General features: G+C 35.8%; 8 protein-coding genes and 2 pseudogenes across 12 annotated transcripts in view; 6 read left to right on the top strand and 4 right to left on the bottom strand.

Annotated features, from left to right (window-relative positions):
* The first annotated feature begins 3039 nt into the window (after positions 1-3039).
* LOC125186912 (geranylgeranyl transferase type-2 subunit beta 1-like) lies at positions 3040-6713 on the top strand. Of its 4 annotated transcripts, none has more exons than XM_048083400.2 (10): positions 3040-3407; positions 3516-3570; positions 4388-4538; positions 4708-4824; positions 5074-5140; positions 5258-5424; positions 5832-5965; positions 6055-6153; positions 6235-6310; positions 6392-6713. In XM_048083400.2, exons 2-10 carry the CDS (start codon positions 3517-3519, stop codon positions 6484-6486), a joined length of 960 nt encoding a protein of 319 aa, XP_047939357.1. In that variant the 5' UTR covers positions 3040-3407; position 3516; the 3' UTR covers positions 6487-6713. The 4 variants fall into 4 exon arrangements, with proteins under 4 accessions (XP_047939357.1, XP_047939356.1, XP_047939358.1 ...); XM_048083399.2 differs by having other exon boundaries at positions 3040-3287; XM_048083401.2 differs by having other exon boundaries at positions 3042-3287; positions 5258-5406.
* Positions 6714-17824: 11111 nt separating this feature from the next.
* On the top strand, positions 17825-19192 carry LOC125189777 (uncharacterized; annotated as a pseudogene).
* Positions 19193-21680: 2488 nt separating this feature from the next.
* On the top strand, positions 21681-26105 carry LOC125188136 (Ribosomal protein S5/Elongation factor G/III/V family protein). The gene is made up of 2 exons (XM_048084881.1): positions 21681-22163; positions 22854-26105. Exons 1-2 carry the CDS (start codon positions 22110-22112, stop codon positions 25950-25952), a joined length of 3153 nt encoding a protein of 1050 aa, XP_047940838.1. The 5' UTR covers positions 21681-22109; the 3' UTR covers positions 25953-26105.
* Positions 26106-26225: 120 nt separating this feature from the next.
* LOC125188137 (actin-related protein 7-like) lies at positions 26226-31722 on the bottom strand (annotated as a pseudogene). Its single transcript, XR_016130581.1, has 7 exons — positions 31493-31722; positions 28836-29051; positions 28220-28348; positions 27194-27436; positions 26890-27075; positions 26724-26788; positions 26226-26627 (listed from the first exon to the last, which is right to left on the bottom strand). The product of XR_016130581.1 is annotated as an actin-related protein 7-like (transcript).
* A 3740-nt stretch (positions 31723-35462) lies between these two features.
* Positions 35463-36887, top strand: LOC125187986 (Nucleic acid-binding, OB-fold-like protein). Its single transcript, XM_048084691.2, has 3 exons — positions 35463-35998; positions 36087-36293; positions 36563-36887. Exons 1-3 carry the CDS (start codon positions 35561-35563, stop codon positions 36707-36709), a joined length of 792 nt encoding a protein of 263 aa, XP_047940648.1. The 5' UTR covers positions 35463-35560; the 3' UTR covers positions 36710-36887.
* A 100-nt stretch (positions 36888-36987) lies between these two features.
* On the top strand, positions 36988-40246 carry CLC-E (chloride channel E). The gene is made up of 6 exons (XM_048084689.2): positions 36988-37485; positions 37684-38074; positions 38365-38565; positions 38669-39135; positions 39213-39701; positions 39765-40246. Exons 1-6 carry the CDS (start codon positions 37126-37128, stop codon positions 40023-40025), a joined length of 2169 nt encoding a protein of 722 aa, XP_047940646.1. The 5' UTR covers positions 36988-37125; the 3' UTR covers positions 40026-40246.
* On the bottom strand, positions 40091-42832 carry LOC125187984 (methylenetetrahydrofolate reductase (NADH) 2-like). Its single transcript, XM_048084690.2, has 11 exons — positions 42407-42832; positions 42258-42318; positions 42108-42190; positions 41870-42043; positions 41621-41794; positions 41443-41543; positions 41251-41362; positions 41091-41171; positions 40834-41011; positions 40420-40754; positions 40091-40342 (listed from the first exon to the last, which is right to left on the bottom strand). Exons 1-11 carry the CDS (start codon positions 42797-42799, stop codon positions 40259-40261), a joined length of 1776 nt encoding a protein of 591 aa, XP_047940647.1. The 5' UTR covers positions 42800-42832; the 3' UTR covers positions 40091-40258.
* Positions 42833-44231: 1399 nt separating this feature from the next.
* On the bottom strand, positions 44232-47250 carry LOC125186616 (aquaporin SIP1-1-like). The gene is made up of 3 exons (XM_048083019.2): positions 46836-47250; positions 45994-46266; positions 44232-44539 (listed from the first exon to the last, which is right to left on the bottom strand). The coding sequence occupies exons 1-3, from the start codon at positions 47133-47135 to the stop codon at positions 44387-44389; spliced, it is 726 nt and encodes a 241-aa protein (XP_047938976.1). The 5' UTR covers positions 47136-47250; the 3' UTR covers positions 44232-44386.
* Positions 47251-59446: 12196 nt separating this feature from the next.
* Positions 59447-61720, top strand: LOC125191225 (putative receptor-like protein kinase At1g80640). Its single transcript, XM_048088737.2, has 9 exons — positions 59447-59699; positions 59763-59973; positions 60048-60180; positions 60251-60314; positions 60400-60496; positions 60568-60670; positions 60772-60890; positions 60981-61070; positions 61185-61720. The coding sequence occupies exons 1-9, from the start codon at positions 59551-59553 to the stop codon at positions 61341-61343; spliced, it is 1125 nt and encodes a 374-aa protein (XP_047944694.1). The 5' UTR covers positions 59447-59550; the 3' UTR covers positions 61344-61720.
* Positions 61721-61815: 95 nt separating this feature from the next.
* The window catches only part of LOC125191224 (uncharacterized), a 15360-nt gene continuing 7142 nt past the window's right edge, over positions 61816-70033 (bottom strand). Inside the window, exons 16-27 of the mRNA XM_048088736.2 lie at positions 69888-70033; positions 69130-69225; positions 67710-67804; positions 67568-67631; positions 65954-66044; positions 65804-65877; positions 64528-64773; positions 64362-64435; positions 63305-63411; positions 62719-62837; positions 62350-62427; positions 61816-62194 (exon numbers count right to left, since the gene is read on the bottom strand). The exon at positions 69888-70033 is cut by the window's right edge and continues 106 nt beyond it. Coding sequence (XP_047944693.2) covers positions 61994-62194; positions 62350-62427; positions 62719-62837; positions 63305-63411; positions 64362-64435; positions 64528-64773; positions 65804-65877; positions 65954-66044; positions 67568-67631; positions 67710-67804; positions 69130-69225; positions 69888-70033 — 1391 coding nt within the window. The 3' untranslated portion in view covers positions 61816-61993. The remainder of the gene's footprint in view (positions 62195-62349; positions 62428-62718; positions 62838-63304; positions 63412-64361; positions 64436-64527; positions 64774-65803; positions 65878-65953; positions 66045-67567; positions 67632-67709; positions 67805-69129; positions 69226-69887) is intronic.

The following is a 70033-nucleotide window of genomic DNA, read 5'->3' on the forward strand; positions in this document are numbered from 1 at the left end:
CCCTTAAAAGTAGCTAAATTAATTGACTCCTAAGAGCTAAACTAAACCAGATTTAAAAGGAAGTTGAGTACAGGGATTAACTAAGCTAAATGGCTGCCATAAGTGAAAAGAAAGCATGTACTAGTTGTCTCTCAAACCCTATTATCCAAGGTGTAAAACCAACGGATAAAAGACTACAATTAATGGTTCTTCCACTTGACTCCTAAAAGATGATTTTAGCTACTAATCCTACACTAAACGCACATAAAGCAAGTGAGGGAAATGACTATATGGCTGTTACATAATTAAAAATGCTAGAAAAACACAAAATCAACACTTAAACTACCTAATCATGCATTGAAAACACCAAATTAAAAGCTGAAAGTTAAGGACTCATTGAAGAAGATAAAAAAAAGCTTAAGAACATGACTTAAACATGGTGGAAGAACACTCAAGAATCGAGCTCATCAAACTCATGCAAAATCATACGAAAATGAAACCCGACGAGGCACAGAAAACACACAAAACTATGGCTGATTATTTTTTAAACATTTTCAACTCTTTCTCCACATTTTTAACTATAAACTAACTAAGAAAATGTTTGAGAAACTGATTTTAAAAGGTTGGAATGAAGTTTTAACTAAACAAGAACATAACAAAGACAAGAACTAATGAACAAGCTAAAACCGGAAATCAAACAAGAACTAATTTTTAAAACACATTAAATACACAAACACCTAGAGCAATAACTACTTGAAATAAGCTTTTAATACAAGAACTACAACAATAACGAAGAGTAAGAAAGGTGCAAAAGAACTCTAAAAGTTAATAACAAGCAACTAGAGAAAATAAACACTGCTACTAAAGTACTGCTACTTCAATCCATAATGAACAAAAGATCTTGGCGGCCTTGAGTTTGAAATCGAAAAGTTTCCTAGAGACAGAAGTAACTAGACTAAACTAAAGCTAAAGTGATAAGTGATTCTTGGAAAGTTAAAGTATTTTTAATACATATATCCAATAAAAGATATTATCCTTCTTTTTTTTACTCTCCAAAGGATAATATAGGCGAGTGTAGCAAGTGAGATCCGTCCTTCAGAAGTGTGTGGAAGTGGTTTTAATCATATCTCCGCCGAGTTCAAACTGGACAGTCCAACAGCTGGGAAGTTTGAGTCTTCTTTGCCTTCTTCCTTCACTTTCTTCCATTTCTTGTCATTTTGTCCTCTTTCTTTCATGTTTTCCTTTTCATGCCTTCATTAAGCAGCCTTCGAACTTAATGATCCATTCCCTGCCAAAAAACATCTTTTTCATGCAAATTTTCAACATATATGGCAAATAATGATCAATTCCGAGTGACGAAAACTAGCCTATTAAATATCTATGCTCAATGTTATATCAATGATTGTCACTAAGACCTCGTATTTCAGTAAATAGCCAAGAAAGACTTATCTCACCGTTAGATTCGTTCAATGTTATACCACACTAGTGTCGTTTATTTTCTAAAGTAAAAGGAAACATGTGTAGACTCACACTACAACATTTCATGATAAGTAACTAAAGTTTATTTAGGTTATGAAATTCTATTTCTCTTTTGCAAAGCATTGCATAGACCCGACTGTGTTACTTTACTATGAATGACGCTTACAACCAGCCTACTAAGTAGAAGAATTAAACTTTGTCTGCTTTTATACATTTAAATGTTTGAGAAAATATCTTATAAATGCATAAGCAAATACACTGTGATAAAATTACTTCTTTTCACTTTGGGTTAAAAGAGCTTGTAGAGTGTATTGTATACAAGTAATTCTATTCGATCAAACCACTCGAAACATGTTTTTCAGTATACCAATCATAACAATTGGATTGTCTTCAATTTCATATCTTAGACAAATGGGCATGTCACTTTGGTCCTCCGGTGTTTTGAGGTAACTAAGTCCTTATTAACTAATGGATCTTGGTCCTTTGGTATCATAAGACAACCTAAACTCTTAGGCTAATGGACCTTGGTCCTTTGGTATGTGTTGTTGCCTTGTAGGTGATCAATGAAGTAACATTTGATCCAACCCTGCTTTCTAATAAGGTCCAAGGTTGAGTATGTGGATAACTTGGACTTATCTTATGATTGAGCTCGATTTTATTTGGCCCAATGTTATTGTGAGAGGACCAAACCCAGGCTCTTGTCCATTGGATGAATGGCTGTGTTTGTTGTGTGAGACTAAAGGTCTCACACTCACCGATTCACTTCATTCGGTATTCAGACTGTTTGACTCTCTCCCTCCCTCTCTCTCTCTCTATTCTCGAGCGATTAGGGTTTTCTCTCGCCTCTCTCTTTCTTGTCTCCGGTCATTTTCTCCGTCCATCTAATCTCTGGTTTTGAGTGATTTTAGATTGGTGTTATCTCTGACATAGGTAACCGCTTCGGATCCCTTGTGAATTACGACGCTAGATTGAACCATTGGTTCAATATGCTAAGTCAGAGGAGTTCTCGACGTTTTCTCTGTGATTTCTGAGAGTTCTTGCTTCTGTTTTGTGAGGTTTGTGAGCTTAGAGCCTTAGAGTGATTGTGTGTTGAAGCAGTGACATTGTGTGGTTGTCTGGTATATACCGTATTTGGATAAACCTAGGTATGTGAAAATTCATACCATTACCCTATATCTTACCAAAAATTGCAATATACCAAATATCCGATATTAACTCATACCGATACCCTGTAACCTATAAAAATTTACTCCCTCCGTCCCCGATTAAGAGTCACACTTTTCTATTTCGGTCCGTCCCCAATTAAGAGTCACATTTCATTTTTACCATAAATAGTCAGTATAACTCACATTCCACTAACTCAATTCACTAACATTTTATTATAAAACCAATATAAAAAAATGAGTCTCACATATCACTAACTTTTTCAATCAACTTTTCTTTATATTTCTTAAAATGCGTGCCCAATCAAAGTGTGACTCCTAATGGGGGACGGAGGGGGACTGAGTGAGTACAATACACCAAAAATCCAACATTAATTCGTACCTTTACCCTATATCTAACAAAAAACCGTTAATTAATTCATACGTTACCCTATGTCAAGCAAAAATCCAGCATTCTCGCTATTTTTTCGATTAGATAGGAGCATTATCAAAGACTTGGATCTCAATTCATTGATCCATACTATTCATTGTTAGTAGAATCGCCCCTCTGCTTTTCTTAAAATAAGTCAGCTGCAAATTTGACTTGAATTTCCAAACCCATCCTAAATCCCAAATCCTTCACCGCCTGCCCTCTTCGGCATCGCGTTTTCGGAATCTAGATTGCTTGTAATTTCACTTCACCAGCCCCGTTGCATCTCTTTTACTTTTTCTTGTCACAAGGCTAATCCGACATTATTCTCATTCCAACTGAGCACCTGTGTTTGTATACTCGTGTCTTGATTTGGAGTAACGATATTCGATTTTGAAAATTTGATTTTTGATCTTATGTTTATGAGTTCTCTTTGCTATAGCTTATGTTTGAATTTGTTAATTCTTTGTTTGAATCCATGACAGAATGGGGGAGCTCGTGGTTGAAAAGCATATTAAATATATCATATCAATTGAAAAGGTAGGCCTCATTGTCAGTTTGTGGATTGTATCAATTTTTGTTTTTCTTACACAATGAATCTTTATGATTATAAAAGAACAGCAGGAAGAAATGATAAGGCACTCCCCTGTTTTTGTTAACAATATTAGGAGTGAAATAATTACTTCTGGATATTCCTGCTACACTTGGAAGATCATTCCTCTTCATTCTGTTTTTTTTCTTTATTGTCTTTCTTTTCTTATATATTACTCCCTCCGTCCCCCAAATTTTGACACGTTTTGACCCGGCACGGGTTTTAAGAAATGTAATAGAAATTGACTTGAAAAAGTTGGTGGAACGTGGGTCCTACTTTTAAACTATTAGTTTTATAATAAAATGTGAGTATGAACGAGTTAGTGAAATATGGAGTCCATTAAAAAGTGAAGTGTGTCAAAATTTGGGGGACGGACTGAAATAGTAAACTATGTCAAAATTTGGAGGACGGAGAAAAATAGAAACTTTTGAAACGGCACATGTTTTAATGCACAATTGGTATAGTAAAAGAGATGAATTGGTAAAGTAAGAGTGATGAAGAGAGAAATGGATAAAGTGAGAGAGAGGAAGGGGAAAAGTAGTGAAAGTAGAGTAAGTGGATTATATTTATAGGGTCCATTTCCTAAAATAGAAAGTTTAAAAAGTTTCAATTTTTAAGGGATGGACTAAAATGTAAATATTTTTTATTTTTAAGGGACGGAGGTAGTAGTACTAACTACGAAGAAGATTCAGGGTTTCTTAGGCCTCTAGATGCTTCAAGTGGTGATGTATTCTTTTAGTAATAATCAGCACCCTTTTGTAACAGAAAAAGGATGATTTTGCGTCTGTGGTGATGGAGCACCTGAGATTGAATGGCGCTTATTGGGGATTGACTACTCTGGATGTTTTAGGAAAGCTTGATACAGTGGATCAGGATGAGGTTATTCCGTGGATCATGCAATGTCAGCATGAATCTGGTATGTACGCAGGCTTTAGTTTTTGCATTAATTATATGCCCTTTACAGTGCATTTCTTCACTTTGTTCTGGTTGCAGCAAGTCCTTTACAACATTTTTACTTATTCAAGATGTTAAATAGTGCTGTTCTGATAAACTCGCATTATCTTATTGTGCATTCGTTCATGCAGGTGGTTTTGGTGGTAATATAGGGCATGATCCTCACGTGCTCTACACATTAAGTGCTATTCAGGTTTTAGCACTATTTGACAAGACAGATGTTCTTGATATTGAGAAGGTTGCCAATTGTATCTTTCAATAATAGATTATTACTATTATATTTATTCATATTATTATAGTTCTTGAAGTTGGGCTGGGCTCTGTGAGTAAATCTTTAAAACTAATTGTGCCAGATGGTGGTAGCTATCATCTATTAGCACCCAGTGTTACATGCATGACCTTTTCCATTGCTTTTCATTTATGTTTATTTCTTCCTTAGTATAGTTGAACACAAAATAAGAATTGAATGCCAAGTAAGAACTTAACCTACTAGCTAGATATTGCAAGCCTACAGAATGAAGATGGCTCATTTTCTGGTGACATTTGGGGTGAAATAGATACCAGGTATGCTTTCTTATTCATCTAATATTTGTAGGCTGGAAAATTGTCGCATATTTAGCCTGTTAATTTTCTATAAAATTATCTGTTTTATTGGAATAACAAGTATTACCATATTTTCAGGTTTTCTTATATTGCAATATGCTCCCTCGCATTACTAAAGCGTTTGGATAAAATAAATGTAGAAAAAGCTGTAGAGTACATTGTTAGTTGCAAGAATTTAGATGGTGGATTTGGATGCACACCTGGAGCAGAATCTCATGCCGGACAAAGTATGCTTCATGCCTTAGGTGTTTCGCATACTTGCAAAGTTACTAAGTAAATGAATACAGAAGCTATTGCATGTTGTCTTGCTAAGTGATTAACTCTTTATATTGCTGGATAAAACGAGAACATTAATGCCTGCAGATTTGTAAACCCGGTGACTTAATTCTGTGCATTTTACAAAAGTCATGCTCCCGTTTATTTACAAGTCTAAAGCCTGCTGGTGGAGAAGCCATACTAACGGACTTGACTCTTGATTAGCTGACCTTTCATTTTTTTTACTATCCTTATAGTTGTAACTTATTCCATATTTTCAGCCTGCCCAAGATCATTAGTTTGTGTGACTGGATTTTTGCTGCTTCTGAAAAATAAAAAAAAAGTCTGGTCCTAGTGAAAAACTAACAGTTGTGGATGATGCCTGTTGTTATTACAGTTTTCTGTTGTGTGGGGGCTCTTGCTATTACTGGCTATTTAGATCATGTTGACAAGGACCTCCTTGGATGGTGGTTATGTGAACGACAAGTAAAATCTGGAGGTTTAAATGGGCGTCCTGAGAAGCTTCCTGATGTGAGCGATTCTTTCCTCGTGTATAGCTTATTATGCAACGAATTCTGAAAAGAATATTGTTCTCATCTAGCGTTCATTCCTAACTCCAGGTATGCTACTCGTGGTGGGTTCTTAGTAGTTTGATTATGATCGATAGAGTTCACTGGATTGACAAGAAAAAGCTCGTAAACTTCATCTTGGACTGCCAGGTTATTCTTTGCATTGAAAACTGATACTTATCGTGTAAACTATGAGATATCTGATGCCATCCATATTCTTGAATGATGTAGGATAAAGAGAATGGTGGAATCTCAGATAGGCCCGATGATGCTGTTGATGTATTCCACACCTATTTTGGTGTTGCTGGTAAGATTGAGCCCTCGGATTTATATATAGTTGCTGTAATATCTATACTACTTGACGACCGTTGTTATTTGGTGAAATCAGGTCTATCACTTCTTGAATATCCTGGACTCAAAGCTATAGATCCAGCTTATGCATTGCCTGTGGATGTTGTAAACAAAATTTTCCTCACCAAATAAGTGTAGCATCACCCTTGATTAATAAATTTCTAGTGCTGATATTTCTCTTTTGGCTATAAATTATTGAATGTGATGTAGTACAATTCATGTTAGTTCTCCAAATGTTTGGAAAGGGACATCAATTCTGATCATTAGATGGATCATTAACAATTTAACTAGTTTGGATTTGTATTTCTATCTAATCACGACGATGATTATATATAATAGTATGTTCTTTTCTTGATCAATTTCATATTTCTTTCGTTATAAGCTTTAAACATTTTAATTTTTTTTTTAAAACTTCACTTGATAGTATTGATCTTTATATTAACAAATAAGATTGAAACTTCTAAAAGTATATTAAGCATTGAAATAAATGCTTCATCTTCTGTCTTGGAGAAGATTACATCTATTCCATTGATATTTCATCAGATGTTTAAAATTGTTAAGCTAGAGAGAGAAAATGTAGTTTAATGAAGTGAAAAAAGTAGTTAAGTAATAATGAAAAGAGAGAAAAGATAATTGTACTTCCTGCGTCTTACTCAAAATGTGTAATTTTTTTTAGTTTGTCTCACTCAAAATGTCCATTTTCTACATTTGAAAATAAATCTCTCTATCCTCTTTCTTATTAAAATATTTAACTATTTTTTTTCCTCTACTTACTCCATCTAATAATTTCTCTTAAAATCTCGTGTTACTCAAGAATGTTAATATCTTGAGCGAAACAAAGAGAGTAGTATATTAATGATGATTTAATCTATCTATAACTATCTAAAGGTGCAGTTGTCTCAAAAATAACAAGATTGCCACTGAGGGCTGTTTTGGCGGGAACGGCTATAAAATACTACATGAAAACTTTGATTTCACTTTTATGAGCAAGCAGTATAATTGTACTCCATTCTTAACTGCAAGCATATACTAAATATTTTGTTATTTAATTACCAACATCGAAAACCGAATCTATTTAACACGTCGTGTATTGGGAATAGAAGCTATAAAAAGCCTTATTTATATTTATTTAGAAAAACGAAATATGCTTTTACATCCAAAAAAAAAAGCTGTAACGCAGTAATTATATTTACAGTGCATACATGTAGTTCTATTTTATGATTCCGTTAAATATTTAATAGTATTATAACGAATCATTAAGTGTTGTATGTTTGTTAAATCCTGAAATACCGGGAAAAAAAATCTGAAATGAATATATGCTATGAACTGTTTAATTTATTTTTTATATGTTAGCAAATTAGCATGAATAATACATTTGTCTTCCTAAAGCAGGTTATATGTAAGGAACAAATCTGTTAAAATAAATTCTACTTAATTTATATTTGAAATATAATTATAAGAGAGAGATGAGTAGGGCAAGCTAGCATTAATAGTAGTATTACATTTGTCTTCCCAAAGTGTATTATCAGAGAAACATGAAAAAAAAAATCTGTGTAAAATATTAATTTATTTAATTCAATATTTAAAATATAGAGACGAGTATCGCAGACTGTATGCAAGATTTGTTGATAAAATGATTCTATATATAATATATTCAATTAAATATTTTATGTACGTATGAGACAAGTTGTGGTTAGCATATTGTGAAGCTGCTAGGGCATAGGTTATACTAAAAGGCAAATTTTATTGGACAAATATATGGTCCAATACAATGTATAGAAATTGGCTTGTCAGTGAAGTTTTAAACATGTATAAATACCAGTTCAAGTTTTTTCCACAGCATCTCTATCCAAAAACTACATGAACAGTATAAATCGAAACAAGATAGGAGTGATCAGAAACACATGAACATGACGACGAACAAGGTTTTGGTAATTTGTGAGATTCAGATTCCAATTTCAATCATCACTGCCCCAAAAAATCAAGAAGAACGCTATCGCTGCAGATGGGCGGCGTGACAATTGACAAATGCAGAGGATGGTGATAATCCAAAAGGGGACTCCTCTTCGAGATTCCTTGAGGGAGGAAGAAAGAAATCTGGCTTGATCTGTAAGGCTAATGGATGAAAAAAGAAAAATGTATTGCGGCTACTTTAACATTTTACACACAGAAAAATGACAGGCGTGCTTGCGCTCTTACTCTGTTACTATTGGGGCTTGATATTTTTTAATGTTTTACTCCTATGTATTTGGAATTTCATTTTCATGAAGTATTTTTTTTTATTTTCTTGCATAATAATGGGTTGCTTCATTGTTTTAGGGCTACAAATGATTGGCCAATATTATTATTGCTTCAATCTTACTTATCAATAAATAATTCTTTTATTAGTATTTTAATTACTTTTTTCGTTGCAATATGCCATGGATATGGTATGTGAATTATCATAAAATTTGTAAAATAAGATAGAGGAAGTGAATGGTCAGTGGATAGTGAAATCTATATAGAGTATTAAATTGATGTAAATTTTAATTAAATTGATGTAAATTTTCTGAAAATTGGAATGCACCTAATTTATAGGTCGGAGGGGGTATCTCATTGGAATGAGAATAGCAAATGATCCAAACTAAGAAATATTGTTTTATGGAATATAACAATACTTATCGTTATTAATTCATAAAAGATGAAATTTATTGTAATCTTAACTATCAACCAAAAACTAATGTTCTAATAGATGAGCATTTGATTATTGGCACTTCAATTTATTTATGAAAATTGTAAGGCTGACCTAAAAAGATAATATGGTATCATGGTTGAAACTGGTAGGACCGTAGGATTTTGAACAAGTTTATATAATAGTTTCATTTTTAAACTGTTCAGTAGATCTTAAAGCAATAAATATTTTTGAAGTAGTATGTGCATGCACGTGATGGGGTGGGTGATGTCATATTTGTGGGACGACACGAGATTTTATAAAGTTTTGTTTTTTTGTGTTGAATAAATAGAGAGAGAAAATATAATTTTTATATTTATGTAAGAGAGAATTTTTTTCAAAAAATGGAAATATGATATTTTTGGTAGAACTAAAAAAATGACATTTATTGTAGGACGGAGAGAGTAATATATAATACTTCTAAAATTAAATTCTTTAAATAAATTTATAGTAATTGAACAATTAGTGCGATTAAAATCTGATAAGCATAGAATTTGACTAATTTATGTACTCTATTATTATATTCATGCTAAGTTTCAATTTCAAATTTTAATTTATTGGACTTTATATTTTTTGAATTAAGTAATTATATTAAGTGTTGTATAGATTGAATTGTTTTTTATTTACTCATATTTCTATTCTTTTTACTTCTCAAAATTTTGAAATATGTTTATATTGAATTCAAATCTGGCTAAATCAAGTAATTATAAAACACCAATAAATAATGATATAAAGTGAAACTAAATTAATACCACCATCAAACAAAGAACAATACTGCATAACATTAATTAGTGTTGTGTATAGTAATAATATACAATTTTATATCATGTAATATATTAGTTTAATTAAATATGTTGAAATTACTTATAAACATATATTTATATTCAAGATATATAATTTATAAATATATTTATATTTAAATTACTAGAAGTATACATAGTTATAATTGAGTTGATTTTGTTAATCGAAACTGGTGAATTATTTATTCGTTCAAAAAGTTTGCCTTTTTTTATTCTTTAGTAAATAGTAGTATTACATTTTTCTTTATTTGTATGTCTTATTCTATTTCATCCATACATCTCCTCTTTTGTTATTTCTTCTATTTTATACTACACTCATATCAAATATTAAAATAGTATATAATCATCTGCTAAAATATGAAATGTTTCATTGAGAGTGGATTGAGAGAAGTACAATTGCACAAATACTTTTTTTTTGGTGTTTATAATATTATAAATCTTTATTTTATTTAGTCTATATTCTTTATTTTAAATTAGTATATCTTCATTATTTAAAAATCTTTTGTCCTGTGCATAGCACAGGTGTTAACACTAGTTTTCTAAAAAGAGTAGTGGTGTGATAAATTGGCTCAAAGGAACAGAGGAAGAAGAAATGTACTACTATTAGACTTAAAACAAATTGAAAGGTAGACAAAAATCTGAGTGTCAACTCTACCTTGAAAGCTGCTAAGAGCATCCGCAAAGGTCAGTCCGTTGAGGTGTTGTCTTGTCCCGTCGGGAGGAGACGACGATCGACGGCTGTTGTGGAGCTCCCTTCCTACCGGGCCGCTCGATCTAAGGGGCTGAGCCCATTTTGTCAAGCTGACATGCGCTGTCGATGTGGCGCGCTCACTGCACACGATGACGCCCACTTGCACCGAGTGGACGTCCTATTTAACTATTACAATTTTTTTTTTAATTTGGTGACAAAAACTAAAAATAAACTCCTACTTCCCCAAATATTACCGTTTATTTCCCTTTTTATCTTTTTTTTAAAATTCTTTTTATCATTCAATTCATTCCAAAATTATCTATAAATACCTTATTCATAAAAAAAAAATTCTTTTTCATTTTCTCATCTCCAAATTTTTATCATCAATTGTGCAAATATGTCTGACCAACCACCACTACAGTTTGGCTGGTATGGGGCTTGACAACGTCGAACATGTTTGTATTTAACGGATTGATTAATGTGAATCATTGATTGGTGATAACATTTTATATTTTATGTGTTGATACAATATCTGTGACATGAGTGTGGATACACAATATGAATAATTAACAAGGTTAGTCAATATGGAGTAGTTATTGAGTTTAGATTGAACTTGAGGATAATGAATCCTTTTAAAGATGGAGTCAGATGAACGTAGAACTAAATCATTATAATAACTAGTGAGTTGATGAAATCTTACCCTAGGATTTCCTTGTTGATCTATCTTTTCGCCGTTGTTTTATTGCTTTATTTACTTGTTTATTTATTTTAATAGTAATTAATCATTATTGCTTTATTTACTTGTTTATTTATTTTAATAGTAATTAATCAAAACTCCGTTTGTCCGAATAGTATAGCCCGGTCACAGGTCACCAGTTGAAACGACAGCGTGTTCATCCCGGTCATCAAGATCAAAGTCGAGCCAGCAACAGTGGACAACAACTATGCCACAAAGTCAAAAGTTCCATAAATACATTAAATAAGAAAATCACACGTTTAGATTATGTTCATAAGCTCATAAATGCCTAATATTGTCTATATGTGTTCATTTCTTTTTCATTTGTCACAAGTTTTAATCTCTACAGCCACAGATTTCTTTGAATTATTTATCTTTGAATTATTTATCTTCGTCTTATCTTTGCATTTGTCCTTTTTAGGTAGATTGGTAAGGTGCTTCCGTTAATTAAGAGCATTTGCAACATAGCCCAATCCTAGTTTGGACTCGTCCCGCGACGGGCTGGCGTTGCGGATGTGTCGTCCCATCCCATGGCACAAGATAGAGGGGTGGTTGGAGAGTCAGCGCACTGGCATTGGCCCACTCACCGGCCTGCGAGTGGACTTTGTTTTTCACCTACTTTTTATTTTTAATTTTTTTAAATAAAAAAATCAGGAAATAATTATTTTTAAAAAACATTGTAAAAAAGAGCCGTTTTTATGCCCCTTTTTTGTCAGTTACTTTATTTATTTATTTTTAGTTTTTTAATATTCCCATATCACCTATAAATATCCCATTTTCTACACCATTTTTCTCTCACCAAAACACTCTCTACATCTTATTTCTCTCATTTTTCTTCACATCTCATTGTGCAAAAATGTTCGGTGAAGAAGGCGTCTCGAAGCAACGACATCGAGAACGCTGCTAGAAATCAAGCAAAGGAACAAGGCGAATCATGTTTACAATAAATTGTTACATTAGGATTTTAGTTATGTATTTATCCTATTGTTCAATTATGTAATTTTTGTGTTTTTTAATAGAATTATGAATTTTAGTATCAAAATAATATTTCATCCAAATATAAATCGACTTTGTTGGAATAAGAATAAAACGAAATGAAATAGCGGGACTCATGAATAGTGAATGGATAAGATGGATAAGGAATGAAGGATTGCAAGAGTTGTCTCTTAACTAAAAGATAGAAGAAAAAGTGCAACGAGGCCATGAATAATAAAGAAATGAGATAGTTAAGGAATGAATATGGAATCAGTGGATAGCTTAATAATGAAATATTGTTTGTGATAAAAAAATTTAAATTTTAGAAAAATATGAAAATGAATTTATAGTGAGATAGTTAAGGAATGGATATAAGACAGTGGATGGCTTAATAATGAAATATTGTTTGTGATAAAGGAAATCTTGTCTTTTTCATAAAAGAGTGAACTACAAAAATGATCCCTGAACTATGGAGTTATTTCATAAATGGTCCCTGGACTTTAAAAATATCACCTGCAGTCCCTGGACTAAGGGTTAATATAAAAAACGGTCCTTTTACACTGTTTTGAGACGAAAATGCCCTTTTGGGGGGTTTTGGGGGGTTTGGGCAATTTGGTCTTTTTACACTTTTAGCATTTTAAATCTGATATTATTTCAGTTATGTACAAAATCTGATATTATTTCAAAATTATCATTCTTCTTCCCTTTTGTCATCCTTCACTTTGTTTCTTTATTTCAATATTAGATTTAATTTATAAAATTAAATTTTAAATTTTGATTTTTAAATACCAATAAATTTTTTTAATTAAAACTATTAATTCATGGACACTATAAATATTGATTAAAACTATCAAATTTTGTTATTTAATATAATATTCAGCTGAATTGACGAAGTACAAAAAATAATATTAATCATGATGGAAAAATAAGAGCTATTCTATTTAGCCTCCGTTCGGTTGTTATAATTGTTTGTGATAGAATATTATGAAGTTGACTAAACATTTTATATAGGAGTATTTTTGTTGAATTTTTCTAGTAATTTTTATTGTTTTCAAATTAATATACGAAAATTATATTAGTCTTACATTAGATGCATATTTATTTCAGAATAAATCGTGTTATATGATCTATTTATGATTAAAGTTATTAAATATTTATTAAAACTAAGGCGTTGCCATATCTTATTGATTAAATATTAGACACTATAAAATATTGATTATGCTATTAAATTTTATTATTTAATAATTTTTATAATTAAAAATATTTATTGACATTTAAAAACTGAAATTTAAAATTTAATTTTGTAAAATTAAATCTAATATTGAATTAAAGAAACAAAGTGAAAGATGACAAAAGGGAAGAAGAATGATAATTTTGAAATAATATCAAATTTAGTACGAAATTGAAATAATATCAGATTTAAAATGTTAAAAGTGTAAAAAGACCAAATTGCCCAAACCCCCCAAAACCCCTCAAAAGGGCATTTTCGTCTTGAAACAGTGCAAAAAGACCGTTTTTGATATTAACCCTTAGTCCAGGGACTGTTGGTGATATTTTTAAAATCCAGAGACCATTTATGAGATAACCCCATTGTAACGCCCCACTTTTCAAACCCTAATTTTCGAACCAGAAAATTTTTGCATTAAATGCTTTTAATGCTATGAAGTACGTGGATTAAATGATGAGTGAATTAATTGCATGATTTCTTTGTGACCTAATTGCGATTTGGAGTTGAGAGTGATTTGAATAGTCAAATCTGTTGAGTATATGACGTGTCTGTTGAATAGTTAATATTGTTGAAAATGTGACGTGGTCGTGGAATGGTCAACGTCGTTGAAAATGTGACGTGGAGGTCGAATAGTCAAAATGGTTGAAATTTGCGACATGATTGTGTGAATATTTTGATGCGGGGTGAAATATATTGTGGCGAAGTATTTCCTAAGGGATGAGTGAGACTAAATAGGATTATCATAAATATCATACACATTTTATTCGGAATTTTCGACCACCGTGATTTATTGGAGAAGAATCCTATTTTTCTTGGATTTAATTATTACTTAGGATAATTATCCAAATTTTATCCAAAGTCCAATTATTCTCTAATTCCTCCATGGAATTTTCGACTCCTACCTTATTCCTAGGGAGATTTCGAAAATCCCCTATTTATGGGAGAAGGAATTATTTTATTATATTATTTGATCCCTTATTTATTCCCTTCCATGAATAAATATAAATATCCTAACAAATCTTACCATATCTAAGGAGATCTTGCCATATCCTATTTAAATTAAGATTTGAATTTAAATCCTAGGCATAAAATCGCCTACTCCATATTTATTGGGAGAATTTATTATTTTATTATGCTCCGTGATATTTTATTCTACTCCGTGAAATATCAAATTAAATCATATTCTAATTAAATAGCATAAAATTCGAAAATCCCTTTTATTCTCTCCAGATTCCACGCCAACTACACTCTCCCATATCTTATTAAATCTTTGATTTATTTAATTAAACATTATATCTTGCACTCTATAAATAAGAGAGAAAAAAATCCTAAACCTAAATCCCAAAATCACGCCTCCCTCTCTCAAAACTCACGCCGCTTTCTCTCCCATTCTCTCTCAATTTTTCTTCTATTTTTCTCCAAGAGTTCTTCATCTTTTGAGAAGAATTCAAGTTGAAGCCTCAAGAATTATTGAAGAATCAAGATTTTACTTTGTTTCTACCGATCGTTTTTATCAAAAAGAGGTATTTTGATCTATCTTTTCTCATCTAACCGATTAATCGGTGTTCTTGAACCCTCATGCATATAGATCGAGTGAAAAGGGGAAACAATTGATGAATGAGAAGTGATGTGCGTGTGTATGTATGTGCATCGGTGTGTGTTTGTGTGTGTGCGTGTGATGTGAGTGGAAGAACACTCATACGTGACATGATTTGATGATAGATCTGGAGTTGTGGTGTGAATAAAAATTGATATGATGAGCATGTATTGATTTTGAATGATAATATAAAACGAATCGATGGGAAAAGGGAAACGTTGGGGACATGCATGATTTCGAGTCATTGATTGAGACTGATTGTGATACACACTATTTAAAGGTGATAACTTGCGCTCGAAGCGTGATAGCAAAGGGAAGAAAGTACTTGAGATCTAAGCAGTCGATGTGGGCTTTCTTTTAAAATAAGGACAACGTCCTAAATCTTTATTGATAAGAATGAAATCTGTGTTTATCATGCCGTGATTTGTTTTGTCATGCCTATCCTTTGTGGCTCTGCCACTATTAATTAAATCGAATTCGGATCCTCGTAGAGCCGCAAACTCTACTTTGGATTGGTGTACACCAATGTTAGACTGTGTGCCGACGTATGGGTTGGCCGGTCTAGTGACCTGGTTTGCGGCCGCATTCCTTGTCATGTAGAATGAGGATATAGTAAACGTCGATGAGAAAAATGGTTGCGCGACCGTGATTTTTGAATGAAGGAATATTTTGGTGCCTCGGGCATTTCTAAAGATAAAACCCCGATGGACAATTGAAAATGTCATGATAAATAATATTTTGATAAAACTGTTTTCGGCATGAGTCCACTGAGTATCTTTATAGTACTCAGCCCTGCATGTGTTTTCCCTATGTGCAGGTTGAGCGGCGACGAGCGGTTGGCGGTGTTGAGCAAGTTAATTGAATAATATGGTTGTTTTGAAACTCCGAGTGTAGTTGTGTCTTCATACATGACTTCCCTTTTCTCTTGGATGCTTCCGCTGAAACATGAAACTTCTTATCGTTTGATTGAGTTTGAAACTTTCATTTTGTTTAGAATATGGAGACATGATACATTTTTGGATCACATTAAGCCCCTGTCGTTTTGAGCATAAATTTTGATATCTATTCTTCATTGGATTTCAGTGCTAAGTCGTTACTTTTATCGTGTTAATTGTTCATTAAATACTTTGGTCAAACTCTTTTAATGAAATCCTAGCCTATATTCTTTGTTGCATATAAGTCCGCCTAGGTCGCGATCGCCACATTTATTATACCTTAGAAGGGCGATCGTGACACCCATAATCCATGGACCATTTTTGTAGTTCACTCTTAGTAAAAACACCATGGAAATGAATTTATTTGATTGCAGTGCCATAAACTTATCTATAAATAGAATTGATCTTGAAGAAAGAAGAAAGATTTGAGAATTCAACACAATCATTTGTTCTTTTCAATTTCGGTAATCTCTCTCCCCGTCCTTTATTTTCAAGTCTTATTAATTAACACTAGTCTTCTACTTCGTTATTATTTTTATCTGCTTTGTTAATTTCTATATATTTTGTTGGTTATACTTCTTTATCTAAATTTCATTGTTTGCTTTAAGTATTAAATTCTTTGTAAGCCATTAATTTACGAGTCAAAATGTTTATTTTCAACAGGTCGTGAGGATGTTTTTTTGATGATTGATTTTTGTATTATAATAAAACTTTTGATGTTTGATTGTCACTTGAGAGTGAGGTTTGAAAAACAAAGTTTACCCGTGTTTTTCTTGTTCGATTTCTGCAAGTAGTATCGATAATCGGATTTAGGGTATTAAATACTCCATCCGTCCCAGATAATTCGATCCAGTATTCCATTTCGGGTCGTTCCACATAATTTGTCCCACTTCACTTTTACTATTTTTGGTAGTGGACCCCATATTCCACTAACTCATTCCTACCCACATCCCATTAACTTTTTCAACTCACTTTCCATTAAGTTTCTTAAAACCCGTGCCGGGTCAAAGTGTCATGAATTATCTGGGATGGAGGGAGTATATGATAAATTTTAACTAATAGTAGTTATTGTGTTGTAGCCTTGTATTTATACAAAGAAGATCACCTTATTCGCAATTTAATGATGACTAGATATCATATGAGAATAAGGTGGAGTATAAATTGTACTCCCTCCGTTTCATTATATTTGAGTCATTTCCCCCTGTTTTACTGTATTTGAGTCATTTTATCATTTCGGAAAGTTTCTTCATAGTTGAGTCATTTCATTATATGGTAACTTTTTTCTCTTTCTTACTTTACTCTCTCACTTTATTCTCTCTACTTTATTCACTTTATAATTTATTCTCTCTACCTTTTCATCTCTCTTAATTTTCTTATCTATTTATTTAACACACCCAACATTACTTTCTAAAACTCCGTGCTGAAAAGTTTCGCCTCAATTATAGTGAAACAGAGGGAGTAGTAATTAAGTTTGTATTGAGATAATATAGATTATTATATCACTTTTGGTATTAATTTTATGTATACCTAAAATATCCTTTATGACATAAATGAGAAAATGTATTTGTTTAGAGGACATTTTGGGAAGAAAATTGCATCAGGTACCAAAAATGTGATTTATAGGTACCAAAAACGATATAAAATAAATATCAGGTACCATATACGTGCAAAAGTGAAAGATCAGATACCATTTATGTAGTGCACTCTTTTAAATAAGCACCATTCTTGTTAGACACATGTTTAACGCTGTTCGTTTTGATTTATACTTCTGTGGTAATTTTTTATAGGTTGAAGAAACATGACAACTTCTGCACTTCCAAGGTTTGTTGTGCTAAATGTCCCAAAAGCTGCCACAAACACTTACGTATGTCGCAAGGACGACGGCCTTGTCATTGATGGAGGCGACAGCACGTTCAGCCCGCTGGTCAAGATCGAAATCGAGCGTGCAACGGTTGACAACAAATACATTCACCTCCGATTTTCTCACTAACAACAAATATTGGCAGAAAAACGCAGACGGCAACTCCATCGTTGCTATATCAAACAAGCCAGAAGAGAACACAATGAAGCCGTCGTGTACGCTCTTCGAGTCGAGCCTACAATCAGATGAGCTCCACTTGACTCACGTCAAGACCGGCTGGCGCGTCATGATAAACAATTTTACCAAGGCTTTCTACGTCAACAAAAATAGCATCGGTGCGCCCCTTAGGTTTGTGGATTGGGACAGGTTGGTTAAATTGCCCCAACACGTCGCTTTCAAAGGATACAACGGGGAATATCTCAAAGCGTATCACCATGAAGACCTTAATTACCTCCAATTCGGATCCGACGATCCAATCAGTACCTTATCCGGCCACAAGGTCTCGCTAATGCGCGACGACCATGTTCGGATGTAGTCTGATTACTGGGGTTTGTTCTGGCGGAATGGGCAACTGGATATTCGCAGATAGCGACGACATCACAGCCAACAACAAAGACACTCTCTTCTGGCCAATCAAAATCGACAAAAATACTATCGCACTCAGAAGCGCAAGAAACAACCACTTCTGCAAGCGCCTCAGCACCGAGGGGAAGATTAGTTGCCTTAATGCCGCAGAGTCCAACTGGAGAGGCGAGACGAGAGTGGAAGTCCAGGAGCTGGTGCGGGAGAGGGAGATCTACAACGTGAGGTATCGGATGGAGGATGCCAGGATATCCGGGGAGATGCCTTTTTTGGCGGGAAAGGCTAAACTCACCAACGACACAGAGCAAGATAATATGATGAATGTGTCCATAAGTTATCAAGACGAGAAATCTTACTCTTTTAGCCGGGGCTTCTCGCTGACAGTAGGGGTGAAGACCAACATCAGAGCATAGTTGCCTTTCATTGCAGATGGAAAGGTTGAAGTGTCTTCACAGGTAAGTGGGTCGTTGCAGTGGAACAAAACCACCAAGACTTGGACAACAGTTGGGGTTACGGATGCAGTTCCTGTGCCGAGGAGGACTGTGGCTATAGTAGAGTATGTTGGGACAATGGGCACCTGCAATATCCCTTTTTCTTACACTCAGAAAGACCAGAGCTCCACCGAATGGCGAGTTTGCTGAAATTGAGCAGATTGATGGGATTTACGAGGGAGTTAGTTATTACAACTTCAATTTTCATGTCACATCAGTTAAGTCGGTTTGAACGTGGACATAGACATCGATCATGTTTGCTAGCGTTTCATATTATGTGTATAGTGAAATTTAATATCGATGATCGATGTCTTAATAATGATTTGCATATGTATCGATGTAGCTAGATATGTACATAAAGCATATCCATCTCATTCATGAAAAAGGGAGTTAAAACGAATGTGAAGGCCTAATAATAATACAACAGAATAGCAAAAATAGAGAGATCTAATGGTTTTCCGACTTTAAAACTAAAAAAATGGAAATATATCTTTATGATTTATAAAAAGTATGGATAATTACAAAGTTCCTTCTTTGAAAATCCCTAACATTTTGAAAACTTTCAATAATATTTTCAAAAGCTTTTAGGTGAGTGACTAAACATTGTTCGTCTAAAAGCTTTTAGGCGATGAAACGATATTCTCATATTAAGTAGAAGCACCTTAAGTTTATAGACACCGATAAACTTGATATTAAATCGAGACCGAGCAACAAGCATGCTCCTAAAATTCAAGCTAATGTGCTAGAGTATTATACAAATGAGAGAGATAAATATTTTATGGTAGTGTTCGGTTGCCATGACTAATTATCATGAGACTATCCATCTAGGATTGAGTTGTGGGATTATTTTAGTTGGAGGAGGGAGGTTATGACTAATTATCATGACACTATGACTCTATCCATCTAGGATATGACACTATGACTCTATCCATCTAGGATTAAGTTGAGGGGGTCAATCTTATGAACCAAACATGATACATATTTAATCATGAGATTTTGTCTTGTCAACCGAACACCCCCTAAGTTGTGATGTGCTATTCATCTAGACCTCTATACCTCATAGGACAAATTAAGAATGTGAAGAATCATAAAATTAAACTACTACTCCCTCCGTTCCATAGTAGTGAAGTCATTTTGTCATTTTGCTACGTTTCATAATAGTGGATTCATTTCCTTCTTTAGTAGGAGTAAAAGTCAACAAATTGTTTCTCACTTACTTTATTCTCTCTTCATCTTTCTATCTTTTTAATTTTCTACTTTATTACTTTATTCTCTCTTCATCTTTCTATCTTTTTAATTTTCTACTTTATTCTTCTTTTACTTAATTCACTTAACACAATTTTTCTTAATCTCTATGCCCGAAAAAAATGTCTCAACTACTATAGAACGGAGAGAGTATCAAACCACCATTAACATGACGGAGGTTATAAGAAAATATAAAGTCATAAGGTTTTCTTAAATTATATTTATAATTTAATAAATTAGGCATGTTAAATCGGGTACCCGCGGATACCCGAGCCCGAATTTTCCAAAAAGTGATACTCCATCTATCCCATTAGAAATGCAATGTTTTTCTTTTTGGGTTGTCCCACTAAAAATGAAACGTTTCCTAAAATGGAACCATCACTCTCTTTACTTTTCCCCCTCTCTTACTTTACTCTTTCTTCATTAACTCACGAAACAACACTGCATAAAATCCCGGAAACCAAATGTTTCATATTTATTGGGATGGAGGGAGTACCTAATACCTAATACAAAACTAATTTTAGATACCCAAATATCCGAATCAGGTATTGAGTCCCAATTTTAGAATTTATTTTTTTAGAAAGTCAACTACATACTTTTAGAAATACAAAATTTTAGTAGTAATAAAATCTTATTGAACTAATGAAATTAACAACGCTAACACAATGGCGCATACAAAATTATGGGTCATAACTTGTTTGGAAATTCCCTAAAATATTTATTTATATACGTATATAAAGTATTACTACTAAAGAAGTGAAAAAATAGATGAATCGGTCCCCCAGCATTTAATTATTTATAATATAAAAATCTAAATAAATACATAATTTATTAAATCAAAAAAATTAAAAAAAAATCGAGTGATTTGGTTATATCCGGTCGGGTTTCAGGTAACCCGATATCCAGTAATCCAAAAATCTCACTAGCTTATCTCGATCTGAAATCCGAAAATTCGGGTATCGGAATCCAATTATCCGATTTTTTTGAGTTTGGATTTGGATATCGGGTATCTAATACCTGATATCCATTTTGACAGTCTAGTTCAATTCATATCAAATGAGTAAATATCTTTATTTGAAATTGAGAAAAAGGACTATAAATTGAAGCAAAATTAATACTCCCTATGTCCCGCTTCAGCAGTCCCATTGACTTTTGTGCACTTGTTTTGTAAAAATGATAATAAATAGTTAAAGTGGAGAAATAATAAAGTAAAAAAAAGAATATATAGAGAAGATTACAAAACGAGTGCACAAAAGTCAATGGGACTGCTAAAGCGGGACGGAGGGAGTATAATTTTAAATCAATTGTAAAGACATTCATGTAAATTCTTTGAGAACTAGCTATATAAGTAGATGTAAATTATTAATGTAACAATTTATCATTAAATGGAAAATTGTGAAAACATAAGTTATGATCTATTATTATTGTGGTTGTTATAATAATTATTATTGGGTGTAATAAGAAAAAGAAGAAGAAGAAGCCCTAGAGAGAATTACTCCATCAATTTCTACATCGTTACGTATACTCCTTCTCCCTCACGCCTGAACCCACCGCCGTACTTCTCCAAAGCCGGCAACAGCCCGCCAAGTATCTTCCCCTATATGATTTTTTAAAATACTTATCTTTTACTTATCTATTGATAGATGATAGATTGTCTCTCTCTCTCTTGCTGTATGAATAAAGTCTCAGTCATTTCATTTTTTGGGAGCTTAAACCTGCGACCTAGATTTACCCTAAAAATCGCTTAATCGAAGCAAATTACAAACAATTGAAGCGGAAGAACTACCGCTGACATTGTTGAAGCCTTTCATCGAACACTTGCACTGCACTATATTGTGGACCGCCGACGTCGTTTCAGGTTCTGACACTGCACCCGCCTACTTGCAAACCATACCGTCGGAGATATGGACGCTGAGCTCAAATCCGGATTGCCTGTTCCTGACCAACCTCCTTCTATGGTAATTCGATTATCTCTGCTGTTCAACCGCTGCCATTATCAGAATCAGTTTATCACATTCACGCCTAATACGTATTTGACGAATTGTCTCATCACCTTGCATAATTTTCTCCTAGTTCCCATTTGTCACATGTCTTTCTTTTCTTCTTGTAAAATTTAATTTTGTGATCATACTTTTGTTTTTTAGTTGCTACTATTTCAGCTCATGGAACTTGAATTTCAATTCAATTTTATTGTGAGGGCCTGCTAGTGTAATTTTGATGATGATATAAACATAATTTATGAAATATATTCATTTTCAACACAATGGTTCCTGTATAGTTACTCCTTTATTCGCGCGGCTTTATCCAACCATTTGTTTGATGATGGTGATGTACCACGTTTGTTATAATTTGCAAGTTGGGGGTATGTTTTCAGTTATGATGCCTTCTCACATTTAATTTCATCAACTCACTGTTTTAGGAATTAAGATCAGTGATATGTTTGGAAGGCGGGTCATAATAATACGGAGTAGTTTCTAATAATTTCTATAGGTTTTCATTTGTGTTTATTAGTTACTCCTTTTTTAACTCATGCTGTATTGTCCATTAACTTGAAATTAGATGGTGTAAGAGTTTGGCTGGCATAGTTTTTTGACACCTTTTTCATGGAAAGATGTGAACAAGCTAGCCATTTCCTTGTTCCGTTTCAGTTATATTCAGAGAAGGATGATCCACCAAACATTGATGAGACTAATGATAAGAAGCTAGTCCGGAATATCTGCATCCTCGCACATGTTGATCATGGGAAGACCACCCTCGCAGACCATTTGATTGCTTCTTGTGGTGGGGGGGTGCTTCATCCAAAGCAAGCTGGTAAACTTAGATTCATGGATTATTTGGATGAGGAACAGCGGCGTGCTATAACTATGAAAAGCTCATCTATTGGTCTTCAATTCAAAGAATATTCTGTTAATTTAATAGATTCACCAGGCCACATGGATTTCTGCAGTGAGGTATCTACAGCAGCTAGGTTGAGTGATGGTGCACTAGTATTGGTGGATGCAGTGGAAGGTGTCCATATTCAGACCCATGCTGTATTGCGTCAAGCATGGATTGAGAAGTTGACTCCATGTCTGGTTCTGAATAAGGTGGATCGGCTAATATGCGAATTAAGGTTGAGTCCAATGGAAGCTTATACTAGATTATTGAGAATTATCCATGAGGTTAACGGGATAGTTAGTGGTTACAAGTCTGAAAAGTACTTATCTGATGTCGATTCCTTGCTTTCAGTTGCTCCATCTGATGATGTAGGTGATGATAATCTCGAGCTTTTGGAGGATGATGAAGAGGATACCTTCCAACCTCACAAAGGAAATGTTATATTTGCATGTGCCCTTGATGGTTGGGGTTTTGGGATTAGCGATTTTGCAGAGATCTATGCTTCTAAACTTGGCGCAAGTGCAGCTACGTTGGAAAGGGCACTGTGGGGACCTCGTTACTACAATCCCAAGACTAAGATGGTTGTGGGAAAGAAAGCTATAAGCAATACTGCAAAGGCAAGGCCTATGTTTGTGCAATTTATTTTGGAGCCACTCTGGCAGGTGTATCAGAGTAGTTTGGAAACAGATGGAGATAGAGGATTGATTGAGAAGGTTATAAAAAATTTTAATTTGTCCATCCCTTCACGTGAGCTACAACATAAGGATCCTAAAGCTGTGCTTCAAGCTGTAATGAGCCGTTGGCTTCCATTAGCAGATACCATCTTATCTATGGTTGTGAAGTGCATGCCTGATCCGGCTACTGCTCAGTCTTTTCGGATATCAAGGCTGCTGCCTAAAAGAGACAGTTCTGACAATAGGGATTGTTCTGATTTGCTTTCTGAGGCAGAGCTTGTGAGGAAATCTGTTGAAATTTGTGATTCCAGTCCTACTGCACCATGCGTTGTATTTGTTTCTAAGATGTTTGCTATGCCAATGAAGATGCTTCCTCGTGGTGAGATTTTGAACAATCCTGCAGATTCTGGAGATTCTGGAGAGTGCTTCCTTGCATTTGCCAGGATATTTAGTGGGGTTCTCTGTGCTGGACAGAGGATTTTCGTACTTTCAGCTTTATATGACCCTCTGAAGATGGAATCAAAGCAGAAGCATGTCCAAGAAGCCGAGCTGCAAGCATTATATCTTATGGCGGGGCAAGGACTGAAACCAGTTATGTCTGCAAAGGCAGGCAATATCGTTGCCATACGAGGGCTTGGTCAGCACATATTGAAGAGTGCTACTCTTTCATCTACGCTTAATTGCTGGCCTTTCTCCAGTATGGTTTTCCAAGTTGCGCCCACACTGAAAGTTGCGATTGAGCCATCAGATCCTGCTGATATGGGTGCACTCATGAAAGGATTGCGGCTTTTAAATCGCGCGGACCCTTTTGTTGAGGTCACGATTTCTACTAGAGGGGAGCATGTTCTTGCAGCAGCTGGAGAAGTTCATTTGGAGAGATGTGTAAAGGATCTGAAGGAGAGATTTGCTAAGGTTAACTTGGAAGTATCTCCTCCACTTGTTTCTTATATGGAGACAATTGAGGGTGATATGACTAATCCTTTGGAGAATCTGAAGTTCTTAAGTGGAAGTTCTGACTATGTAGAGAAAACAACACCAAATGGTAGGTGCGTTGTTCGTGTACAAGTCATGAAACTTCCCTCGCCTCTTACCAAGTTGCTTGATGAGAGTTCTGAACTGCTGGGAGATATTATTGGAGGTAAATCTAAACAGGCTTTGAAAAGCTTGGAGACCTTGAGGGGAAGCATTGTGGAAGATGAGAATCCAATTGAAGCATTAAAGACCAGGATGATGGATGCTATAGAGAGTGACCTTTCCTCTGCAAATGCTGAGATGGATAAAGACCGAGTAGAGAAATATAGAGTACTGTGGAAAAACTTTTTGAAAAGAATTTGGGCATTGGGTCCTAGACAGGTTGGTCCTAACATTCTGGTCACTCCAAGCAGAGGTAAAAGCATGGAGGGCTCTGTTCTTATGCAAGGCTTTCCGTACGTGTCAAATAGGTTAGGTCTTCACAATGATGGTGAGAGCAAGGATGTATCAACAGAATCATCATCTGTGACTGATGAGATGTTGCTAAGAGAAGTAGAATCTCTAGAGAGCAGTGTTTTATCTGGATTTCAGCTGGCTACTTCAGCCGGTCCTCTATGTGAGGAACCTCTGTGGGGTTTGGCATTTGTTGTTGAGGCTTTCATATCTCCCATTGAGTGTCAGTCAGCTGAGGATACTTCATCCCAGCAACCAGAACCATATGGTGTTTTTACAGGTCAAGTTATGACAACAGTTAAGGAAGCTTGCAAAGCAGCTGTACTTGAGAGAAAACCCAGGCTTGTTGAAGCATTATACTTCTGTGAATTGAATACCCCAACTGAGCATTTGGGGTCCATGTATGCAGTACTTGCTCGTAGGCGAGCCAAAGTGATAAAGGAAGAAATGCAGGAAGGGTCACCGCTATTCACTGTGCATGCATATGTTCCTGTTGCAGAAAGCTTTGGTTTTGCAGATGAGCTGAGAAGATGGACAGCCGGAGCTTCAAGTGCACTACTTGTTTTCAGTCACTGGGAAATGCTTCCAGAGGATCCCTTTTTCGTCCCCAAAACAGAAGAGGAAATTGAAGAATTTGGAGATGGGGCTAGTGTTTTACAGAACACTGCCAGGAAGCTCATTGATGCTGTAAGGAGGAGGAAGGGTCTTCCTGTAGAGGAAAAAGTGGTCCAACATGCAACCAAGCAAAGAACTTTGGCTCGTAAAGTGTAGAAGTTGTCTTCTGTTACAGTTTTGAAGCGGTTGCAATTTGCATCGCACACCATTCATCATAGTTTTGTTGTTGTATGCCTATTGTTTCCAAACAATGTTTGTTGAGAGATGAGTAAAGTGGGATATATATGATTAAAACAATTTTGAGATTTATATTGTTTTTTCCATATAGAGTATCCTGCGCATGTACTAAATTAAAATCTCAGCTCGAATAATGAAATGCTGTGTGAAGGGTGCAAATTGGTTATAGCTAAATCATGAGAACACCACACATTTTAGATGAAACGTTGTCTGATGTAAATCATTTTCATATTTTGAGTTTTGCTTAAGCTACAACTCAAGCCTTTGGCATCTACATGTAGTTTTTGCTTGAGCTACAACTCAAGCCTTGGTCATCTAGAATATACATATCAAATCACATACATAGGAAACTGACAGAACTTCTGGAATTCGTGCAAGTCGATAATAGCTCAACTTCTAATTCAAGCCTAGCTGCTACCTCTAGTAGAATTGAATTCGTTGCTTAAAGCATTTGCGATGGATAATAGATGGCCCGTTTTCATCATAATCGGCCTTGGTCAAATGTTGGTTTTGAGGGAACACCACTTTGGCTAGTATGGCTCCTCCCACCCATGCTGAGTTACTTGTTAAATTATCTGGCATGTATTCCGGCGCCTGTAATAAGGCACGATCAGATGTGCATTCAAAACATACGAAGTTCAATAACTCCCGATTGGTAGGCTTTACTATAGTTAGTACGGGATTGATTACCTTCACCAGAGGACGGATGGCGGAGGAGGAGAGTGCAGCTTCCTTCTGAAACCTCTCTTCAAAACCTACAACCAAAGAAATTACCTTCTAAAGGAGATGCTGATGGAATATATTTTGATGTTACTAAAAAAAATGATAACTTGAGAAAGCAATCATCACATCTCACCAGCCATAGAAGCAGTTCCACCACATAGTACAGTATTCTCCAGCAGCTGGCGGTGATTCTCAGTTGACACGGTTGAGATACAACGAACAGTTGCTCAACTATTCCATGAGTCTCTAAGCCTAAAAAAATCGATGGTTGGAACAAGGCCTCACCAATAGTATACCTTTCTCTTCCAATTTTTATCACCTGAAACAGATAGCATTACAACATCAATCCAAGGTCCATAAACGATGACATGGAATTCTAAAGAAATGTGTGTGATATGCACTCTCTTGTGTCATCACCGAATAGAAAAATAGATAACCTGTCCATCAGGCAGAGTGTTGCTCCTCTGGGCACCCCTGCTGGAACCTTCTATAAGCAGCAGCATCCTCACTACAGCAGGCATATTGCTCCTTCAACTTTTCCACTTCAGAGAAGCTTAAGTTCACATGCGGATTGGATTCACCAAGTTCTTGAGCAAATAAGTTGGTCAAATCCAAACCACCTATTTCAAATCGTCTAGAAGATATATGCTGAACAGCACCTTCTATTACTGATGCAATATCTGAAGATTGAAAAAACAAAACCAATTGTCAACAGAGCTTGTGCCATAGACAAACTATATTGCTGGCCTAGGTCAAGTCATTAGGCAGTCAAATTAACACTTGCTATAGATAGTGTTGGTGACGAAGCATGCTGAATACATTATGCAACTCAAAATTGAGAAAATCAAAGCTACCTACTATAGATGGGTTGCCAAGTCAAAGAATGCAGTTGCTCATAATATAAATATCTTAATAGACAAAACTAGGAGGAACACTCATCATCTTTGAGTTAAAAAAAACTGGTTCATATAAGGAATATAGCTGAGAAAACACATCTAGATCCAAGAGTTATCCTTGAAAACGGAAGAGAAAATTTCACAAATAAGGTCATTCCTTCTTCTTTTTCTTTTTTTTTTCAATGTTTTAGGTGGAAGAATAGCAGCACTGACATTCAAGAGGCTGAATGTATTCAAAGAAACACAATATTAACTTGTAGTAACACTTATACTTCTCCTTCCAACTACCTAATTACATAGCTCCACAGGACTTTGCAATTAATCGGTTCGTAGCTAACTGAACATTGTTAACAGTAGAAAGTACATCCAGATGGCTTGCCCCTATATTAAATTTAGACATATGTTTAAGGTCAAATATATATAAACTTCCACTAAATAATAGGTTAAGAATTAAGATCAAGCTGAGATGATGCTCCAGGCCAACAAAATTCTACATGTCATCTTCGGATCTTCCCAGCAGCAGTTGAAGAAAGGAAGATCAGAAACAACGGGTTGGTCAACACATACCCATTTTTCCATGGCCGATAGCAACAGTGCTAGCACAGCATAAAGTGATAGCACTGCTTGCTCAGATGCAAAAAAGCCTGAGATGTTGAACTTTTCAAACATCAATTGCACCAACTGCTCTCTAACTGCCTGTTTCACAATATATGACGATGACAAATTAGTGAAGAGTTTAAACAAAAAATATATACATGTCATATTATTTGAATGCCACATGAGCATCCAACAGTTTTGATTTTTGAAACTGAAGTTGATGTTCAGAGCTACAGTTCGGACCATTGATGGCAATATGTCCAGACTCCATATAGTATTTTTTTTGCGTTTATCTTACTTTTGTTTTTATGCAAACGCCATTTGAATAACATCAGTTCTATAACAGCAAAACAAACAAAAACAAAGGTACTGATACTCTATCCAACTTGCAGCTAAACTCCAAATTCAAATTCCATATTCATCTCAAGCCTTTAGGATAATAGTAATACTCAGCCATAAACCTCATATTTTGCCTGTAGGTTTATACACTAACACCTCAATTACCATCATTCAATAGAACAACACATATTTCAAACAAATGATCAAGATATAAATTTGACGAAGAGAAGACCTTGGCTAAACAAACCTTTGGAGTTGCCAGTGGTTCTGTAAACAAAATTTGCCCCTCATTGCCAATCTCCCAACCCAAACCAGAGTACAGCACATGGCTTAATAAATCTTCCATGGCATCCCAATCTCTAATAAAGCCTCGGACAACTGGATTAACAATCACATTTTCAAGGGAGGAAGAATCCTTCAAGGATTCATCTACAGGTACACGTTTCATTTGTGTTGGAATTACCTAAAATGAGGACGGGACATTGTAATTAAAGTATGTAAGAGAGAAAAATAGCGTAAATGAAAGAAATCATCATAGTGAAGTGTAGTCAAGTGCTAAAAGGGTATTCGGCACAAAAAATGGTGAATATTGAATAACATGGATCCAATATGGTAAGTCAAATCACTAAGAAATAATGGAGTGTAAAATATCAAGAATTACTAGCTGCAACATTAACATAGGCAGAGTCATTGACAATGACCATAACACCCCCCTCCCCCGAAAAAAAATAGATGAATGCATATATTTGAAACACAAAAGGAGCACAAGTTTCAATTGAAGGAAAAAACTAAATAACTAGAACACAATGAACATTGATAACTCATACTCCAAGGGCTCCAAAATTTCTTCAAGTCCATTTTGGGAAATTTCATGTCTTTCCCTTAATTGATCATGTTTCACAAGAATCCCAAGCAATTAAAACTGAAGATGGACTTATTACTGATCTTAGTATTGGTTTTCAACTTCGTTAGTCTACATTTTCACTAATGCATCACGATTCCGAAATGAAACTCGAACTCGAAAACCATTGAGCACTAATGCCAATCTAAAAACCCAAGCCCAGAACCAAACTGAGGATCATAATTACAACACATTCATAAGCAGCATTCTGAAATCAAAAGGTAAAGTTTCACCAACTTTGTCTCACCCGATTCACTCTAGAAGCTTACCAATAAAATTATCATTTCTCCAAATCATAAAAGAAATGTAACCTCAGGGCCACAGCCAGGAAGTGCATGATTATACTTGAAAAGTTTAGAACCAGCGTCAACCACCGCTGGTTCCATGCTCCGAAAATTGAGTCCCAGAGGAACTGTGACGGCCCAATGGTTGATGAATTTGGATAGGAAATTGGAGGTGAAAAAGTGAAATGTAGGCCAACCAAACTAAGCCAATGTTCATTTATAGAATTATAGGACAGAGGCAAAGATGCTGAATTCACTCATTCATTCTTTGGTAATGGTACTAAAGCTGATGTGTGAGTGGTAAAAGTCGATAATGATCCTCGGAAAGCACCTTGACATCTCTTTAAAACATTATAAATTACAGCTACATATTAAAACTAAAGCACCTCGACATCTCTTTAAAACATTATAAATTACTGCTACATATTAAAACTAATAGAGTTCTATGAGGCAACACAAATTTAAATTGCAACTCAGCTTATAAAATCTGCCATAAATAAATTGTTTCCAAGTGGCAAGTATATAGCCCTTTCTTATTGGGGGAAGATTGTTGCCTATTGGGGTCAATCTACCTCTTTCTAATTTTATATATTTCCCAAGCAAAATAAATTCAGTACCACTTGGCAGAGGATTGAACTAAAGGTGGTAACGCTTTATGCTTCTCTTAAATGCCTTTCTAATTAACCGTATGTCAAGTGGACAACCTACTAGGATTGAAGGACTCATTTAAGTAGATGCTCATAAAGTATTGAGGTGAAAATCTTCATTTTACTCGAATAAGAAAGGGCATGTGCTCTTGTCTTCAATAGCATGAGTTGAACCCTAGGCTACTATAGTAATTGACTATAAGTGACGTGAATGGAAAGTCTAAAAGGAAAAGATATTAACGTAGGAGACAATACATCACCACTTCTAAGCTTGTAAGTACCATACAAATCCTTCAGTGATTTAGAGTTAAGCCAATCTGCACATAAACTATGATTTCATTCTTCTATTGTCACACAATTCATTCATTAAGAAAAGAAATTTAAAGTTCAAATAGTGTGTGCAAGAGTCACAGTCACGGAGCAACCAGATTACCAGAAACATCGTATTAACACTGATGCCACACTCCATAAAAACAATATTTTTAGCATCACCATTATAACAGACTTCTCAGCCGTCATACCATTCAACTTCATAACTGTCTGAAAGATGACAGTAAGATGCGCTGATACTAGCTATTGCTTCGTTCCTGAAAATGCAGTGTGAAGATGCTAAAAATTGACCTAATCAAAGCACTGAAGGCCGAACGGAGTGAAAGGCAAAGCTCCTTCCAATGTTCTAGTTCAAGCATTTAGGTTTTGCTGAGAGAGCACTAAATAGAACAATCTCCCTTCTTTCATACATTATTCTTGCTATTAATTAAATCAAACCAACCTAAAGCCAAAAATAAAAATTACTTGTCTGGATTTATCCACTAGATCAAACAGGTAGTACCAGCTCTGCATCACACAACAAGGAAGAAGAAAAAAGGTGCATCCAAAGCTCAAAATTGATCGGAGAAAGAAGAGACGACGAGGACAGGCATCATCTCAATTTCGCAACATCATCTCAAATTCACTACAAACACTACCGTGCACAAGTTTTAAAGTGAAAAAAGAGTGGTTGCAGCAATGGAATGAAAGGCAAGGGTTTCTACTACACACCGAGCATTACAGAAAAGGAAAATCAAAGTACCGTAGAAGGAGGCTGGTCGGGAACAGCAAAACCAGATTTGAGCAGCTTAGTTCCAACGTCAACCACCACGGCGTCCATGTCTCCGGCGGCGATGCAAATGCATGCAATGACTGAACTTGAACAACGCCGGCACTCAACAACACGGTACACCGCCGGTGGCTAGTTAGGTCTCTCTATATCATTCTATTTCCATTTATGAACGGGACGAGATGGATTTTACTCAGAAATTAATGGATAAAAATACTCCCAGACAAGAATAAAGTCTAATTTTAGTCCCTTATATTTTCTAAAAATATTTTTGGTCACATTCATTAATTTGTGATATTTTAGTTTCTAACATATTCTTTTGGTACATTTTGGTCCAAGCAAAGTCACAAACTTAACGTATGAGATCCGAAAAGAATTTTATGAAAATTGTACGATACTAAAATTGGACTTTAGTCTTAGATTATAATTAAGTTATTAAACTGATCAAACATTTTGGCTAAATTTTAACAGAAAATGATTATTTTAGACCAAAACAATATGTTATGGAACAAAAGGTCATAAATTTAATGTATCAAACCAAAAAGAATTTTAGGGCAAATGTAAAGGACCAAAATTAGACTTTAGTCTAGAAAAAAATAAAGAGAGAGTAAAATAGAGGGAACAAAAGGTCATAAATTTAATGTATGGGGCAAATGTAAAGGACCAAAATTAGACTTTAGTCTAGAAAAAAATAAAGAGAGAGTAAAATAGATGGTGAAATAAAGTAAAAGTGATTGGATATTTTATTTTTTAGTGAAAAAGAACTCAAAGGAATACGATTCAATTTACTTGAGAGGAATGGAGTAAGAGACGGGAGAAAAATGGGGTCCATACATAACTCATATAAAATGTTATACCTTTGTTTCATATTAGTACAAAAATTTTAAAGTTTACATAAATCATACTACCTTCGTTCCTCAAAAGATGTTACACTTGTGGGAGGACACAAAATTTAAGACGGTTTTATTTTGCGTGTTAATGAGAGGAAAAATATAATATTTATATTAATATTAGAGAGAACTTTTTAAAAAAATAAAAATGTGACATCTTTAGTGGGACAACTAAAAAGAAAAGTGAGACATCTTTTATGGGATGGAGGGGTACAAAAAGTTCCGTTCGTGTTTCAATTTAGTACATTCCTTTATTTGTGTTTAACCAGCATTAACTTTTTACTTACGTGACACACAAATTATAAAACAACAATGAAATTTTTTGTACTAATAGAAAACAATCATAAAATTTTTTATATCAACATGAAACAATGATGGGACGTAGAATGCGGTTAAGGCCATCCACAACGCTATCTCTTATTCATCCATTAACCATCTCATCCCTTAACTATTTATGAGCCCCACTGTACTTTTCAGCCCATCTTTTAACTAAGAGACAGAATCTGCATCCCTCCATCTCTTAACCCATCTCATCTCTTAACTATTCATTCAATTTCATTTTTTATTTTTAATTCCAACAAATTCAATTAATATACACCATTCATTAAATAAAATAAAAATTATAATTTAAAGGCCTAAAATATGAAAAAAAATACATAATTTAAAATCCTAAAAAATAAAAAAATACATAACTAAAATCCTAAAAAAAATAAAAAATACATAATTAAAATACTCTAAATTAAATTATAAAAACTACTCCGCCGGAGAATCATTCCCTGAAGTCGGTGGCGGTGCACCCAAGTTAGATCGAGACCGAATACCAAGTTGAGCTCTCATATGCTCAATGTCGTCCATATGGGCTTCATATTGGAGAGGACTCATTTTTTAAGAGTGTCAGCTATCGTGGCGAGCAGGTACATGGACATTAAGGTGTTCAAGCCCGTACCGGAGCCCGAGCCCGAGCCCGCCTGGCTTGATTCGCCACGATCCCTCCCCCTCCCTCTCCCCCTCGCTCTAGACGCCTTCACCACCTTGGTCCCTTGCGGCTGACGTCGTGAACCGGAAGACCCCTCTGCATCATCGGTTGGCGTGCCCTCTTGTGAGGTGTTGCCTGAGCTGCCCTCACTAGACGAGTATTGGCCACTCGTCGTGTGCTTCGTGCGTTTTGAGCTCGAGCCCGACTAGACACCACCAGCCCACCTTTCAAGGTGGTGGACTTGCGACCAAACATCGACATGCTTGAAATCTTTACCGGTGTCATCTTTAAAGACCCGCAACGCCGCTCTCAGAATGTTGGCTCCACTGGCTCCGCTTTGGTAATTCACGTCTTATGCCCGGCATATCGTGCAAAAGTTTTTGACATGTTTGTCGCATCGGTCCCAATGACAGCGGAGCATTTTCACGTTGCGGCAAAAGGTCTTCTTCAACCTTCGCGCGCTGTAAAGTTTGATGACTTTTTCCCAGAAACACAAGCGGGTTTGTTGATTCTCGACGACAGGATCGTACGAGACGGTGGCATTGACGCCAATCCTGGCGGAGCCTCCACCTATCGGCCGGTATCCCAAAAAGCGTTCATCCGGAAAATTCTCCGGAATTTGGAATAATCCCGGCGATTGCCCGTACCTCTGGGGGGAGGGACGAGAGTATGCATCCACATCAAAATGTGTGTTTGGTACGCCGCCGGAGTCGTCGAGCCTTGGGTGCTCTGTGACGAACCGGTATCGGTAGTACCCAAAACGTTGTACATGCTCGCCCAATCGCCAAACAAGTGCAAGTCGAACCCGCCGGAGCCGCGGCCGCCGGAGTTTCTATCGCCGGACATTTTTTCAAAAATTGGAGTGAAAAGAGAGAAGATATTTGAGAGAAGAATAGATGAGTGTAGTGTTTTTGTGTAGAATGGAGAATGGAAGAGGAATGAAGTATTTATAGAATAATAAAAGAAAAACTAAAAAAAAATTAAATTTTTTTTTTCCACCGTTTGAACGGTCATATGACCGTTTGAAATTTTTTTTGTTGGAAATAGTGTAGCCTTTACACGGACAACTCTTGCTATTACAAAAGAATAAAAAACTAGAAGGTAAATAAAACAAAAGAAATACAATAAAAGAACAAGATGCAAACTAGGGTTATCTTCAAGTCGAGTCGAGGTAACCCTCTCTCCGCAAGACGAGATACGCCCCGGCTAGTGCTCACGGATTGACGCAACGTCCCTAAAGATGAAACGACTTTCCTCCTACCGAGTTGAAGCACCTCAAACTCGTAGGCTCCGGCGAACTTGAATTGGAGGCGAGAACCGAGCTATGCAATGCTTCTAAGATGGAACTAGAATGCTTGAGAGATTAGAGAGAAGAGAGAATGATTGTTGGTGTGTTCTCCTCTCCCAAACTCCACCTATTTATAGGATAGGGGAGACCACCTCAAAGGTCTTGACATTAAGGCATACCATAATGCATTTGGAGGTTACCAAAAGATGAAAGGCCAAAGGCCTAGCCTTTTCAAATTTCCCACATGTTCCATGTTTTCCTACATTTTTCCCGCCGCCGACCCGTCTCACCGGGACGAGATCGAGCCGGTGGCGAGCCGTGCTGCTGATGCTCTAACTTTGATGGGAAAGAATGGGACACAACTAGGGTTATCTTTGAGATCAAAGAAGCTACTTATAGCTTTTTGTACTCCTATTTCCCACATGAACAGATTCTTCTCCACTTACCCGACAAATGATGGAGTTCACGGGGTTTTGGATGACTTGGATTACTTGCCACACTTTGAGTCACTCATCATGGTACTCTTTATTCCTTTGGAGAATTTTTTCAATAGGATTTCATCCCAAGGGATTTTAACGAGGCCTGTCAACTCTAGGTTTTGATGAGTAACTTGAACGGAGGCATCTTTGTTGGGGCCTAGCCCTTCTCTTTGTTTGCTTGGTTTTTTGCATGTTGTATTGATCCAGCCGACTTATGGCTATTTCTCTAATACTTTCCTCGGCATTTTAGTTTGATTTTATTTCATTTATGTATTAAAAAAAAGGGATATAAATGAGAGCGAATACCAAAAAACATAAGGGGCGAAAGTATAAATACGAAAAGATAGGCAGCGCTTGGGAAGGGGATATGGAGTTGAGTGTCTGAGCACAGTGCTACTAGTTTCAGTTATGGCGGCTGCTGCAGCTCTCACTTCCGCCCCTTTCCTCCGCCGCTGCGGCTCATTTCTCGCAACCATCAGACTAATCAACAATCGCCGCCGCATAATCCACACTGTTGCCAATAGGAGCCCTATCGCCAATGGCGAATCCGTATCATTATCACCATTGACATCGTCATCTACCAGAACAAAAATTGAACCTCAGTTTATGTGTTACTGCACGGGGATCGAAGCGGAGGCGGAGTCTGCGACGGGTACGGCGGAGGCAGAGAAAGACACCGTGAAGGAGGCGGCGAACACTCTGGATATAAGGGTGGGGAGAATCATCAAGGCCTGGAGGCACGAGGAGGCGGATTCTCTGTACGTGGAGGAGGTGGATGTCGGTGAGGCAGAACCAAGGACTATCTGCAGCGGCCTTGTCAAATACGTTCCTCTTGAACAGCTCCAGGTCTTTTTTTTTTTCCATTCATTTTTATATAAAAAAAACTTCAATTCGGAGAAATTGTGGTTAATTTATTGTATGTATGTATGTGCAGGAGAGGAATGTAGTTGTTCTTGCTAACCTAAAGGCTAGAAATATGCGCGGTGTGAAATCGTTTGGAATGCTGATGGCGGCTTCTGATGCGGCACATGAGAATGTGGAGCTTCTTGTGCCTCCTGAGGGTGCAGTGCCCGGTGACAGAGTCTGGTTTGGTTCCATTGATGAAAAAGATAGCTTACCCGATGCTGCTTCTCCTAACCAGGCACGCACCACCACTTTCTATGCAATATGATAGTTATGAGAGACAAATGAGTTTCTTGATTGTTCCATTGACTAGAGAGCATTTTGATGGGAGTATAGTAGTTATGTTAATACTCTGATATAGTTGAATATGATGCGAAGCTACACTTTGTGGTTTATTTAGGATATTTTGGGACTTAATTTGGAAGTGTAGAGAACGAAAATGACTCATCTCTCTCTTAAGCTAGGAAGCTGTATATTAATCTGGTTGGATGTCTTGTTACTATGCAGATTCAAAAGAAAAAGATATGGGAACAAATCCAGCCTCACCTAAAGACAGACCACTCCGGCTTTGCTATACTTGATGCGAAGCACTCTATGCGAACATCAGCTGGTCCTATCATCTCCCAATCTCTCAAGAATGCCAACATTTCATAGTCATCTTTGATCCCCCTGCCCTTAATCCTATGGGAGATTCAGACTCACAAGAGACCATTTGTTGTTCTTTTTCTTCTTTTAAGATATGTTATGTCCTTAGTTATGTGTTCACATTTACTGTAATCTTCCAATGAGAGGTTGTAAAGTTTCTCGACTATAAATTCACTTTCTTGATTAATAGTGCTAAAGTTGTCAAAATTTCATCTTAGTGTACTTTTTTTGTTTGATATGCTATTGCTAACCACAAATTTTGTTGACCAATATAAAGAAGAAATGAATTGGTGTAGTGAAGCAAATTGCAAGATGAAGAATGGGCCACGTAGGCTACTGACTTTCTGGATAAGGTGAAAAGGTTGAATTGTCCCGCTTGTATAACCTCCTCCGCCGCCGCTGCCATCGCCGCCGGGGATTCGCAAATGCACTGCAAGTTCACTGCATATAGTGCTACAATTCATCAACATGGAGTATCATCTATATCATCATTGCCATCTCTTCTTCGGATTACATCTCATCCCTCCGCCAAAACTATCACCTTTTTCCATAAAAATTCTTTTCCTTTACACCGCCGGAGACTTGGCATAGTTCTTTGTAATACTAATGGCGGTGGGGTGAAGGACGACCAAGCTCAACCCATCATCACCTCGTCACCTCCGGAAGTCAAACAACAAGATGATGGTGAGTTGCCAGAATTGCTGCAACTAGGCAACTCTGCCATTCTACCCGCCTGCTTTGTTGGGCTCTTCACTGGCATCGCTATCGTCCTTTTCAACTACACGGTAACTAATCCGTCTTCTTCATTCAGCATTTTCTGTCTCAAAGAGTTATCTCATGACTGATTATACAACCACAGTTTCCTCAATCACGAACGTAGAGGTAGTAGTGTTATTAGTTTTAGACATGGCTGTGCAAGTTTTCCTTTGATGCTGTTTTCAAGATCATTCAAGTCCTGATAAGTAGATACTCTTGCTTAGTAGGTACATGAAATACGCGACTTGAGCTGGGGCGAAATACCTGCTCAAGGTGCCACATGGTTAAGAGAGGAACCCATTGAAACCAAATGGGGACGAGTAGTCTTAGTTCCTGCTGTTGGAGGTCTTATAGTTAGCTTATTGAACGTGATTCGAACTTCGTTAGAGGATTCTGCTGATGGAACTGCCATGTTGAACATCAAATCAGCACTGAAACCGATTCTGAAAACTGCAGCTGCTTGTGTTACCTTGGGAACGGGGAACTCGTTAGGACCGGAAGGCCCAAGTGTTGAGATTGGTGTCTCCATAGCCAAAGGAGTAGGCACTTTTTTGGATAGAGGAGCTAAAAGAAAGCTTTCACTCAGAGCTGCAGGGTCAGCTGCCGGAATTGCTGCAGGTTTGTCCTCTTCCAGATTTATTATCACTAATTTTTCCTTGCCAATTGTTTACTCAACCAAATAACTGAAATTGGTCTCTTCAGACCTAAACCTGATCCTTTAACAAACGTCCTACTTCAACATTTTTGTTTAACTTATGAAGAGTTCAAATTAAAAAATGTTGACGCAGAATGCAAAATATGATGATAAAAGTAGTGATTTTAATATCTGATTTAGTTATAATGATTACTATGTAAGATTCTTAGGTTAATTTATTGATAATGCAACTAACATTTATTGGTGGATAAAGGATTCAATGCTGCTGTTGGTGGTTGTTTTTTTGCGGTGGAGTCAGTCTTGTGGCCTTCACCTGCAGAGTCATCCTTATCCCTTACAAACACAACTTCAATGGTAATTTTGAGTGCTGTTATAGCTTCAGTCATATCAGAAATCGGTCTGGGCTCTGAACCAGCTTTTGCTGTCCCACTCTACGACTTTCGTTCTCCAAGTGGTAATGTTTAGCTTCCTCATTATACAACTCAAAGAGAAGAAAGGCAAAAATTCCATTTTCCATTTCTGTGCTTTAATTTAATCTCCTCTTCTTGTCAGTTCAGAACTGCCGCTGTATCTTCTGTTAGGCGCATTATGTGGTGTAATCTCGGTTGGCTTATCAAAGTGCACATCTTTTATGCTGGATTTGTTTGATGAGATTGAAAGAGGTGTTGGGATACCCAGAGCATTGTTTCCCATACTTGGTGGTTTGACAGTTGGATTTATAGCCTTAGCATATCCGGAGATCCTTTACTGGGGATTCGAGAATGTTAACACGCTCTTAGAATCACGGCCATTCTCATTCAGCCTTTCTGCTCAACTCTTGGTGCAGTTGGTGGCTGTCAAAATAGTGACGACTTCCTTATGCAGAGCTTCTGGATTAGTAGGTGGTTACTACGCACCCTCTCTATTCATCGGTGCAGCAACAGGAATGGCATATGGAAAAATTGTGGGTCATCTGGTTTCCATATCCAATCCAGTTTTTCAACTTTCAGTCCTGGAAGTCGCTTCGCCTCAAGCTTATGCATTGGTAATATTTCACCATCTTTAGTAGCAATGATTCCTAATATGTACTCCAATGATAATAGTAGTATATTTCTAATGTAGGTTGGCATGGCTGCTACGTTAGCTGGTGTTTGCCAGGTACCCCTTACTGCAGTTTTGCTTCTGTTTGAATTAACACAGGATTATCGTATTGTTCTGCCTCTTTTGGGAGCTGTGGGATTCTCTGCATGGATTACGTCCGACAAGACAAGGAAAAAGGCAACCGACACTTCCAGAGAATCAAAAGATGTGAAGGAGGTGAATGGGAATAGTATCTGTGAACTGGAGAGTTCTCTGTGTCTGAACAGTGACTCCGAAGAGGATGCAGGGAATAATTTAGCAGACGAAATCATGGTGTCGCAAGCCATGAGAAGGAGATATGTAACAACGATGATGAGCTCTTCTCTAACAGATGTAGTGTCACTGATGCTGGAAGAGAAGCAGTCTTGTGCATTTATAGTGGATGATGATAATTGTCTCCTTGGTCAGTTAACACTGATTGACATTCAACAATTCCTTGAATTATCTATGAAAAAAACCACCAGACCTCAGGTAAGTTAGCTCTTTCCGTTGATGAATCTGATTATATATGTATCTTAAGAAATGACATGGCAGGTTCCCAGAGTATCTGAAGTGTGTGTCTCTTACGGTGGAAGATGTGTGGTTTCATGTACAACGACCCCAAACATGAGTGTCCTTACTGCTCTTAGCCTGATGAATAGGCAGGGTGTGAGCCAAGTGCCGGTTATTTTGGATGATGATGGTCGTCGTTTAGTCGGTGTGTTGGACAGAGAATCCATCAATCTTGCTTGCAGAGCATTCGCAATCCGGGATGGACTCAGCTGGTTCATGCTGGAGGACAAACTCAAGAATTGAGAGTCTCAGACTGTACTTACAATTTCTTGAGGTTTACTCGATCAAAGTAGGGATATTCATCATAGTTTAATTCAATCACCTCTTGAGTTCGTTCCCTTGATATTTGATAATATAGTGTGAATTTGACAAAGAATATAGAGCTCAAATCCCAAATGGATTTTGTAAGTAAAAATGAGAAAATTACATTACTCAATTGAATTCTCTTCTACTGTGTGCACCAATGAGTTATTGTTTCAAGTATCTCTAAAGAGAGCAAATAAGCCTCCATGGACATAGTCATTATCAACCAAGCTGACCAAGTAGTAACTGTTCTTCACCTGCCAATTGAATTGAACACAAAAGGTTAACTAGTGTTGTTGAAGACACAATCAATCATCAAGTTGAGGTTACTGACCTCTTCAAGTAGTTTTCTAGAGGGATCAGATTCTGGGTAGAGATTGGCCCACCCTCTCGACCACAACTCAAAGGCTTCATCCTTCCACACCATAAAGGTTAGAGGATCGACAATGGTGGGTTGCACAATCTCCTTTGTAGGGAAAACTCCCCATGTGACTGCATTCACATCTGTATTTTTCATATTTGAAATCCAGGCACCTTCTCTGTTAACAGCCATGTAGCTGAGGCAGGAGAAGGCTTTGCATTTATTGATCAGCGCAGTCAAACTTGCCGGAGAACAGAAAAACTCTAGGTACGCTTTCTGATACACATATCCACCTGCCTCTCCCCATCCTGTCCCAACAAACATCATATTTGACTAATAATGTCAACCATTGAGGGATATTTCAACAAAATAAGAGCATGACATTACCAACGTATGACGTTTCAGACTTTGCTCCATTAACAGCTGGTTGGCTGTTGATAGTGAGAAAGCCTTTCATGTTAATATTACCAAGCTGTTCGTTGATGATCTTGGTCTCCGGCTGAAGTCCATCTAGTTCTGACCACGGACTACTTCTGGTTTTCCCAAGGCAGAATTTTGCAAATTTCTGGTGCATAAGAATATCCACATATGAGGACTCTAGTTTCGTAACCATCAAACTTGTATGTAGAAATAAGGTACCATACCTCGTAGATATCTTCAAGATTTTTCAAAGGAACAACCCATTCTTCTAGAAGTCTCTTCTCATGAGATCGTGGTCGCAAGAACTGTTAATCATAAATGCCGTATCCTCAGACAAAACAATGTGATTTACTGAGATGTGATATAACAGTTGATGGTGCATGCCTGATAATCAGTTAGTGGTGCAAAAGATGGAGTTTGGAAATCTCCCCATCGACCATTTGGGTAGCGGTCCCAGCTAATTGACCTTCCGATGTAGCTTTTAGGACGATTAGCCCTACAATGTATACAGATTAGGTAACACTTAAGCTTGGGAAGAAACACAGGTGGCCAGGCCATTTAGGGAACCTTACATACCAGAAAATAGGACGAACACTTTCTTTTGCACGAAAAACATTTGTTGGACGTCTCCAAGGCAAGGATCTCGGAAACTTGGACTCCTCAACCAGGCCAAGATTCTGACAAGTGAAGGCTTGTTGTCAAAGCAAAGATTATATGATACTATAAACGGTGAGATAAGGAAGGGGAGAGGCACCGTCAGTATTGCCAAAGCAGATTTCTCCATGTTTAAGGTGTAAAGATGTATAGCTCTAGTCCCAGAAGCCAAAATCTTTCTGCACATATCAGTTGCAAGCTGAACACCATATGCCTTGACAGCTTCGTCATTGTCCTTGATCGGTTCCAATGCAGCCATAACCTCGGTGGGAATCTAGAGAGTAGCACAAGCATGTAAAGATAAGAAACAAGTATTTGTTGTGTGTATATAAATGGATTCTAAATAGACCTTAGTTTTGCAGAAGCCGGTCATGCGGATGAAGGCCTTGTACGAGTTAATGGGCATGATCCCCGGTATAATAGGACACGTTATTCCAATCTGACGGCAGTCATTTACGAACTTGAGGAAGATGTCAGTGTCATAGAAGAGTTGGGTGATGATGACTTCACCTCCAGCATCAATCTGTTAGATGAAATAGTCATGACATGATGAGTAGTGGGAAAGTGCTGTGTGTGTGTGTGTTTACCTTTTGCTTGAGATAAACAAGTTCATTCTGGTATGCCTCTGCTGTAACAACTCCATTCTCCTGAATTACCTCAGGATGGCCCTCTGCATATCATATTCATATGATCATATCATTGATTATTGTTACTAATATGGCCATGTTTATTAGTACCTGGATAGCCAGCAACACAAATGCCAAAGTAATCCCCATACTTGGCACGAATATGCTTGACCTGAAGAGAAAGATGGAATGAATAGTATAGTATATGACTATATGGAGATGAATTGAGGGAAATTGAAGGGGAAGGGAAGGGAATGTACGAGGTCGAGGGCGGAGGCGAAGCCGCCTTGGACCTGGACAAACTTGTCCTGGCCGTGAGGAGGGTCACCGCGGAGGGCGAGGACGTTGTGGATGCCATTGGAGTTGATGGTGGAGAGGGCGTGGTCGATGCTGCTGAGGGCCATGTTGGTGCAGGTGAGGTGCATCATGGTCTCGACGCAGACCATGTTCTGCATGCGGTTGGCGATCTCGAGGGAGAGATCGGCGGTGGTTCCACCGGCGCCCCATGTGATGTCGCAGAAGGCCGGGCTGTAGGCAACCATCCGCTCAATGCGATCGAACAGATTGTCCACTCCATCCTCGGTCTTCGGGGGGAAGAACTCGAACGAGAACATCACGCCGCTTTCGCTCCGGATCTTGTCTATCACCTTCATCTTCACAACCAAAATTTTCACACAACCTACTGAGATTCATCAATTATGCATCCAAACAAACTTGTCTATTTTTAACACACATGCACCTACTCTTACTCTGACATACCAACTAACTAACCGCTATAAATCTCACAAATTATATATAGACTTCAACTTACATTTCACTAATTGTTAAAAGAAACCAAAAAAAATATTTTTACACCTCTGAATTAACATCTCTACACATTAATAAAGTTATTTAAAGTGATTTTTTACGATGGGCTTGTAATTGTAACATAATTTGATTATTTTCGACCTCATTACTGTTGTTTTTATTGGTGATCAAAATTCATGTAGGCTTATGTCAGTCAAACTATATTCAGTTTTTTCCTTTCCTTTACGCATTTTAAAGTGTTTGATGCACCCACTTTTATATTAGTCTATTCTTATAGATTTGTTGCTCAAGACAAAATGGATAAAGAACAAAATTTGGTACATAAAAAGATCACCAAAGATCTGTGCGCATGTTATCGAAGAAATATAGCTCAGACCAGAATCACATATGCTCACAAGAAGACAAGTGATTGCTTACACAAATCCACCCTTCAAAAAATGTCATCAAGTTCTAATTTTAATGCTTCTCGAAGATATGAATGGAGAAAAAAAAATTGTTGAACAAAATCAGCAAATTGATCGAATGCCAAGGATGTAGCCATTTGTGAAACATCTCTATGGCTAGAGCTACAATACGATATATTGAAAGAAAATGTGAGAAGGGTCACCATAGTGTTTACGAGCAGGTCATGTTTTCGAGCAATATTTTGCTATCCCTAATTTTTCGAACAAGGTATCGCATGCAAAAACCTTTGTTAAAATAATAACGAACAAGCTTGCAACTTTCTTTTGAAAAAGTGCGACTCCACTAGTAAACATGGTATGTCTCTGTTTCATAATATACGGCATCGATGAGGGTTTTGGCCTATGGGACAACAACATACTTGCACAGCAAATACTTGAGAATGAATACACAAGTCATTCGTAAATTCTTCATCAAGTTTGTTGAAGGTGTTATTTCTAGCTTCAGTGATGTGTACCTGAGAAAGTCCACCGAAGAGGACATGAAAAGACTTCTGCATATTGGAGAACAAGAATGTCCATGCATGTTTGGTAATATTGATTGTATGCATTGTGAATTAAAGAATTATCCCACTTCATGGGTTGGGCAATATGCAGGAAGAGGCAGGAAGCTGACAATAATATTGGAAGCAGTAGCATCCAAGATCTGTGGATCTAACATGTTTTTTTGGAACTACAGATATATTAGAGATCATATTATAATATGAGACTTAAACTGTTGAAGTATGTACAATTCATTTCATTTTTTCTATCTGACTGGATGTCTTTAGACACGTGTTTTTCGACAAATGTCTCGAGAGAGAGTGGAAAGCAACCATAAACCCAATACCTTTCTTTCTTTAAATTTTCATGAACATATTCAATCCATATCTTGCAACTACAAATTTATTTGACTGGATATGAGTTCTCCATCCATGAACTGAATGGCCTACGTAAAGTGAATTAAAATGTGTTCCTAATAGAATAGCCCTTTCAAGCTTTCTTCTGCTTTGGGGGCGGTGGTGGAGGACATAGAAAACGGAAAACCCAGGCGGCCAGTATTGATCCGACGAAGGGACTGATCCAATACACAAGGAAATGCTCCCAAGTATTGTGCGCGTTGTTTACATAAGCCCACCCAAATGCCTGCACAGTCAAACCATACTTGTTTCAAACCAAAAACACACCATCATAAGCAAGGGATGAACAATTCATATCATTTGTTCTATACAGCAAATTAAACCTACCAATGAAGACGTACAAAAACACACCATTATTACATTAAAAAAAAAAAAATTATGTGACATGTCAAAACAAGCTGCAACCATTATTTATGTTGCTTGTCGCACAGAATTCCAAAACTTCACACAGAAATCCATTCCTAACAGTATAATTTTATCAGAGAACCAGATGCTGTGCTGATTTTTGTTTTCACTTTCGTTTTAGTAAGAGAATCAGCAGAATAACACATTAAATGAGTAAAGGGATGGACTGAAACAACTTGAATATGGCATATTGAGCATATATTCACAAATAGACTGTTTTGAACCAGAACTATTGCATCCTATAGAGAAGAAAGTCATATATGACTATATTGAGGTGCACAAGATTAACATATACAATCACCATCAATGTTACTCTATATCCTAGAGAACTCAGGTGATTAAATTTTTCAACACTAGTAATGGGATCACATACACTTTACAAAATCATATCACTAAAATTTTAAAGCGACAAACTTAAGCATCATGATTTCCATATGGTCTACAAAGTTTGATAGAGAAGATTGTGATGATTGCTTGAAAACTGACAGAGATAGCGAACAGGAACAAACAGGAAGAACAACACACGAACAGAAAGTAAACTGAATATTATTGATAACACTGAATGACAGGGAAATAAGAACAAGACTAATCCTCTAACGAGGCCTTATGATAATCTATCATTCTAAACTCCAGACACATAACTTTTCCAATGAAGAGCTATTTTTAATAGTAATTAACAAGACTCAAACTCTACTCTCGCTAAGAATTACTAATACACACATTGACACAATAAGTAACTAACAAATAATAATAATTAATAAAATCCTAACAAACAACTGAACTAATGCAGGAAACGAAGTCAATTGTCAAGTCAGCAATCGAGTGATGAAGTCTTAACGAAAATGAAAGGGCAGTCACTTGGTCGCATTGCTTTTTCTCTGAAGGTGATGTTTGATATAAAAAAAATTCTTATGAATGTTATACCTCCTCAATGATGTCGCTTTCTAAAATCTCAAAATAGATATTCCACGAGTATTTTCTTGGCTATGTAGTTATGCATGAAATGTTATCTCCCACGAGCAAAATGATCAAAACATGAAAAAGTTAAACCGGAACCAGATAATCACTCCAAGAAAAGCTTTCCGAGTTGAAGTGAAGAAACTAAGAAACAGCACATATTTCGCTGTCTTACTCTTGGAACTATGACTGTGTATCATCTCTACTCTGACTCACTGTTAAGTTCTTTGAATAAAAAGCTATTGATCGATATGCAAGACAACAAAGGAACGAGATAACTACAACTTGTTAAAAACAAGTGAGAGAGAGATGGCTTACATTAGCAGGATTCATGGAAGGTCCTGTATAAGTGGTACCTGCAACTACAAGAGACACAGTTGACATAGCAAGCATCCAGTTCTTGACAATCACGCTTCTAGGACCCTTAAAGATGATGAAGAGGACAGCCAAGGTCATTATGAACGTCAAAACCCCCTCAGCAGTTGCTCCGGTGTTGGTGTCAACCTTGAGAGAAGGACCCCCGAGCATGTGCTTGTACTTAACTGGCATCACTTCTATAATCGCCACCGCACCACCCACTGCACCAGCTGCCTGTCCACACACCCAGATGAAGATATAGTAATGGAACAATAAACTACTCCCATGTCCCATTAGCACTAAGTTATACTCCCTCCGTTCCATAATAGCAGATTCATTTTTCCATTTTGCGTGTTCCATAGTAGCAGAGTCATTTCATTTTTTTAAGTAAAAAGTAACACATTTTTCCACTCTTACTTTTCCCTCTTTCTTACTTTATTATCTCTACTTTTACTTAAATCCCACTTTATTATCTTTTTGTTTAACACATTACACTCCTTTTTCTTAATATCCATGCCACAAAGAAATGCTTCCACTACTATGGAAAGGAAGGAGTATTCCTTTTTGAGTCGTCCTATTTCAGTTGAGTATTAATCTTACTTACTCAATCCTACTTTATTCTCTCACTATTTATCTAATTTATTCATGTACTGGTGGGATGGAGTTAATATACAATTATTCATATATTCAGCCAACAAAATTTGTTGGATCGGTATCAGAAATGTGGCTTTCTATCCAAGTCAAAGTTAAATGTCGTTATTATCAAGGCAAAGCACAAAATTGAGAATCTTAATCAATCAGACCTGAGCAGGGAAGCGGACGGCGGCGGAGATGAGAGAGTCAGCGCCGAGGCCGGCGGCGTAGAAGGCGGCGGTGCCGGTGGGATTGAAGGAGGCGCCGCCGAGGAGATCGGCAAGGAAGCCGAAAATGAAGAGGAGGAGGAAGATGAGAAAAGTGGTGATGAGAAGGGAGGGGAGGCCAGGGGCGACGCCGAGAGCAGAGGCGAGGACGTAGGTGACAGCGCCGAGGGAGGAGGCGCAGAAAATCCACATGAAGGTGACAAAGGCATCGGCGACGGCGGCCTTGACGAGGGCAGCAACCATCGCGACGGATGAATGAATGATTCGACGATTTGGTGTGTGGGCGACCTACTACACTGTACAGTAAACACAAGTATGAAATGAATCGCACACCAACTTTTACTCGTCACATTCGAAATTAGGAGTAATAATTTATCAACATACCACTTCTTTTTTTAACAATGGGGATTTAATATCGGCCAAGTAGACAAAATATATAAATTCAGTCAATTTTGGTATGTCCTACAGTTTTAAAAATAATTACTTATATTATAAATTTGATATAATTATCTCATATATTTATATTTGGAGGAAATTTGTGTATGAGGTAGAAACCGAAATCCATGATTTCATTTGCAAATGAGTATATTACTCATAAAAGCTACTCCTTCCATTCTTTTTTAAAAATAGGGAAAATTTAAAATGACACTGAGTTTTAATGCACAATTTGATAAGCAAGAGAGATGAAGAGAAAAATTGGTAAAGTAAGAGAGAATGAAAGAAAAAAGTAATGGAATTAATGTTAGTGGATCATGGGGTTCATATTAATTTGTTTATTGTAGTAGTATAAGTGGTAAATAAATTGATGTACATGAGTGTAAAGATTTCCTAAAATATAAAGAGTTGCTATTTTTTTAAAAATGGAGAGAGTATTGAATTTAAGTCGAAAAATGTAGAATAGAAGAGCATGCTAAAGTATTTGGCTTCCATATCATATATAATTACTCCTAAATCTAAATTAAAGTATTTGGCTTCCACGTCATATATAATTACTCCTAAATTTGAATTATTAGGATAATTGAGAAAAATGTTAAAATTATTATAATAATTGACTATTTTTCAAAATTGCGGGATTAATCCAAAATTTTAGTAAACTTTATGATTTTTAGTTTTTACAACAATTCGCCATTTAATATACTATTAGATTGTTGGTGAAAATTAGTTGCAAAATACTCTCTCTCCCATAAAAATAGAGACTTTAGGGTTGACACATGATTTAATGCAAAATTGGTAAAGTTGAGAAATGTAGAAAGAACAAGTGATTGGAGTTTTGTTAATGGAGAATGTTACCTGCCTTATAAGAGAAAAAAGAATTGCCAAAAATAGAAAGGAGCTATTTTCTGAAATGGATCTAAATGGTAAAAAGAACTATTTTTATGAAAGGGGGGAATAGTTCGTTGGCTTTTATTAATTTTAAAAAAAAGAAAGATGATTTTTAAAGAAAAACAAGAATACAAGATTGTGGTACATAGACAATGCCTCTAGTGCTTTTGACCTACTCAATCTAAATTGTTGATTATTTCTTGCATCCAACCACATTATTGAACTTCATTACCAACTTGTAATGTTTTAGTTGGGACTTAAATGATATAATAGGTTTATAGATCTGAATGATAGTTATAGGTTTATAGATGAACTCTTAGGTCAACCATTTTGGCAATTCCAAATTTAAGTTCCATTAACTGATCGGCAGTTGTCAGTATGTCTCAGGGTAACATATATGTATTCTTCTAGGGTACATCAAGGTTTCGTCTTCGGTTCATGTTTCGTCGAACTTTAAACGAAAGGGTTCACATAATCGAAGCTGACACATGTGGGTAGGTAGAGAATACATAGGGGCGTGAGACAACTTTCTTTAAGGAACTTGACAAAATAGCCCCGTAACTTCGGGAGAAGGGGTGCCTCCTTACAAAAGGGGTCAAGAACCAACATTTAGTAGCCAACTAAGTACGAACATAACTCCTTTTATTGTTATTCGACCATGCCCCTGTCGGCTCGAGTTTTATGCATCGCACCCAATCAGTAGTATTAACTAATTTCTATCCAAAAAAAGTGTGCACAATTCCTAAACTAATTGCAAATCCCAAATGCTGAACTAATTTGCTATGATGTTATAGACATGAACACGATGCAAAAAACTCAAACAAACATCGTGTACATTGAGAATATAATTGAAACGATAATTTCTGCAATATGTCACTAAGTGATCATATCTTTGGTAGAAAATGGAATTGTCGAGTGAGCGAGGTCGATCTAGTCCGACCCAGGCTCGCCATGTGCCGGACAACATGGGCTCAGCTGTCACGATCGCACTTTCTAAGGATAGAAAGCCCAGTTGATCGCGACTAGGGGAGGATGAAAGAACCGGGGAAAGAAAGGGAAAAACTGTGGCACAACTGAACACGAACTGAAATAACTCGAATTTATATATACTAGAGTGCATGATACAAAGAATGTAAACTCGACTTTTACATTGCAACGCAAGAGTCAAGAGTAGATGACATCGTGTATGGAGGCATGACGCATCCAAATACTCCCCCCGTCCCACAAAAGATGTCACACTTGTGGGACAACATGAGATTTTAGGAGGTTTTGTTTTGTGTGTTAAATAGAGAGAGAAAGTATAGTTTTTATATTTATGTGAGAGAGAACTTTTTCCAAAAAAGAAAATGTGACATCTTTTATGAGACTAATTAAAAAGGAAAGTGTGACATCTATTATGGACGGAGGGAGTACTATTATGTCGAAGGATCTTCATCGTTTGTGCTCAACACCGCCTGCCATTATCACCACTCAACCTGTACATTTTTAAAACATATGTAGGGCTAAGTACTTGGTGTACTCAGTGGACACGTGCCGAAATATTTTAATAAAAAGTAATGGTTTTGTCAAGCCACTTCTGAGTGAACTCGGGGTTTTAAGTAAAAGATCCGAGAACACTAAATCATTTTTTTCCTTTATCAAAAGCGATCTGCCGATCTATTTTCCTGGAACATATGTCGTATCTGAACTAACTCCTAGTGAAATGAATTCACAAAACTCTTGGTGGAATGAATTCACGAAACTCCTGGTCTAGTAGGGACATCGCCCTTGCTAGACAATCAAATAGGCAAAGTTCAAAACAAAACATGGTTTGACATAACTTTCAAAACTTCATTTTTCTCGTAAACATATTTGAAACAAAACTCATTTTTATCGGTCAAAGCCGAACACAATGTCGACAAAGGCTAACCGTTCATAAGCACTCGTTAAGTAACACATAACGTCACATAATATAAACAACATCACTTTCACTTTTTGTAAATAATTGTAAGCATACTTGCAAGATATTTTCACACACTAGGAACATAAATGACTGAAATCACTTCAAAGCTATTTTCTGAATTCTAAAAGAAAGCCCACAATCATATATCACAATAGAAAGCTCGTAAAATATTTAGTTATGAAAGCCCAAGGAACATCATTTCTTAAATAGAAAGCCCACGTAACATCATTTCTTAAATAGAAATCTCATAAAATACTTTTCGTAAAAACTGTATAGTAACTAGAAAGCCACCTCGTTTGCTTAAAACTCCTTAACTTGAATTTTTCTGACTCCACCCTTAACTTGCGGAGATAGCCTCTTAGGAAGACAAGGAATTGGTGGTGGTGGGATTAGAGAATTCTCCTTGCTGACTCACTATTTACACACACTAACTCTCGGTATTGTGAAAGTGAAAAGTGGCGAAGAAGGAGGTGGTGATGGGTTGCTTTTATAGGAGAAAAGTCTTGACATTTTGTGTCTAAATTAAGTTACATATTCTCTCTCCTTTTGGTTTTGTGCTTAAAGCTTCACTACTAAATTGGTGTAAGGTATTGGAGAGCTCCAATTTCTATTTTGAGCTAACAAAACATCTCTCTTTTCCAATTGAACTAAAAAGCCTTCTTGTCAAATTTGTGTAACCCTTGAATAACTCAATATTGGTTGATCTAATGTGATATGTGTTATTGCAGAGAGTCCTCCTTTGGGCTTGAGATAAAAGCTTTACTACCCCTTTGGTGTTAGTATTAGGAAGAATGTTCTTTTATTTATAGCTACGAGTTCCTTCCCCTTTTAGCATGACAAAAAAGGCATATTGCCTGATCAGTGTAAAACATTGGGGAGAGTTAAGGAGATGAGATCACCACCTCTTAGTCATTTGTTTCTATTATCCCTTTGGGAGATTTGCAAAGCTTGTATTCTTGTAAAAATCATTGAGCATTGGTCTTACCTCTTTGATGAATAAGTTCACAGGTTTGAGGTGGGGAAACTTGGCATCTTATGGATGTCCCAAAATCGAGAAGGGAAGAGAAGATGCCTCATGCTCAAGATTTTCCTTGATTCCATTACCACCTTTAGCTAGACTTTGTCTTTTAGAGTAGGTAAGATGTAGCAAACTCTTTTTGTGTAAAAATGGGTGTAGAGCACTCTATTTGATTACTTGGTATTTCCTCTTTCCAACAATTGTAGTTCATAACTTTGAAGTTCCTTGAACTTTAATTCCATGAGAAAAAGAACTATACATAACTTAGTGCCTTAACTTAGATTAAATCCAACTTCACAAAAATAAATTCAATCGTCACTTGTCCAATTTATTTATTTCTTTTGCTCCAAAATAAGTGCACGAAAACTCGGGGTGTTATATCAGCACAACCCAAGCCCACCGACAAAGTGGAATGGGTTGGGCTGAGTTTCTTTTTGTAAATTCAGACCCAACTAAGCCCAGCGCCTAGGACCACCGGTGAAATGGGCTGGGGGCTGGGTTGCGTAGAGAATTAAGCTATTTATAAGATATTACTCCCTCCGTCCCAAGATATTAGACTCGTATACTACTTTGGGGTGTCCCAACATATTTGTCCCATTTCTATTTATGGTAAAAATTTACTTTACTACCAACTCCACTTACATCAACTAAACAACACCTCATAAATTCTTTTGCCCAAAGAAGTGAGTCTAATATCTTGAGACGGAGGGAGTATATATTTACTTATAATGTGGGATGTAACCAAATGCAAATTCTAAATATTGTACAAACTCTAAACTATGAATGAATTTAGAACTATATGAAATATTACATTAATATTTATTTTATTTTACATTCAAATTGATCACCGAAGTGGGTCGGGACGGGTTGGTCCTTGGCTAGGTTTGTAGTGGTTTTGGGCCTAGGTTTGAAAAATGACCCATTGAAGTCCATGATGGGTCGGCCAAGTCCAGTTGACAACTATACTCGCAGGAATGTCATTAGTTTGATTTTGGCAATTTAAGTGCCTTCCTCAACGAGGCAGGACAACATAAGATGAACATTTTCTTGTAATCTCATTTGGCTCCACATGGTACGAGAGTCTCAACATATCTCGTGAAGGTCAATCATACCACTTTCAACAACATGCTTTATGTCACCCGGGAAAGGAACACAAATTGAGTAACGCGCAGGCGACCTCTGTCACTCTCAAAGCATCCGTTATCTCCAACATTCCCATGAGGTACTCGATAACGCATATTTAGGATTGGAATACACAATCCACTTAACAAACCCATTCCTTGGTTTTGTCGAGAGCGAACAATGTCTTTATGGTTGTGGCGGCTATTGTCTGAATCTTTATATCCCCCTAACATGCATAGCTTCAGCAATACGTTCAATTCGATAAAACTTGTTTATGACCATCATCTTGACAATATTATTGTGGATGACTATGTTCGTGATACTGACAATCAGACTCTCTCGCAATTCATCATGCCAGATGCTGGTTCTAGAAGCCACAATGATTCTATAGAGGCTATCGAATAACTTTGGCACATAAACACTAACAGACTCAAAAAATTGCTTCCAGAATTAACGATTATCATTTGTTAAGCGACGAAACCTCTCAAAAAATTCTCTTTGGTCTTCCAATGTTTTTGCTGCTAAGATCGTTCCCTTGTATATTGGAAGTCAGACTCTTGGAACCTGTAGTTGAGATCATATTGTGTAGCTCAAGTGAAAGATTTTCGTACCAAATGTATATCATGTTTTTGAGCACATGGTCTGGGATCAGTATAGCTTGTAACCTTATCCTTTTCCCAATTTTAGGACATTTATCATTACCATCTTCAATCCACTTTTGAATGGAGGTAAGACTTATGTCTGCCAATACAAAGTGGATCAACATTTCAAACTCGATTACCATAAAAACAACATTTGACACACAAAAAATATTCATAAAAAAACGCATATATCCAAATTCACAAAATGCAAAACAAAAGATGCATAAATAAACAGATACTCATTCATCACAAATGAACAAATTTCTTAACAATCCACCTTTAATATAATCACATAAAAGAAATTACAAAATATATATGAACCACATATATTTAATTAATTATTGAATGATGAAGTCATTTTAATGATTGATGTTTTTGCCAAAGTTGTATTTCTAACGCACACACCAATTTCAGTGTAGATGATATTTAATTTCAAAGGAAAAAGCATAAAAGACTAAAATTCGTATATTTAGACTTAAAAATAAGAAGTAGTTCAAAAGAAAATTAGAAATTGGTTAGAAAAATCAGTAATTTTTACAAAAATTTGGTGTTTCACACAACCTTTAAAAGTGGTCTTAAAAATCACTAACTTTTCAAATTGTGTGGATTTCCCACACTAAAGATTCGGGCATAAATTTTGCCTACCTTGAATGGCGGAACTAATTTTAGAGCATCAATATCATCATCAATTTTATCTTCCTCACAAGATGGAATGTAACTCTGACTATTTACATGTAGGTGTTTTGGTATTCCACATGGATAAAATTTATGCCGTAAAACTTTAGCGAGGGAAATCCGCTAAGTTCGAAAGTTACTGACTTTTAAGACCATTTTTAAAGGTTATGGAAAATACAAGATTTTTGTGAAAGTTCATGATTTTTGTGACCAATTTCCCAAAGAAAATTCATAAAATCCTACAAGTTCGTGTTTTAACGTAAGCGATACTGTGTGTGCAAACTTCAATTTATTACATTAATATTGGCAAGACACGGTTTCCTATCTAGGATAATTAAATGGAGTATTAAGGGATTCAGAGTGCAAAAGCATTAATTTTGTTTTCAATTTCAGATAAATATTTTTTGTTTTCTTAAGGTAAAACATTGCATGCCATTCATCCCAAATTCTTTAAAAAGCCACATTCGATAAACCTAACAATTTAATAAAACCTGACAAGAAAAATTCAAATAGAATCCAAGAAATAAATGACGAATCAAAGGAATTATAAAATCACATTAGAAAAACAGAACAACTAGACGAATATGATATTCTGATTCATCTTGGAAATTGAACATAAATCAGAGCAATTCCACGACATATTGCCACGATTATCATAACGCATAAACAAGAACACCGAACATATATACTTTCACACACACTCGCAAGACTCCAACTTCACAATCGTAGTTAATTAAATACTTTTGTTAGAGAGAGAGAATCGAGAATGAACCACTCCGGTGGACAAAACGGCGTGATCTTTCATGAGTTTCTTGGATATAGGACACTTGAACTCCTTCGGAACCACCGCGTCGGCGATTGCATCATGGAGCTCCAAATTAACTGCGGCTTTGTCATCGGCTTCCTTGACTCCACTCATCACCATAAGCATCACAATTCAGCTCTCTCTCTCTCCCTCTCTCTCTCGATTTAAGACAAAAGTGAGTTGACACAACATGAAAAATGCAATTTTTTTAGTGAAATGAATATTTTACTATTGCGTAGGCACACAATATTTCAAAAAGAATTTCACAGGTTTTCACTAAATCACTATTTCGTTCTTGTTAACATTTTAAGTATTTTTGCACATGCACACAAACTAATTTTTTATATTTAATTACTACTACTATTTCACATGCATACATAATCAGAATTTTTTTACTACCATTTCACATGCACGCATAATAAAAAAAATTTAATTCTACTATTTCACCAATTGAATATGACCTTTTCAATTTCTTGCTATTTCTCTCGACAACGATCGAGAGAAGCCCAATTTCATAGTTTTTCGTCTCTGGCATGGACCATAGTTCTTACCTAGGTGGCGATCTAAGACGCGAATAATAAATGTGGTTGATGGTATACTTCTTTGTAAAATATAATTACCCAAATTTAAGTTGCGATGATTTATACTGATTTTGGAATTGGGTCCATCTATAAATTCGGACCAAGCCCAGCCTTGGACCATCAGTGAAGTGGGTCGGGCTGAGGCGAGCTTGCTGGAATGTGCAACAAATATTTTTTCATACATTTTTAATTTTTTTTTACATTTTTTAAAAAACTTTTAGATCGGATATTATAAATTAACAAATAGTTACATTTATTAAAAAAAATTATGTAAGATTTTTTATATTTTCATTTATAATTCATACTCCCTTTGTCCAAAAAAAATAGTTTCATTTGTGGACGACATAATTTTTAATGAAAAATTGGTGAAGTAAGAGAGAATGAGAAAAAGTAGGTAAAGTAAAGAGAGATTGAGAGAAAAAGTGGATAAAGTATGAGAGAGAAACTCTCCAAATTTAGAAATGAGACTACTTTTTTTGTACATCTCAAAATGACAAATAAGGCTATTTTTCGTGGAGGAAGGGAGTATATGTTGATTGGATTTTTAGAATTACATAGAATATTACATTAAATTTATTAAATAAAAATTTACATTCAAATTGACCTTATTTCAATTTAATTTTTAGGTTTGGACTGAGCTTGGGTTTGAAAAATGATCCAATCGGAACCTATTTTTAACCTGTGAGCATAGCCCATGCCCGCAATACTTTGCTTATGGGCCGGGTTGGGTCAGCTTGGGCATCGACCCAACCCAAATGACAACTCTAGTACGAAACTTGAGTTGTTAGGTATATATTACAATTATTTACAAATTACATACATTGCATGCTCTTTTGCAATGACATAATAAATATATTGATTCCAGACATCCACCAAAATTTCAAATTGGATTTGTATCCGAACATGCCGCTGTTTTATGACATTTGTGGAATTTTTTTTTATTTAAATTGAATAATAGAATGTTGGGACCCTTAAGCATGTTGTTGCTGAAGAACATGAATGTGGGTGTTGTGCTCTTGCCAAAGAGCAAAGAGTAAAATATTAATAAAAGTGGGTCCGCACCCACATCCATACTATTTGGCAAGAGCATGGATGGGGATGCTCTAAGTGTAAAATCGACACGGACTGACCATTGTAAGTTAGGTGTTTTTCTTCGTTTGCGCATCGTAAAATTTGTTGCATTGATAAAATTTTGATGTAGTACAAATTGTAACGTAGACAAAGACAGAGGTCGTGCTACATATAAATTGGGAAGTTCCATTTTATCTCTATGCTATTATCACGCCGTGCTATGCACAAATTAATATATTTTTAAAATATTAATTTTTAATTTTAAATTAATTAAATAAAATTAGAATCAATATTAACAATGAACAATATGAGTAACAATTTCAGTTATATGAGAATAAAAAATCTATACAAATCAACATTGAAGCATAATAAATTTTGAAACAAATCACATAAAAATTAATGTTTAAACATTAAATCATGGAGTAGTAAGATAAAAACTACAATTCTAGAATTTGCAATGATATAAAATGATATTGCAAATGACCACCAAAGTACAAAATACAATTGGTCTAATCAAATGCAAGCAAGCACCGCTCCAAGTTTCATACATATAAGACCTAGAAAATATATGTATAAAAAGTGAAATCAGAATAAAAGTGAAACATGTATACTAATCATGACTTAGTATATTAATAATTTAGTTGAAAATTAATTATGTCGAAAATAGAACATTGATGAACATACCGAAAGGGAGTCCTCAGCGGTAAAGTTTTGCCCCTTGCCTAGTTGACATAGTTGACGCTGCTGTCCAACCGGTGGAGTCGCCGACGATGTGCGTAGTCTGCCCGTACACCGCCGGAGATATCACAAGCACAAAGAGGAGCGCAATGGCTCTACCCATTTTCATTTTACTATATATTTTTTGTTCGTTCGTCATTAGTGAGACATATTAGTGGGGTGGTAATTACAAGCTAATGGGAAAAGTGGAAAGCGGTTATTTAGGTAGTGAATTACTCCCTCTGTCCCGGCTAAGATGACACATTTCCTGACCAGTACGGGGTTTTAGGAGTTATTGATTAAAGTGTTTAATTGGAGCGAGAAATGGTGGGTGTAAGTATTAAAATAGAGAGAAAGATAGATGAATATTTTAATAGGAGTGGTAAAAAGTGGTTGAGTGTATTAATTGGAGAGAAAAAGTTACCAAAAAAGGAAATGTGTCATCTTAATTGGGATAAACTAAAAAAGGAAACATGTCATCTTAAGTGGGACGGAGGGAGTAGTATTTAGATAGTGGAGAATCTAAAATCAATTCAATTTATTTTAATTTTATTGGTTAGATCCACTTAATCATACGTTTAGCCAAAAAAAAATGACACAAAATGAATTTAATATATCAAATGACACAAAATGAAAAGTCGTGCGTCTTACCGTTATATTACTCCTTAAACTGCCTTTGTAATTTAAAAATGACTATAATTATCATATAAACAAAAATAATTTACAATGGCATTTATGTAACTATCTAGAAACTCCCCTTTTATATATGTATAGATAGATTTAACAATGATATTATATTTTATATCATACTTTTTACTATATTACTAACTTTATTAGATACATAGTAGTAGTAGTAGAGTACTCCGTGCGTCCCTAATAATTTGTCACCATTTGATCTGATATGGATTTTAAGAAATATAATAAAAGTCGGTTGAAAAAGTTAATGACATAGGTCTTGCTTTTATATATTAATTTTATAATAAAATGTGACTGAGAATGAGTTGGTGGAATGTGAAATCCACTACAAAAAATAGTAAAAATGAAAGGTGACAAATTTTCAGGGACGGATAAAAATGAAAATAATTGAAAATTTTTCAAGGACGAAGGAAGTATTATTTATCATAGTAAATCAATTAAATAGAATTATATTTTGATTATTTATAGCTAGATATTGAGAGTTTTGATTATCCGGTTTGAATACATCGGCAATGAATTTTCATACATTTATTTTCTGTTTTGTGATTTATCTTTTAAAGTATAGGGGAGTGTTATATTGCTAACTCAATACCTAATTGCTAACTACAACTAAATAATAGCCATTAGATATTCAAATTAAGGGCCTAGATCATCAACCAAGAAATATCAATACGATCAACAAAAAACGTCAATAAAGCCATATGATTAATTCCATAAAATATCAATAGGGGTATTAATGTCAATTAACTACATGTTTAGTTATAACTAACTTTTAAAAGAAATCCCAAAACTTTAAATTCATATAACATATATCAAATTAAAGATAATTTTATAAGGATTCCAACGATATCATATATGCATATGTTCTGATGTCAAAATTTGAAAAAAAAATTCGAAAATTTTTTCAATTTTTTCGTAAAGCAGAAATGTCAACATATTATATAAAATATGTCAATATAATACATGTAGAATGTCAATATAAGTGTGGGTTAACATTCTTAAAGCATTGTGTTGACATTCTCAAAGCATTGTGTTGATATTTCCGAAACACTATATTGACATTTTCATCTAAAACCCTAATTTGGCATTTTTTTTAATCTTTTTATTTTATTAATAAAAATGAAAATTACACGTGGCAAATTATAGACCACACGTTTTCTAAAATCCTATGACCTTAAATTAGTTGTAGTTAGCAATTAAATAATGAGTTAGCAATTGATCACTCTTATATGCACATAAATGCTTCATGTGATGGTTGAACAAAACCAAAAATCTTTTAAATAATACTACCAAGCGATAATTGTAAATGTGCTTTAAAATTTTATTTCGAAAGCTTGAGTCACATATAGTTTTCAAAAATTAGTTTATTTGTAAGGTAATTTTCTTGGGATTATCCGAGTAAATTCAAATGGATTAATTAAACTTCAATCTTGACAACTTTAAATAATGTGTTGTGTTGAGCACCTTAGTGGCATGCCTCACTTGATTTAATTTACATGGAATGCAGTAGTGTGACGAATAGTTTATTTATTTCTTTTTTTTAGTCTAATTCATTTTTCAAAACCAACCCGATGAACATAACTATACAGCCTAAAAACTTAATTTTGATACCATACTGCATTAGAATTTGAATTTGGGCATAAAACTGAATTTAAGTTGTTGGAAATATATATTGTAGTAGTTAATTAAAACACAATTCAGTCTTCTAATCAGGTATCGAATTGAATTGGAGAGAGGAAACAAAATTGAATAGAATATGCACATTTATACTATCCAACGAGATAGGAAGTGAAGCAGTTGCGTCGGAATAACTGTTAGGTTGCCCACCCCACCCAATTTATTTATTTATGTATTTATTATTATTATTATTATTATTATTATTATTATTATTATTATTAGGAAGAGGATAATACGAAAATAATTAGATATAGTCAAAGTGGTTACTAAAGTTCATTTTCAAGTACTTTGAAACATGTCTGTGAATTTGTATTAAGCTGTTTCATTCATCCATTTAAATTCTAAACCGACGCTCTCTTTCTCTCTCTATCTCGTGAAATTGCACGAGGAATGCGAGGAGGAATGCAGTCGAATCATAAGCTGGTGATAGCAGTTATTGCTGGTTCAACTGCGATTGTAGCTGCTGCCATCATTTTGTGCGTTTTCTATATCTACTACTACCGGAGGAAATCCCACCGCCAAAATATGTATCGATTGAGGTACTTTCTTCATTCGCACCTAATTTTGAGATGCGGTGATGTAAATTGAATACGCATGTGCAGTTGTTTTGAATCGGATAAGACGAGTGGTGGTAGTTGCGGAGCTCTGATGATGGATTTTAAGAAGATAGAATCAGCCACTGATAATTTTAGAGAGACTAACATTTTGGGTGCTGGTGGCTTCGGATGCGTCTACCAAGGCCACCTCCAGCCTGCTAACATTTCTATTGCTGTTAAGAAGCTTTCCAATGCAGAAGCCATAACTCAATTTCAGGTCTCTCTCTCACTCTGTGTGTGTGTTTGTGTGTTAGTTGGTGATTAATTCTCCAAATTAGGTTTCAATTGCAGACTGAAGTAGAGTTGCTGAGTAAAATTGAGCATCCAAATATAATTACTTTATTGGGATACTGCATTCATGCTGAAACAAGGCTTCTTGTGTATCAACTTATGCACAATGGATCTCTGGAAACTCAATTACATGGTACAAAATGATTGTATAGCTTATCTCTCACAAATAAAGCCTTTTCTAATTAATGCACATTTCTTTTCAGGACCTTCTAAGGGTTCAGCATTGACATGGCATTTACGCCTCAAGATTGCCCTTGATGTTGCAAGGTGTGTGTGAGTGTGTCTATACTATAGACATATCATGTATTGAATCATCTTCTGTAGTTATATAGTTATGACAATTGTTGAACAGAGGATTAGAGTATTTGCATAAGCACTGCCGTCCCCCAATAATTCATCGGGATCTCAAGTCGTCTAATATTCTTCTGGATTCCAACTTCAATGCCAAGGTAAAGTTGCAAGCTTGCTATTCTACAATCTTACTTGAGTTGTGGGAAAATAACACAGTTTTGTTGATTAGCTTTCGGATTTCGGGCTTGCTATATTGGACGGTAGTCAGAAGAAAAGCCAACTCAAGCTTTCAGGAACGCTGGGTTATGTAGCTCCTGAATACCTATTAGATGGTGAGTTCTGTACCCAACAACTCATATATATGCATATATTTCTTTCATTTGTTACAATCTATAAAAGAACAAGGCTGGGTTATGTTGTTGGAAACAAACAGGTAAGCTAACAGATAAAAGTGATGTGTATGGGTTTGGAGTGGTGCTGCTTGAGCTTCTATTGGGAAGAAAACCTATGGAGAAACCGGCACCACCACACACCCAGTCTACAGTCTCATGGGTAAACCTGGCTACCTTATTATATACTCCATATACGTATACTATATAATAAGCTTCCAGCTAATTGGTCCATTGCAATACTTGCATGCAGGCCATGCCTCAGCTCACAGACAGAACCAAACTTCCCAACATTGTGGATCCTGTGATTGCAAACTCAATGGATATGAAGCACTTGTACCAGGTTTCTCGCTAGATTTCATTTTCAAGAATTCTACATACATGCTTCATAGAGAAAAAATCAGATGCATAATTGAAGGCAGCATACTAAATTACTAATCATATCTGTACATGGTAGGTTGCTGCTGTGGCATTGCTATGCATACAACCGGAACCAAGCTATCGGCCGTTGATTGCAGATATTTTGCTTTCTCTTGTGCCCCTTGTCCCTGTTGAGCTTGGTGGGACGCTTAGAGATGAAAAATCTCTTAAACCTACTACATATGTACATGCGTAGTCTCCATCTTTTTAGATATTACTAGTGGTCTTGATCTGATTTTGTGGTGGACTTAAATCAGCAGAGCTAAAAATGTTCCCACTAATCTCCATTGGATCATTCACAATTAGATAGTGCACTAGTTTTGGTGCACTAAAAATGTTCCCACTAATCTCCATTGGATCATTCACAATTAGATAGTGCACTAGTTTTGGTGCACTCTTCCAGTCCAGTAGCTTTCATATCCAAAGCCGATGGATATTTTCATATTAGGACATGCCAACACTTTCTTCAAACCCTTGTTCAGACTCCCCCTCCCATGTAAACTGCACAAGAACACAAGTTCTTCCAGCTTGTAGTAATGACGTGGATGATTATGAAAAGCTTTTATTGTCGCATGCTGAGATAGTCATTCTAGCTGGCTATAGATTTCAGTCAGTGCATTCGACTGTTATATCGAATCAAATGCTTAGCCAACACATAGAAACAGAACAAAGCTCAAATTCGTAGTTTATTTTCAAAACTGCTGATATTCAAATCAATGAGTTGACACATTTGGCATTCAAAGGGAAAAAGTAATATGCTACCTATAAACAACTCCCTTTCCTCCATCTCAAGTTTTAAAAAAGCCTGCTGCATTACTTGTTACTAAAACTCTCATTTAGAACAAGCTACAGGCCAATTTTTTCAAACCTTTGGGCAAGGAGATGGTGATTGTTGCTCTCATACACTTTAATCAGTGACTGAATTGTTCTGTATATAACATCCCTCTTTTGGTCCATAGACGCATGCTTTGCCTCATCAAGTGAATTACTTGTATCCCCAACAGATGAGTACAGGTTCTCAATCCAAACCTCAAGGAATGATGCTTTCTGTACAAGACATAAATGAAGCTGTTACACTTGACATCGAGATCTATATTCAAACAAACAAATGATACTTTTTACATAAAAACACCGTGCACTTAAGCAGGCGGTTCTATGAAACATGACCGTATCTGTGCATAAGAAAATGTCACTCATCTTACTTTGACAAGTAAATCTTGTACAGCTCGTTGATCACATCTGGAAGCAAGAGCCAGAAGATGCAGCATAGTTGATGTCAACTGTAACAAACAAAGAGACATCAATGTAAAGAGTAAACACAAACAACTCTAAAATATCTGTGTATTTTGAAAAGCATACAAGTTACAAATGGAAAATTATGATCCATAGACAATCAAAATGATTTTTTAAAAATATTTTCCATTCAAAGGCAAAGGAGAAAGTAAAGAGTTTGTACTTTCATCAATAGAGAATTTCCCAAGTTTCCTTTTATTTGGCGAATTTAAGTACGTTCATATAAATGAGTAATGACTCAGCAAAAAGCAAAGTTTATGAGAATTTCCCATGCTGACCTGCTTTTCCAGGGCAATCCGGTATTTGAAGTTAGAAGGTTCTGCAATCTGATCTGATTTAAAGTTCTCAACAACATGCTCCACACTTTTAACAACATCATAATATGATTTTCCATAATCTGCAAAATCAACATATCATAAGTAAAAACAGACAAAATGAAAATAAAACCAGTTCAAGACAAGGATCTACCTAAAGAAGAGACTGAATCTCATGATAGAATGATAAAACATCAGTCAATATATGTTCTAAGTATTTTTTTGAGTTGCTAGAAGGGGGAAAAAAAAAGCAAAAAAGCTAGTGAGCTTCAAATCATTTGATGCATGGTTTAACAGGCCATCCATGCTGAGCCAGTCAAACATTTAACCCAAAGAAAACCATAAAGAAATACTACGACCTCATTCCCTCTTTATGGTAAGATTCAGGAACCAATTTGTTTGTTTTTAGGTCCTAATTACAGGAAAACAATGCATCAATCAACCGAGTACAATTTTGTTTGTTGTTAGAGTAATGAAGTTGAAAAGGAGGAGAAATTGTTAAAGTGGAGTTCATATAGTTAATAATAGTATATAGCTACTAATACTTCACCATTTATAGTTTCTGGTGCAGCCAAGGCAGCAGCAGCTTGTATCCTTATCTTAAAATTTGAAGAATCCCGAAGTAGCAACAGAAGGATACTAAATACAGATGAGGTCCTGCAAAATATGTGAGTAGAGTCTTAGAATATGAAAGCTTTACATTAGAATGAATGGAGACCATCCAAGTTAATAACTCAAATGGATGCTAACAAAGTCATGATAACCCACATATGCTTTTAAAGTTATTGCAAGCATCATGATTTACCATAAATTAGTCATCGAAGAAAAGAGTCAGCTAAAACATGTTGACACTTGCTATAGTCAGAAAGTAACACAAGGCTTTTTTTATTAGCAGTGTAATTATCAAGACAAGATCATGACATTAGATATGTGTCAGGAGACCTAGAAGACATTAAAACCAGGACAAATTCCAGATTATCTGCAATATTAGTATGACAAACAGAGAAAAGTGAATAGATTAAAGAAAACTCATTCAGTTGTCGCGCTAGAGAATAGTTTTACAACAATAAGTTGTTCAAAAACAATTCAGAGATAGAAATAAAATCAGGATAACTCGCATAACTTGCCAAAGTGTACATATCAAGAAAGTATGTGGCTAGAAAAAACTAATAAAAAATACCATACAGATTATTTTATAGTTCTTACACTGAAAGGATGGATACACACATTGCTTGGTTGTGATAAACTTCCTAGACTAAGCAAGGTGGAAAACAGATGACTTTCCTGTCAGCATTCACTTCTAAATAGATCCAAAGCAACAATTTAGTCACACTACATTCTTCATATCTACAAGTTTGAGAATCATGATCTAGCATTTAATAACTATAGAATACAATCAAACTTTAGTGTGTTCTCCAGCAATTACATTTAAAACCCCCAAACCACAGAAGTTGAGTAATAGTAATATGATGCCTGCTCAATATATGGAAACAAACTGGAGCCCTTTCTCATGAACAAAAAGTTCCACCATTCATGCACAACATGTACATCGACTAATTAAGCCTTCCCATATTCCAATAAAACAACTATAATAACAGATCACTAACCAATCCATGTCTTGCAGCTTTAAAGATTTGTTCAGAAATAAATTGCTCAATGCATGACACACGTTCCATTGAACCTGTTAGCAATGCTCAGTTTCAAGAACACTGGTATAAAAAATGCTTACAAGAAAAGAACATAATAATAATAATAATAACAAATTTCACTAACCTTAACGTTTCCAGTTGTGACACAAGAAAGAAAAGCCTGCACCATCTGATCAAGCCAATCGAAACTCCCAGGGGAACTTTGAACAGATTGTGACCTTTCTTTCACATGATCCTTGAATCCTTTTCTGCCGTGGTATTCAATTTTAGAATGCATTGAATACGGTGGATCACCATTACAAGGTAATTGTTTTATGAATTGGATGGATCTTGCAAGATTCCCTAAACCCCTAACAGCATTTGCTTTGACCTGTAGCACATATAAACTAAAACATGATTAGGAGATGTGCCATGAACAGGTGACTGGCCCAATTAATGCTTTGAGGTTTAAAACCACATTACGATTGCCACTAATGAGCATATTACAACACCAAAAACAGTAATTATACACCTATCGAAGATAAATTTTTTGATGGAATTCAAAACCAATAGCTCATGTTTGTGACCCGTAACGAAAAGAGACATTAGTAAAGAGGGTTTGGAGAAACCAGTTATGGAGGCATAACCCAAGCTGGTGAACATAGATTTTGGAGCAATAAAGTTTAGGAGATCAAACTAGTATGAAATATTGCACTGAATAATCTGGAAATGTAATAGTACAAATGGTTAATGGAGTAAAATCCAAGAGACCAAGACATCTAGGGAAAAAAAACATGAATTTTTTATTATAAGAGGAATGGTATAATATGACCCGGCAGATAACACCTTGAAACTATTCTAAGGTTGCTTGTGAATCACAAAGGATCATGTTATAATTGAGAGGGAGGGATGTTTTCTGCAAGCAGAAGGTAAAAGGTGTGAATTCTTTTTGTATCTTACCTAACCTTCCAAGTGTGGAAGTACACATGGCCCAGAAGGTACTGGCTGGCTGCCTGATTTCTATTCTATGGAACTTAATAGAAGGCAATAATTCTTTTTCTTTTCTTTTTTTCCTGTAGTGGGAAATTTTTGGCCGAACATTAACAATCAGTTAAATTTCATGTGGTCTGTTGCAACTTGCAATTTATTATGGAGGTTTGTCTGCCCTACAGAATAAAATTATGATATTTACATAGACCTAGAATATCCATAGTTTTGGTAAGGAGATCATAAACTTGCGCTAGATGGGACATGCAAAAGCAAGAGCACACAAGTGACCAATTAGAATCAGTTCCATCACATGCACCGTATGGCTTACTAAGCAAATACGGAAGAGAGAAAACTTTCAATCTCCCTCATTCAGCCATAAAAGTGCTTAAAGATTTCAACCTCTTTGACAAATGTTGGACTTGGCTGTTTACCTTGTCATTGTCCCTGACCAGCCGCAATGCACTGTCTACTAGCAGTGTTGTGTATTCAAAACATTTTGTAGATCCTATCACAGGCAAGACATTAGAAAAAAAGATCAACAATTGCAATAAAAAAAATGTAGAAATCCAATAATGGCCCACCAATTGAACTTCTTCCATCATATAGTTCATCTAAGCAATGACTAAGAGAATCACATATGTTTGCTAATGCCCATGAAGCTGTAATACGAACCTGAAAGTTACAATGAAATGCATTAATTTAAGGTTAGAAAACATAAAGAAAGAACTCTAAAATGAGAATAGCAAACTCCCTCATTCAGATTATGATATTTAATTCATGCAAAGAGTTTAGACAATCAAGATAATTTAACAACATTCATGAACTAAGGCATCAATTGCCAAAGTCTAGAGGAAGTTAGGTTTTAAAGGCTCCTTAAAATATTTTATTAAGTTATTTGGCTAATAACATGATGTTCTACATTTGTATTACAACAATGATGCGCTAAATGAAACTACAGAACTCATGAAAAGCTTTTTAGAGATTATGTCAGTGTTTAGTCCAGGATTGCCATAACTGGACAAGCCATATTTTCCTACAATTATTCAAGTAAAGTTCCCCTCGAGATAGTGTACTGTAAGAAACCTACTCAAATCTTTTATTTGGTGTATGAAATCAAGTAAACACTGAGAAAACATATGCAAAATATAAAAAGCATGTCAACCGAAGTGTTGGAGAGGTAAGTGTTACAACAACTCAAGTTTATGCCAGAAGGGGAAAGGTGCAAGTGTGGCCATGCCCGATTCTTAGCTTTTTACTAATTTAGTTTAATATTAAGTTATTATTCTTTTACAAATTAATATTTTAGTTATAGGCCATGGATTCCTTTTTCCAGTTTCATAGATATTATAGATTAGGAATCAGTATCTTAGTACTCATATAAGAGAAGGATTATCTTTGAGGAGATTAGGAGAAGGATTATTTAGGAATTAGTATCATCTATTTATCTTTGAGGTGAAGTTGTCAGTTAGCTTGGACATAAGAGATTTGATTAACACCACTTCCAGATCGGTTAACACCGAAACTAGAAATGCCAGAGGAATGGAATCGGACAACCGGTTTGGGGAGTCTGAGAGGGAAACAAAGGAAAGTCGACTTGATTGATGAATTGTGTGGTAGACATAGACTGCAGGCAAGCTAGAATGTATGATGAAATTGTAGCTGCATGAGAAGGGCTTTGCTGTGGCCAATGAGTGTCGCATACAGAGGGCCATTCCATCGTAAAGAAGGGCACAAAGGCCCGTCTGGTACCACGCCATGAGCCAACACTGGGCAGCTGTCAAGCGCAAAGACCAACTAACAAAAACTATATAAGGTAACAAAAATGTCATGATTTTTTTCTTCTTTTATTGAGTTGGGGAATGGGCCCCGGTCGTTCACCATAAAAAGATGATAAAAAACATTTAGCTACAAGGTTTTTGGTGAAATGTCAATGTTTTATAAGTCAATGATTCATATCAATGATGGTAAACTTTAATATATCATGCTTTGTTAAAGAGTCTAAGCGCCTTGGCCATGTTCTCTCCATTTTGTACTTAACCCCCAGAAAAAATAGTACCTATGTTCTCTATGTGAAGACTAATAATGACTCTGGAGTTTGGACTCTGTGAGAGAGAAGATAAGATAAAACAAAAGAAAACTAAACAAAACAAACCCAGCCAAGAAAGGGAACTAGGACCAGAGGCCATAAAACTTACAGAAACCAGCGAATCATGTGCATTACGCTCTGCTGCCAGGATGAACTTTTCCAGAACTTCCGCACTGCAAAAAGAATGAAAACTGGAGTATTACTCAGGTTAACAGCACATGAAATTGTGAGACTTGACAGATTTTATTTACCTATGATATATTTGTGGGAAACATCCAATAACACCAATGGCTCGGCAAGCAGCAGACCTAACTGAAGGAACCTCATCATATAGAGCAGCATTAATCTGCAAAGAATACATGATAATTGTAAATAAGTTTAATCAGCACTGCCCCTCACATAATAGAGCCACCCTTATTTGCTATTAAGGTTCATAAGTCACTTGGTGGCTGAAATTTTTGTGGATATACTGCTATCAGACAAAAAAACAGGTTTGTACAATTTAATGGTTAGTCAACATCAGAATTTGAAAATACTAACACATAAGAGGCAAAAGATAATTTTTCTAGAGCAGAAGAGAAGAAAACACTGATATTTAAGCAAATGGAACAACTTGGGTAGATATTCAAACGAGAAAGTAGGTCTCAAGTGCAGAAAGGGCAGGTAGCTACAACTGATCACTTACAAACAGAAGACCAATGTTTTAAAAACCGGACCGGTGGACAAACCGGCGAGCTAATGGTTCACAGTTCAACTTGTCCGACCGGTCGAACCATTGGTCGAACCGGAATACTGTAGCAACACTCATAGTATATATTTAATGCAATATATATAATACAAAATAATTAAAATAATGTCAATAACAAACCCAAATGACATTATAATGCATAAATTTGGTGTATTCATAACATGCAATGTCAATAATCCTTCAATATATGAAGAAAACTCACTCCTATATAAAAACATTAAGTGAATGATAAAATAAAATTGTAAAAAGTTAATTAATATTTAGTAAATAATATAATTAAATCTATTAGTATACATTAAGCATTAAAAATAATAAATTAATCTATAACAATATACAATTAAACACGAATAAAATTGGTTTATAATAATAATTATTTAAGTACCTAAAACTTTACTAAGAAAAGATGTAAGAAGATTTTTTTTTTCATATTATTATATGTTTTCTAAATAGAAATTGTTATCAAAACATAATTCTACAGCTTAGTGCATACGCAATAAAAAATAATGAGTAAAAAACATTTAGAGTAAAGTATGGCAGGTTTTAATTAAAAAGGAATAAAGAGTAAAAAACACATCTAATTACGATAAAAATTAGAATTGATCTAGGAACATTACGTTTCCCACATCGAAGAGTAAAGACTATTCACAGCTTGGAAGTAGTACTATAAAAGGAGGACCTCGATTAGATTATAATTGTGCATAATTGCGCATTAAAATCAAAGTTTAAAATTTAAACCGGTTTAACCTGTTACCGGTTTCCGGTCAGACCGGGCGGCTTGAACGGTTTAAAACGGTCCAACGCGTGAGCGGTTTAAATGGTGTAACCGGACCGGACACGGTGCCGGTTCGCGGCCGAACCGGTCCGACCGGCCGGTCCGGTTTTTAAAACACTGCAGAAGACCATAGAGTGTACAACAGACTTACTGAAGATACAGTTATGTATTCCTGTTTGTCCTCTGGAAGGGAAATGAAAACAGGAGAAGTCATTCCAGCAAAACAGGTCACTGATGCAGCTCTTACCTATCAAATAAATTTAAAAATAAGATCCACTTGCCCAACTTATAGAGATTGTGATACATATTAATGAGTTGCATACATCATAACATGCACCTCAACACAAGTACACTTATGCCTTCAGTGAATCGAACAGCTCACAAGAGTATATTTACCTCATATCGTAAGAATGGATAACATGGACAAAAGGAAAAATGCAGAAGCCAACTAGAAACTATCAAAAAAAAGGTAACGAGGTAGTTCTAAAATAAAAGAGGCTTGACAAATCTAACAATTATTTCTTTCTTTACTCACTCAATTTACTTGTATATAATTGATTGGATTTAACAATATATTAGATGTTACAGATGCATCAATAACTTATTCCGCACTTTATGAGATCGAAATTATTGCATTTAATATTTATTTTGTTATTTTGAATTTCTTCCTATTTTGCCAATTAACAAACAAAAAGATATAATATCATCCATCCACAGAAATTTGAAAAAGAAAAATTGTTTCTGAAACTGTTTAGTTTAATTTAACATTATGCATTCTACTATTCAGAAATAAATGTTTAGTAGCTCATTTTCTTATGAGGTCTTAATACCATTATCTATTTCAGTTTAAGTTGAAAAACATGCCTTTTAAATAAAGACTTGAAGAAAATGAATCTTCTTTCAACTAACCATCGCAGAAGAATGATTAATAATAAGAGGCATATGCTTGATTGTTGCTTCCAACCACCTCTCATTTGCTAAGATGCATGTTTGAGAACCATCAATAGTTGAAACAGGGGTCTCTAAAATGTATGATGGCGCTGATGAGATTGCCT

The sequence above is a fragment of the Salvia hispanica genome, chromosome 5 (assembly GCF_029641045.1).
Source record: "Salvia hispanica isolate PSC_SH4W2 chromosome 5, Shi_PSC_v1, whole genome shotgun sequence".
NCBI lineage: Eukaryota > Viridiplantae > Streptophyta > Magnoliopsida > Lamiales > Lamiaceae > Salvia > Salvia hispanica.

Excerpts from the sequence above, each read along its gene's own strand:
- LOC125186912 (XM_048083400.2), top strand. The coding sequence starts at position 3,517 with ATGGGGGAGCTCGTGGTTGAAAAGCATATTAAATATATCATATCAATT. Across the intron at positions 3,571-4,387 it reads ATATCATATCAATTGAAAAG|AAAAAGGATGATTTTGCGTC; the intron begins GTAGGCCTCATT and ends CTTTTGTAACAG. Across the intron at positions 5,141-5,257 it reads TGGGGTGAAATAGATACCAG|GTTTTCTTATATTGCAATAT; the intron begins GTATGCTTTCTT and ends CCATATTTTCAG.
- LOC125188136 (XM_048084881.1), top strand. The coding sequence starts at position 22,110 with ATGGACGCTGAGCTCAAATCCGGATTGCCTGTTCCTGACCAACCTCCT. Across the intron at positions 22,164-22,853 it reads CTGACCAACCTCCTTCTATG|TTATATTCAGAGAAGGATGA; the intron begins GTAATTCGATTA and ends GTTCCGTTTCAG.
- LOC125187986 (XM_048084691.2), top strand. The coding sequence starts at position 35,561 with ATGGCGGCTGCTGCAGCTCTCACTTCCGCCCCTTTCCTCCGCCGCTGC. Across the intron at positions 35,999-36,086 it reads TTCCTCTTGAACAGCTCCAG|GAGAGGAATGTAGTTGTTCT; the intron begins GTCTTTTTTTTT and ends ATGTATGTGCAG. Across the intron at positions 36,294-36,562 it reads ATGCTGCTTCTCCTAACCAG|ATTCAAAAGAAAAAGATATG; the intron begins GCACGCACCACC and ends GTTACTATGCAG.
- CLC-E (XM_048084689.2), top strand. The coding sequence starts at position 37,126 with ATGCACTGCAAGTTCACTGCATATAGTGCTACAATTCATCAACATGGA. Across the intron at positions 39,136-39,212 it reads CGCCTCAAGCTTATGCATTG|GTTGGCATGGCTGCTACGTT; the intron begins GTAATATTTCAC and ends TTTCTAATGTAG. Across the intron at positions 39,702-39,764 it reads AAAAAACCACCAGACCTCAG|GTTCCCAGAGTATCTGAAGT; the intron begins GTAAGTTAGCTC and ends ATGACATGGCAG.
- LOC125187984 (XM_048084690.2), bottom strand. The coding sequence starts at position 42,799 with ATGAAGGTGATAGACAAGATCCGGAGCGAAAGCGGCGTGATGTTCTCG. Across the intron at positions 42,044-42,107 it reads TTGTTTATCTCAAGCAAAAG|ATTGATGCTGGAGGTGAAGT; the intron begins GTAAACACACAC and ends TTCATCTAACAG. Across the intron at positions 40,755-40,833 it reads GTCTGAAACGTCATACGTTG|GATGGGGAGAGGCAGGTGGA; the intron begins GTAATGTCATGC and ends TTGTTGGGACAG.
- LOC125186616 (XM_048083019.2), bottom strand. The coding sequence starts at position 47,135 with ATGGTTGCTGCCCTCGTCAAGGCCGCCGTCGCCGATGCCTTTGTCACC. Across the intron at positions 46,267-46,835 it reads CCGTCCGCTTCCCTGCTCAG|GCAGCTGGTGCAGTGGGTGG; the intron begins GTCTGATTGATT and ends GTGTGTGGACAG. Across the intron at positions 44,540-45,993 it reads CTTCCATGAATCCTGCTAAT|GCATTTGGGTGGGCTTATGT; the intron begins GTAAGCCATCTC and ends TTGACTGTGCAG.
- LOC125191225 (XM_048088737.2), top strand. The coding sequence starts at position 59,551 with ATGCGAGGAGGAATGCAGTCGAATCATAAGCTGGTGATAGCAGTTATT. Across the intron at positions 60,671-60,771 it reads TCCTGAATACCTATTAGATG|GTAAGCTAACAGATAAAAGT; the intron begins GTGAGTTCTGTA and ends GGAAACAAACAG. Across the intron at positions 61,071-61,184 it reads ATATGAAGCACTTGTACCAG|GTTGCTGCTGTGGCATTGCT; the intron begins GTTTCTCGCTAG and ends TGTACATGGTAG.